Source organism: Ornithorhynchus anatinus, chromosome 3 (assembly GCF_004115215.2).
Source record: "Ornithorhynchus anatinus isolate Pmale09 chromosome 3, mOrnAna1.pri.v4, whole genome shotgun sequence".
NCBI lineage: Eukaryota > Metazoa > Chordata > Mammalia > Monotremata > Ornithorhynchidae > Ornithorhynchus > Ornithorhynchus anatinus.
Window position 1 is genome coordinate 95,188,094 of NC_041730.1, and position 60,984 is coordinate 95,249,077.

The 60,984-nt window shown below is 47.2% G+C and overlaps 1 protein-coding gene across 1 annotated transcript; it reads right to left on the minus strand.

The window, feature by feature from the left end:
• Nucleotides 1-1,599: 1,599 nt before the first annotated feature.
• CHAT (choline O-acetyltransferase) lies at nucleotides 1,600-57,670 on the minus strand. The gene is made up of 14 exons (XM_001509058.2): nucleotides 57,534-57,670; nucleotides 52,563-52,754; nucleotides 47,000-47,118; nucleotides 38,676-38,729; nucleotides 38,135-38,315; nucleotides 35,290-35,467; nucleotides 26,587-26,756; nucleotides 24,641-24,741; nucleotides 23,568-23,696; nucleotides 21,022-21,144; nucleotides 15,970-16,111; nucleotides 11,689-11,751; nucleotides 9,077-9,214; nucleotides 1,600-2,167 (listed from the first exon to the last, which is right to left on the minus strand). Exons 1-14 carry the CDS (start codon nucleotides 57,603-57,605, stop codon nucleotides 1,898-1,900), a joined length of 1,932 nt encoding a protein of 643 aa, XP_001509108.2. The 5' UTR covers nucleotides 57,606-57,670; the 3' UTR covers nucleotides 1,600-1,897.
• Between the last annotated feature and the right edge of the window lie 3,314 nt (nucleotides 57,671-60,984).

The following is a 60,984-nucleotide window of genomic DNA, read 5'->3' on the forward strand; positions in this document are numbered from 1 at the left end:
CATTACTGTATGGAGCGCATCTTGCTTTGCTTCTCTATTCCATTACTTCACAACTGCCTCTAGTCTCTCTAGTCCTTCAGCGCTTAGAACAGTGCTTGGCTCATAGTAAGTGCTTAACAAATACCAGTATTATTCTTATTATGATTATTTAGTGTCTCTCTCACCATTGCCAATCACAGTGGGGGTGGGCGGGGGAGCAGTGAAGCAGGATCATATTCTTTTCTTTCCAAGCAGAGGATCTAGATCTCAGAAGTCAAGCCCAACAGGACCAGGTGCCCTGGAGAGATGGCAGGAGACACTGACTCACATGCCTGCTTTGTTATATTTTAGTAATAATAACTGTGGTGTTTGTTAAAACACTATATGCCAGCCACTGTTCTAAGCACTGGGGTAGATATAAAATAATCTGGTTGGACACAGTCCTTGTCCCACATAGGGCTCACATTCTTAATCCCCATTTTAAAGATGAGGGACCTGAGGCACAGAGAAGTGAAGTGACTTGCCCAAGGTCACCCAGCAGTCAAGTAGCAGAGCCAGGATTAGAACCCATGTCCTTCTGACTCCCAACCAGGCCTGTGCTCTTTCCATGAGGTCATAGTGCTTCTCCCCATTTTAAAGTGGTGTGGACCTTCACTGCCTTTATGCAATATTATAATAGAGTGAACTCAAAATATACAATTCGAAAACTATAGAGTATAACTTACAAAATGTAGTAAGTAAGGACCATGACATCTGCACTGGTGATTTATTTATAGTTTACTACCCATGAAATACTGCATTATCTAGACTGTAAGATCACTGTGGACAGGGGAAGTGTCTACCAACTCTGTTGTAATGTACTCTTCCAAGTGCTTTACTACGGTATTCTGTACAGAGTAAGAACTGTTGTATTGTACTCTCCCAAGTGCTTACTATAGTGCCCAGTACACAGTAAACACTTAATAAATACAGTTGAATGAATGAATGCTCAATAAATATGATGAATTGATTGATACAGGATATGATGAATTGATTGATACAGGACAGATTGTTCAGAAAATATCTGTGAAAGACACAGTTCCATTGAAATGAACAGAAAATGAGGCTGGGCAAAATCCTGTAGCTTTTTGCAGCAAATCATGCAAAGAGTCAGGTCAGTTTCCATTATGAATTTGATTACTTCTGCTCCTGCTTCTGAACTGTTTTCCATGCAGATTGCTAGGTTTGGAAAATATTCTGCCTTTGTCTTATTGAAATCACTCTTGAAAACCTGTGAAACATATGACAATGGTCCTTAGACACTACCATAGGTTACCAAAACAGATTAGAAAAGTAGTGTGGCCTAATGGAAAGAGTAAGGGCCTGGGAGCCAGAGGATTTAGGTTCCAATCCTGGCTCTACCACCTGTCAGCTAAGTGACCTTGGGCAAGTCTTTTAATTTTTCTGTGCCTCAGTTACCTCATCTGTAAAATGGGGTTTAAGACTTTGAGCCCCATGTGGGACCTGAACTGTGTCCAACCTGATGACCTTTTATCCACCCCAGTGCTTAGAACAGTGTCTAGCACATAGTTGGCACTTAACAAATATCATTAACAGCAATTGTATTTATTGAGTGCTTACTGTGTGCAGACCACTGCTAAGCACTTGGGAGAGTCCAATATAACACTATAAAAGATTTTGGTAGACCTTTTCCCTTCCAGCAATGAGCTAGAGCTACAGTCTAGAGGACGAGCTTACAATCTAGGGGCTGTACGCTCTAGAAGGCTAGCTTTCATCACGAGATATTGGTGACTTTCTTTGCAAAACCACACGGCATTTCCTTCTGCAATCATTTCTCAGACTGGGTTGTCTTAGGGTAGTTTCGGCAATGGAAACGGTAGAGAATCGTGCTAGGGACGGGGATGGGAGCCAAGCAGGGCTATGGCCTGCAGCCATTCTGTGGCTTTGCTCCTCTCTCCTGTTTCACCGACTGGTTGGTCACGGCGGTGTCGCATCTGCCGCAGAGGTCTCCCATTTCCACGAGGCTCTCTTCCACGGCCTTAGCAAATCTACCGGAGGAAGTCTCTTTGCAATCGTGGAAGCTGGAGATGCAGAATAGGATGTGCTCAGGTTGGGGGTTGTAGCAAGCTCCGTATCCATCGGGAACCACTGGGCCATAGCAGCAGAACATGTCCATGGTGGTTGGAACCTGTTGGGAAAGCCATTCATAGCTTGGAAAGGGATGAAATAGACTTTATTACTAAGGACAAGCCTCTTAAGCCATTTATATCCAGGGAAAGGGCAGTAACCAACGTGGACTAATGGAAAGGGCACGGGTCTGGGAGTTAGAGGACCAGGGTTCTAACCCCGACTCTGCTGTTTGTCTGCTGTGGGGCCTTGGGCAAGTCCCTTGACTTTTCTGTGCCTCAGGAACCTCATTGGTAAAATAGGGGATTAAGACTGACTATGTCCAAGGACTATGTCCAACATGATTATCTTGTATTTACCCCAGTGTTTAGTACATGCTTGTCACATAGTAAGCACTTAACAAATACCACAAAAAACAACCACATACATCCGGCTGAATTCTATTTTACTTGTCCAGCCAAAAGCTTCCCTTGTATAAACTGAGAAGTGGAATGCAGAGTCCTGAAAGATTCCCAAGGAGTCACATATTCAATGCCACCCCGGGGTCCTCGAAGAGTTAATGCACCTTCCAAAAGAGTCTCACTGATTCAAATAATTTACGAACCCAGAAAATATGGCTCATTGACTCCTGTCTGTTTTCACTAGATTCTTAATCACTGTTAGCATTGCAGCCTGGCTTAGTTTCTAGCTTGGGCATGAACCATGACTCAGTTTAGAAAATCCCGAAGATTTCATTTAACTGGCGTTTTAGTAGAGAGAGAGAGAGAGTTCTGTTGTTTTCAAACAAAACCTAAGACGTGGTTGCCATTCATCTCATAGTAATAATAATTGATAATTATGGTACTTGTTAAGCACTTTACTATGTGCCCAGCACTGTTCTAAGTGCTGAGGTAGATACAAGTTAATCAAGTTGGGCATAGTCCCTGTCCCACATGAGACTCACAGTCTTAATCTCCATTTTCCAGATGAGGTAACTGAGGCCAGAGAAGTGAAGAGGTTTGCCCAGGGTCACATAGCAGACATGTGATGAAGCTGGTATTAGAACCCAGGTCCTTCCGACTCCCAAACCCGTGCTATATTCATTAAACCACTCTACTTCTCATAATCTCATAATCCAGATATCACCACCTAAAGCAGTGTTTTGCTTAAGGCATTCAAACTCCACAGCCATTTGATCGTTGAAAGAAAGAGAAAACCCCCCACCAAAATTCAATTAACTTTCTGGTCCTAGAATAAAGCACTCCTGTTGCCAGATGGAGTTTGGGGGTGTGTTTTAAATCTGTGTTTCAGACATTGTATAGTTTAGGGCCTCCAGAAGTGACATTTGGCTTTTTAATGGATTAGAACAAGCCATTAGTCTTGCTAATAGAGTCATAGAATTGTCAGATAAATTTGCTGGGCAACAGCCGAAGGCCATAAAACCATTCAAAAACACTTTCTGCTCATGGATGGTTTCTTGGAGAATTTATGTAGTGGTATTTTGGTTGCATTCACTCATGTCTGCAAGCCCACAGACATCATGACAGATCAAATTACTTAGTAGGTTTTTATGTTCCAACACAACATTATCAGTCCTTTTTATTGCACATACCTCACTCTACGAAGGTGAGTTTAGGATTTCGGTCAACTGGTTATAGGGGGGCATTCTCTCTTTTTGTAGAGCTACTTCCTACTGAAATATTCCATTTTCAGCTGTAACTCAGCTTGCCAAAGAGAAAATGTTTAAATTCAGGGAAATTAATCTGCGTATTACTGAACTGACGGCTTTACCTTGTCCCTGCTCAATCAATCAGTGTGGTATTTGAGTGCTTATTTTGTACAGAGCATTGTACTAATAGCTTGAGAGAGTACAGTATGGTCAGTAGACACAATCCCCACCCTCAAGGAAGACAGACATTAAAATAAATTACAGCCCTTCTTGAGTTACGGTAAATTCCTTGTGGGTAGGGAACAGGTCTACCAACTCTGTTGTACTGTACTCTCCCAAGCACTAAGTTCATTGTTCTGTACACATTAAGCGGTCAATAAATATAATTGATTGATTTATCTTTCTACCTCATGACTCTGCCAAACTGTCTGTAGAAATAGGAGCAGAAACAGGTTTCCATTAGTAACCTTATTCTCCTTTAGCATAGTTGGACCTGGCCTAAGCCCCAGAGGCACCGGGCCATTCATTCAATTCAGTCATATTTATTGAGCATTTACTATGTGCGGAGCACTGTTACAAGGTTACATCTCCTCCAAGAGGCCTTCTCTGACGAAATCCCCCTTGCCTCTTCTCCCACTCCCTTCTGTGTCACCCTGACTTGCTCCCTTTGTTCATCCCCCCTCCCAGCACCACAGCACTTATGTACATATTTGTAATTTATTTATTTATATCAGTGTCTGTCTCCCCACCTCTAGACTGTAAGATCGTTGTGAGCAGGGAATGTGTCTGTTTATTGTAGTATTGTACTCTCCCAAGCGCTTGAGTGCTCTGCACACAGTAAGCACTCAGTAAATATGATTGAATGAATGACCCCACGATTGATTCCCTAGTAATTGTGGTATCGATTAAGTACTTACTAAGTGCCAAACACTATAATCAAGTCAGACACAGTTCCTGTCCCACATGGGGCTCACAGTCTAAGGAGAAGAGAGAACGGGTATTGAATCGCCATTTAATCAATGAGGAAACCGAGGCCCAGAGAAGATCAGTGACTTACCCAAGGTCACCCAACAGGCAAGTGATGGAGTCAGAATTAGAACTCAGGTTCTCTGACTCCCAGGCCCATGCTCTGTCCACTAGTCTACTCTGTTTCTCTGAAACCCGGCCAGCCCCCAGGAGTACCTGAACTTGGAAAGACCCCACAGGTCCTAGGACCACTCAGAGCTGAGAGCAGCCCTACTCCCTAAGGCCACCTTCAACCTGTAGCGAGTGTTGCTGAGAGAGGGCATAAGCTCCAAGACAGAGTGCATTATCACTTAGCCTGGCCATGCCTCGCCTATAGAAGGTGTGAGCCCTCTGGACGAGCATCATCATCAGTGGTATTTATTGAGCACTTACTATGTGCATAGCACTGTACTAATTGCTTGGAAGCATGGCTTAGTAGAGAAAGCAGGGTTAGTAGAGAAAGAAGGAATTGGGTCCTAATCCCTGCTCTGCCACTTGTCTGCTGTGTAACCTTGGGCAAGTCACTAAACTTCTCTGTGCCTCAGTTGCCTCATCTGGAAAATGGGGATTAAAACTGTGAGCCCCTTGTGGGACAAAGACGGGGTACAGTCTGATGAGCTAGTACCTCTAGACTGTAACCCCATTATGGGCAAGGATTATCTCTGTTGCTGTACTGTACTTTCCAAGCACTTAGGACAGTGCTCTGCACACAGTAAGCACTCAATAAATACAACTGAATGAATGAATGAATGTATCCACCCCAGTGCTTAGTACAGTGCCTAGCACATAATAAGTGCTTAAAAAATACCATAAAAAACTGAGGGAGTACAAAGAGTTGCTCCCCACTGTGGAGTCCCAGGGCTGATGGGGTGCTGGCTGCCCTCCCTGGAACCTCAGAGTACAGCATCGTAATTAATTATGGTATTTTTTACTATGTGCCAAGTACTGTTCTAAGCACTGGGGTTAGATACAAGGTTACCAGTTTAGACAAAGCAGTAATCGTCAAAGCACAAGGGCTAAGGCAGTTCCATGTTCTCTAGAACATGTTAAGCATGGAAAGGAACTGGGATATTCCTTCCTCTGCCCTCAGTTTGCTAGGTGGGGGCTAGTAATAATAACTGTGATATTTGTTAAGCACTTACTCCATGCCAAGTGCTTTATTAGGCATGGGGTAGGTACAAGATAATCAGATCCCACCTGGCGCTCACAGTCTAAATAGGAGGAAGAACAGGTATTGAATCCCCATTTTGCAGATGAGGGAAATGAGGCATAGGGAAGTTAACTGATTTGTCCAAAGTCATACAGCAGGCAAGTGGTGGAGTTGGGATTAGAACCCAAGTCACCTGACTTCTAGACCTCTGCTCTTTTCACTAATAATAATAATAACGATGGTATTTGTTAGGTGCTTACTAGGCACCAGGCACTGTTTTAAGTGCTGGGTTGAATACAAGCAAATAGAGTTGAACCCAGTCCCTGTCCCTCGTGGGGCTCACAGTCTCCATCCCATTTTACAGATGAGGTAACTGAGATGCAGAGAAGTGAAGTGACTTGCCCAAGATCACACAGACAAAAAGTGGCGGAGCCAGAATTAGAACCCAGGTCCATCTAATTCCCAGGCCCGTGCTCTATCCACTATGATGATGTTGGTATTTGTTAAGCGCTTACTATGTGCCGAGCACTGTTCTAAGCGCTGGGGTAGACACAGGGGAATCAGGTTGTCCCACGTGGGGCTCACAGTCTTAATCCCCATTTTACAGATGAGGGAACTGAGGCACAGAGAAGTTAAGTGACTTGCCCACAGTCACTACACCATGCTGTTTCACTAGATCATGCTGCTTCTTGGTGTTCTGGATGTCTGCCTTAGCCAGGTTTTTATCTCAACGATAGATAACTATAATGTGCTTGGCTAATGTCCCGCTTGTACTCCTGTGTACAGCTGAGATTAATCAGAGTAATAAATTAGTAACAACCATCAAAGAATGAATTAGAATGGCACAATTTAGTCTCAGTGAATTGATGACAAACAGGAATCCAAAGGGTATTACATTGTCCTCCGGGTGCTGTTGAAAATAGAACAGAGAAGCGGCATAGTCTAGTGGAAAGAGCAGGGGCTCTGGCAAATGCTAGTTGAGTGACCTTGGGCAAGTCATTTAACCTCTCTATGCCTCAGTTCTCCTGTTTTCCCTCCTACTTAGACTGTGAGCCCTATGTGGGATAGGGACTGTGTTCAACCTAATTCATTTATATCTATCCCAGCACCTAGAACAGTGTTTGATTCATAGTAAGCGCTAAACAAACACCATAAAAACAAAACTGCAGGGAGGAAGGGCTCCTGAGGGGAACAACTTCCCAATCATGCAGTCATGCATCCCATTCATGCATCCTTCCACAGCCAGCATATTTGCAATCTCGAGAGCCCATGTTAGGGACATTTTAGAGTTGGAGATGGCGTGCTGATGGCAGCAAAACAGGTCATGTAAAACACTGGGAATATCCCATTTTCCCCAGGGCAATAATGCTGGTTAGAACTACTATTAGAATTCATTCATTCATTCATTCAATCATGTATTGAGCGCTTACTGTGTGCAGAGCACTGTACTAAGCACATGAAAAGTAAAATTCTCCAACAAAATGAGACTATCCCTGCCCACAATGGGCTCACAGTCTAGGAGACAGACAGACAGACATCAAAACAAGTAAACAGACATCAATAGCATCAATATAAATCAATATAAATACATAGAATTATAGATATATACACATAATCAAATAAATGGAATTATACATATATACACAGGTGCTGTGGGGCAGGGAGGGGGGAAGAGCAGAGGGAGCAAGTGGGGCCGATGGGGAGGGAAGGGAGAGCAGAGGAAAAGGGAGCTTAGTCTGGGAAGGCCTACTGGAGGAGGTGAGCTTTCAGTAGGCCTTTGAAGGGGGGAAGTGTGCTAATTTGGCAGATGTGAGGAGGGAGGGCATTCCAGGCCAGAGGTAGGACGTGGGTTAGGGAAGTTAGCTGATTTGTCCAAAGTCATACAGCAGGCAAGTGGTGGAGTTAGGATTAGAAGCCAAGTCACCTGACTTCTAGACCTCTGCTCTTTTCACTAATAATAGGTAGGACGTGGGTCAGGGGGTGACAGTGGGACAGGGGAGAATGAGGCACAGTGAGAAGGTTAGTACCAGAGGAGTGGAGTGTGAGGGCTGGGCTGTAGAAGGCAAGAAGGAGGTGAGGTAGGAGGGTGCAAAGTGATAGAGAGCTTTGAAGTCAATAGTGCGGAGTTTTTGTTTGATATAAAGCTCAATACTAAACATGGGAAGTATTAGAAAAAATCTTCAAAAATTTGAGTTGCCTCATTCTCCTGGGAACTATGCCCTCTGTCATAGAAATGTGTTAGGTGATCAGAAGTTTCTTCATAAACCATTAAGTCTCCTCACTTTCAATAGACTCTGGGCAGATGGTATTTCAAATGGACCTCTGGATCAGTCAGTCAATCGTTTTTATTGAGTGTTTTCTGTAGGCAGAGCACTATACTAAGCACTTGGGAGAGTAAAATATAACAATATAAAAGACACATTCCCTGTCCACAACGAGCTTACAGGTTAGAGTGGTAGGCAGGCATTAATATAAATAAATAAAATTACAGATATGTACATAAGTGATGTGGGGCTGGGAGGAGGAATGGATAAAGGGAGCAAGTCAAGGTGGCGCAGAAGGGATTAAGAGAAGGGGAAGGGAAGGTTTAGTCAGAGAAGGCCGCTTGGAGGAGATGTGAAGGTGGGGAGACTAATTGTCTGTGAGATATAAGGAGTCTGATATGATTGTTATTCTTATCGTGCCCCAGGGTAATTCCTTGATTTATTTCTGTCTGATTCAATGTGACATTAGATCCTAAGGAAAAATCAAGTGAGAAATATAATGGACAAAGCCATTCAGAGTAAGCTCGCCACGGTCAGGGATTATGCCTGTTTATTGCTGTATTGTACTCTCCCAAGTGCTCAGTACAGTGCTCTGCATACAGAAAGTTCTCAATAATATGATTGAATGGATGAATGAATACACTCAAAGCCTCCTGATGACAGGAGAGCTTGGGAGAAACACCTTGATGGCTCTTGGAAAAGGGAGTAAAATTCCTTGTAGGGTATGCTAAGGGGTCAGGAGGTCAGGGCAAGAGGAGAAACTCCTCCCCAGTTTCTGCTTCCGCTTGGAAAAATCGGAAATGTGAGAAAAAGAGAAAGAAAAAGGAGAGCTAGTGAGAGAGAAAGAGAGAGCGAGAGAGAGCGTGCTGATCTCTCAGGTGTCCAGGTGACTCAACCCCCTACCTGGCTGGTGGAAAGGATGAATCGATTGCTTGTAAGGTACATTTCATCTGTAAACATCTCTGGCAGCTCTTTGCAGAATTCCCGGGCTGCCTCCCGTAGTCCCAGTAAGTGATTATCAATTGCCATGCCAGTGATGGCCTAGGAAGGACAGAACAGAGAAGAGGGATTACATAAAAATACATACATAAAAGGGCAGAAGGGATAGTTTCTTCTCAACCATGGTGACCACTGCTGCACCCTACTAGTACTACTAATAATTGTGGTTATTTGTTAAGCACTTACTACGTGCCAGGCACTATACCGAGCACTGGGGTGGATACAAGCAAATAGGGTTGGACACAGTCCCTGTACCCCATGAGGCTCACAGTCTCAATCCCCATTTTACAGATGAGATGACTGAGGCACAGAGAAATTAAGTGACTTGCCCAAGGTCACAGAGCAGACAAGTGTTAGAGCCGGGATTAGACGCCATGACCTTCTGACTTCCAAGCCCACGCTCTATCCACTCCACCATGCTGCTTCTACTATTTAGGGGGCCCTCTAGGAGCCAGCCCAGCCAGTTCCAGCTCCTCTCCAGCCCAGACCTAACTCCAACCCTCCGGTGACCCCCCAACCCAGCCCACCCTTCAGTAGCTATGAAGTCCACCACCAGCTGCCGGTATTAGGGTCAGCATGGCTGAGTGGAAAGAGCATGAGTCTGGGAGTCAGAGGTCCTGGGTCCTAATCCAAGCTCTGCCACTTCTCTGCTGTGTGACTTTGGGCAAGTCACAACCTCTCTGTGCCTCAATTTCCTCATCTGTAAAATAGGGATTAAATCATACTCCATCCTACTTAAACTGTGAGCCACATGGACAAGGACTGTGTGCAACCTGATTACCTTGCATCTTTCCCCATGCCTAGTACAGTGCTTACTTAACAAACACCATTATCATCATCATCATCATCATTATTTTTATTCAGCTCTACCGAGGCTGAAATAGTCACTCTCCAGAGGAATCTGACCAGGACAATATTCAAGCTCTGATCTCAACCACAGGAAACCAGTCTGTCCATCTAGCAGTACACACAGGAGTGAGATACGTGCACTCTAGCAGCAGTTTGTTTTTGTTTTTTTTCCTAGAGGGAGAAATTGGCTTGATGATGAAGTGGAGTCGTCGTGGGCAAGATTTATAAAGCCTCCCGACTCTGATAGTTTGGCCCACTGTAACAAAGTCCTGTCTGGAGGGATATGTCAGACTAATGGTAATAGCCTATGAGTCAGCATGCAGGATAATATTGTGCAAAATTGTCTTAGGGGTCGCCGGGTTAGGTAAGGTGGCAAATGCCACATCACTATTAAACCGAATGAGAAAAACAGCTCAGAACTCCAATAAGCTACACTCAGCTTTCTAACATGGAGTTTGTTTTTTCACCGGTGTCTATAAAACCAACCTGAATCATAGGACGTGCCCATTCCAAGTGTACTGTAATTATCTGCTCAAGAGCACCTGTTGGAGAATTGAAACACTAGGGGTATAAGTGACCTGCTATTTTAAAAATAAAAACCAAACCAAACCTCAACAAATCCAGCAGCCTGAAAAATTTTAGCAGCGATTGTTTGGGTATGATATGCAGTTAAAGGAATATAGATCCCTAAGATGTGGATGGGTTTTCAGTTTTTATTTAAACTCTTATTTGCCCATGGCCTGATTTCTTTCAGGCCTCCAGTAAGGGAAATGTGCACAAGCATAGGGTTTTAATAACGTATGTTTAGTGAGTTGGGCAGAATTAAAATGTGCTCCTCATTGGGGTATGTGTGCATTCACTTTGCTATAGTAATCAATCATATTTATTGAGTTCTTTACTCAGGCCTCTGTAAAGACCTGTGCCCCAGTGAACTAGAGAGCTGGAGTGTGGACTTGGCTTAGAAGGGATGTTAAGCGAGCACCCAGTCTACCATTGGCTGAGAAGACTTTTCGGTGTCTCTGGGTGACTGGGAGGTCAGAGATGGAAACTATAACTTTCTGCTTTTGGTTTTCTCAAGGATTTTCCTGCCTTCTGGGGAAAATTCCCTAGAGCAAATTGTATGATTAGGCACAAGGCATGAGAAATCACAATCTCCTCTCCCCACAAGATGGCCATTCCCTTGGGATATCTGTCATAGGAATCTCAGATTCACGCTTCGTGTGTGAGCTTTGACAACTCGGAGGAGCCCCTTGTGGGCAGGGATCGTCTCTCTTTATTGCTGAATTGTGCTTTCCAAGAGCTTAGTACAGTGCTCTGCACACAGTAAGTGCTCAATAAATAGGTTTAAATAATAATAATGTTGGTATTTGTTAAGCACTTACTATGTGCCGAGCACTGTTCTAAGCACTGGGGTAGACACAGGGGAATCAGGTTGTCCCACGTGAGGCTCACAGTCTTAATCCCCATTTTACAGATGAGGGAACTGAGGCACAGAGAAGTGAAGTGACTTGCCCACAGTCACACAGCTGACAAGCGGCCGAGCCGGGATTCGAACCCATGACTTCTGACGCCAAAGCCCATGCTCTTTCCACTGAGCCACGCTGCTTCTCTGTTTAAATGAAATGAAAGAACAACATGGGTTCAGTACCAAAGAAGGTTTCCCTCACCAGAATCGTATATTCGGTCTGAGCCCTGATGGCCTCCCTTAAACGCTGCATCTTCTCAGAGTCCTGTCAAAAGACAATAATAGGAGTAATGATAATTGTAATTATGGCATATAACAGTAATAATAATTATTGCTATTGTTATTAGCTGCAGGGCCTAGTGGATAGATAGAGCAGAGGCCTGGGAGTCAGAAGGCCTGGGTTCTAATTCCGGCTCAACCAATAGTATTTTTTGAGTGCTCTGTGTGCAGAACAATGTACTAAGCACTTGGAAGAATGCAGTACAACAGAGTTGGTAGAAACATTCACAATCTAGAGGGGGGAGACAGACATTAATATAAATAAATTAATTACGGTTATGGACATAAATGCTGTGGGTCTGAGGGAGGGGTGAATAAAAGAAGCAAATCAGGGTGAAACAGAAGGGAATGGGAGCACAGCTATTTATTAGTGCTGAACATAGTAAGCGCTTAAATACCATCACCGTCATTATTATTATTATTATTAATAAGGCTCACTATGTGCCAAGCACTATACTAAGAACTGGGGTACATACAAGATGATGAGGTTGGACACAGTCCCTGTCCTACATGAGGCTCACACTCTAAGTAGGAGGAAGTAGGATTTAATATCCATTTTATAGATGAGGAAATTGAGGCACAGAGAATGTAAGTGATCTTCCCAAGATTCCATAGCAGGGAAGGGGCAGAGCTGGGATTAGAATCCAGGTTCTCTGACTCCCAGGCTCATGTTCTTTCTTCTAGGCCATGCTTCTTCTCATGTATTTCTATGTGCTAAGCTTTAGGATCACTATAATGGCTGAAGAACCGGTCTATAATATTAATATAATAATTATTAATTAATTATTATAATATAGACTTAATACATTAATAACAGTGGTATGTATTGAGTATTTTCTGTGTGCTGAGCACTGGGGTAGAAACAAAAGAAACAGATCAGACACAGCTACTGTCTCATGTGGGGTTCCCAGTTTCAGAATGAAGGAAAGCAAGTGTTTTAATCCCATTTAACAGATGAGGAAACTGAGGCACTGAAAGATTAAGTGACTTGCCCATTGTCACACAGCAGGGCCAGTGAAAGAGCTGGGACTAAAACCTGGGCCCCTGACTTCCAGTCCTACGCTTTTCACCTGGAGAGTTTCTAGTACTCTTCCAGTCTCAGGTATGGGAGGCAGAGTCAAGCAGAGGCCTACCTATTCCATTCCTAGCTTGGCCAGTGGCTAGGGAGTGGAAGGCAATCCGCTACAGGTCAAATCTCACCTGTGCTGGGCAGCAGCGGCATAGAAGAGAGTCAAAAGCGGAGACTCAAGTTTATGGCAAGGGAGGCGCCAGTGGTAAACCATTTCTGTATTTTTACCAAGAAAACTCTATGGATCCACTACCAGAACGATTGCAGATGGAGGCGGGGCATTCTGGGAGAGATGTGTCCATGGCATCGCCATGGGTCGGAGATGACTCGACAGCATAAGACAAAACAAAATTACAGTATTCAGGAACTAAGAATTGCCATCCAGAAAGGACATCCTGTGAAAAAGACAAGTGGGTAATAATAATGTTGGTATTTGTTAAGCGCTTACTATGTGCAGAGCACTGTTCTAAGCGCTGGGGTATATAACAAGGTAATCAGCTTGCTCCACATGGAGCTCACAGTCTTAATCCCCATTTTACAGATGGGGTAACTGAGGCACCGAGAAGTGAAGTGACTTGCCCACAGTCACACAGCTGACAAGTGGCAGAGCTGGGATTCGAACCCATGACCTGTGACTTCCAAGCCCGTGCTCTTTCCACTGAACCACGCTGCTTCCTAGAGATGGGTCTAACTAGCTGACCACCCTAGGTGTGCCCAAAGGTCTGAAGGTGGAGGGGAGGTACAGCTGATGAATTGGGCTACTGAGTCTTGCTACGACAAGCAACAATTCTGAGAAATGCCAAGGTGGCAGCCTAGTTGATCCAGGTCTCCAGAGGTTTGTGGACGGTTTCTGTTTCAGGGGCGTGAGGAAGGAGCAACCCGGAACCCTGGAATCAGGAGGAGGAGTGGGGAGAGGTGGGGAAAGCTGGGACCTGAGGAGGGGTGCAAGTCTTGCCTTCGTCTGCCCTAGAAAAGCCAAATCCCACCCTGGGGTAGGGGCAGGACTTTCTGGCATGATGTCTCCATACGAGGGCACCAATTGCCTAGTGAAGCAACAAGGACTAGTGTAAAAAACACAGGCCTGGAAGTCAGAGGTCTCGTCTTGTCTTATGCTGTCGAGTCATCTCCGATCCATAGCGGCGCCATGGACACATCTCTTCCAGAACGCCCCATCTCCATCTGCAATCGTTCTGGTAGTGGATCCATAGAGTTTTCTTGGTAAAAAATATGGAAGTGGTTTACCATTACCTCCTACCGCACAGGAAACTTAAGTCTCCACCCTCATCTCTCTCCCATACCGCTGCTGCCCAGCCCAGATGAGTTTTGACTTGTAGTAGCTTGTCTTCCACTTCCCTAGCCACTGCCCAATCTAGGAATGGAACGGGTATGGCTCTGCTTGACCTTCCCTCCCATAGTTGAGACTGAGGGAGTACTGGAAACTCTTCAAGTGAGACATTGAGAGGAGGGAGTAAGAGGACCTGGGTTCTCATCCCAGTTCTGTCACTTGTCTGCTGTGTGACCTTGGGCAAGTCACTTCTGTGTGCTTCGGTTTCCACATCTGCAGAATGGAGATTCGATCCCTGTTCTCCCTTCTACTTAGACTGCGAACCCCATGTGAGACCTGTTGATCTTGTATCTACACCAGTGCTTAGTACATTGGTTGGCACATAGTAAATGTTTAACAAATACTGTTATTATTATTATTATTGTTAATTGTCCAAGGAGAGTAAAGAGTTGGCATTGGATTGCTCAGTCACCCAGAGTGGCTGTGCATATAATAATAATAGTAGTGGTATTTTTTAAGCACTTATTAAGTGCCAAGCCCTGGTCTAAGCGCTGGGGTAGATACAAGGTAATCCAGTTGTCCCACATGGGACTCATGGTATTAATCTCCATTTTAATAATAATAATAATAATAATAATAATGTTGGTATTTGTTAAGCACTTACTATGTGCAGAGCACTGTTCTAAGCGCTGGGGTAGACACAGGGGAATCAGGTTGTCCCACGTGGGGCTCACAGTCTTAATCCCCATTTTGCAGATGAGGTAACTGAGGCCCACAGAAGTTAAGTGACTCGCCCACAGACACACAGCTGACAAGTGGCAGAGCCGGGATTCGAACCCATGACCTCTGACTCCAAAGCCCACGCTCTTTCCACTGAGCCACGCTGCTTCATTTTACAGATGAAGTAACTGAAGCACAGAGAAGTTTAGTGGCTTGCCCAAGATCATACAGCAGACAAGTGGCGGAGCCTGGATTAGAACCCACATCCTCTGACTCCCAAGCCTGTGCTCTTTCCACTAAGCTACGATGTTTCCCTAACTCCTGCTTCAGGTGTGCATCATTGCGGTGGAGGGTTTGAGGTTTTGGCTTTCCCTGAGAGAAAGGAAGATGGGGGCTTTAGCCAATCAATCAAAGCCTGAGTAGAGTACGGGCCCCGAATTTCTAGTTTTGGGTGCAAGTGAGACGCTTCAAATGGTCCTGGCTCAGCATGGCAACTGAGCTTCGTTCTCAGAGATGCCTAATTCTCCCATTCATCTTTACTTTCTCGTTCGAATATTCAGTCGGTAGTCACGCCGTGTCATCTACAAAGCAGTTTATCAAAATTCTGGCATGAATCTGCTCAGCCATCCTTTCACCTGCCCCTGTATCGATCTATTTGGCAATATGATTTGGCTTTCACGTAATATCATTCCACAGAAGTTCCCACTCACCCAGAATTAGGTCTCAGGAGTTGTGGCTCCCGACTCTGTTTTAGCTGAGTTTACTTTTGTGTTTTTAAAGGACAACGGCTGGAATCTGTTGCCCCCATTTTCTGAATTAATAGATTGTATTTTTAAGGTCTGTCTGCAGAGCACTGTATTAAGCGCTTGGGAGGGTACAGTACAATAGAGTTGGTAGAGACAATCCCTGCCCGCAAGGAGTTTACAATCTAGCAGCTATGAGGAACCTGTAATTAAGTTATGGACAAGGAGAAAAGCAGAATGTCCCTAGAGATATTACCATTTCTAAATTAGGCCTGGGGGTGGAGGACACACCTAGACACCCCCTTGCAATGCTTTCCCCAACCCCACTGTGAAGTAATCTGCATGTTGTTTTTTTTTCTGAACTCCCACAACAACAGCTAAGCATACCGTTACTGAAGATTTCTCATCAATCATCACTTTCACAAAAGCCATCGCTTCCGGAGTTGCCGATCTAATATTGTCAACTCTTCCCTCTTCAAATCGGCGGATGGAAGCGCTTTCATAGGTAGGAACGAGTCTTCGGTGACGTCTGCGCAGAATGAAGTATGAATGATTAAGAATAATTCTTTTTCAAGGAATCATAAATGTAGCAAGAAAAACAGCCACGGTGGGTTTTATTTTCACAGTCCTGACTTTATTTGGTATAGTATTTCATTTTAACGTTAATTGAATTCTATAAGAAATTTCCAAAAGATTAATGCTGAGGCTTTTTTAACATGAAGGGTTGGGTATGGTTACATAGATTTTGTTATGCGGAGACTGTAAAAAAATAGGTGGTGTCTATAAAAATGAAATCTAGTGGAAAAACCCAGAATTGACTGAAAGACCCTGACAGATGTTTTATTAGTGGTACAGAATGAAATAATTGTGTAATTAATCATTCATTCACTGGCTCTTAGGAAACATGTTTTATTTAAAGCCTACCCCAGTCCCACTTATTCTAGAACAGAAGTGGCTCAGAGCAGTTGAAAAGGAAAAACATTAAAGTTCTTTCAGGAGGGCAGTGAGGGTCTCCCCTTGATGGGCTGGGTCTCCCCTAATCTCCACTGCTTCTACTGGGCTAGAGCAGCCAGAGACCCAGCATGACATAGTAGATAGAGCACAGGTCTGGGAGTCAGAAGGTTATGGGTTCTAATCCTGACTCTTAACTTCTCTGAGCCTCAGTTATCATCTCTAAAATGGGGCTCGAGACTGCAAGCTCCACATGAGATAGGGACTATGTCCAATCTGATTTTCTTGTATCCACTCCAGCGCTTCAGTACAGTGTCTGGCACGTAGTAAGCGTTTAACAAATACCGTGATTATAATTATTATTCGCCTCCCAGCCCTTTTCTCCTCTCTTCTCCCCCCATACCTGGCAGCAGCAGTAGTAGTATTACTGCTTATTTACTGTCCACTTTGTATGGTTCACTGGACTAGGAGCTTGGGAAATACAGAACAAAAAAAGTGGCATTTTTCTCTACCCACAGGGAGCTTACACTCTACCACCGTATTGTCATTTTTAAAAAAATGACATTTGGGCTAACACCTTTCTCTAATATATCCTATCCTTTATAAGGCTGAGTTGAAAGCTTTTTGTAGACAGGGAATGTGCCATATGCTTGTTTTGAACTTCCCAGCTACTTTGCAAGAGCACATTGCACTTAGTGGGTGCTCAATAAATACCACTACTACTATGATGATTACTACTAATAGGGCAAGTCAGTCATGAAAGGTTTTCCCGTGTCAGTTATTCAAGCTTCCGATGTAGAAATGGGCCATCAAAAAACCATCAGCAGCTTTCCATAAGGTCTTGGGACCTTATTTCTAGTTTGATTGTACCCCTCAAATGCTTAGTGCGGTATTCTGCCCGTGAGCATGTGAACGAAGTGCTTAGTGTTCAGCATTTAATAGATGCTCAATCAATCATTCCATCAGTGGTATATATTGAGTGGTTACGGTGCGCAGAGCACTATCCTAAGCACTTGGAAGAATACAGCGCCGTTTGTTTTTAATGGTCTTTGCTAAGCACTTACGATGTGCCAGGCACTGTATTATGTACTGGGATAGATAGAAGCTAATCAGGTTGGACACAGTCCAACAGACAGAGTTGGTAGACAGGTTCTCTGCTCTCAGGGAAATAGTCTAGGGGGGAGACAGACATTAAAATAAATTATGAGTCTGGACCTAAGTGCTATGGGGCTTAACAAATACCACCAACCCCCCCCCCCAAAACCAAATATCCTCAAAGGATGCCTGGCCTTGGAGAGCAGGATTACCCTGTTCAGGAAATGAAGAAATCTCCAGTGGGCTAGAAGGGGACACTCATTCTGGACAGACAATATCAGGAGCCCCTGAAGTCCCAAACAACAAAATCCACTGCTGATTGTCCATGCTTTGGCCTTGAACCACAAGAGGGGACCTGGATCTGCGACCCTCACAAGACCCAGGGCTTCAATCAATCAATCAATTATATTTATTGAGCACTTACTGTGTGCAGGGGACTGTACTAAGCATTTGGGAGAGTTTCTGCAGTGACAGAGTCCCTGTTCTACTAGAACTTGGCCTTCTTGGGAAGGGCAAGCCTGTAGTTGGGGCCCATCACCCAGGCAATGTGGGAAGCCTTTCCCCGTTGTGGGGGCTGCTGGTGGAGAAGAGCAGGACCGACAGACAGGAAGGAAGCAAGAATGTAAACCCACTTAAGGGTGTTGGTTAACACTGAAGAAAGCTCTGCACACAGCTCAACTGCACAGTTCAACTTATGAAAATAGTTTTAGTTTCCCCCTAGGAAGCAACAGAGATTATTTTCTTTGTCAGAAGGTTCACAGTGACAACAGATTCAGGAATCCTGCAGTGTGTCCACTTAGTGTGAATCAATCAATCCTATTTATTGACTGTTTACTGTGTGCAGAGCACTGGACTAAAAACTTGGGAGATTATGATATAACAATGATGACAGACTCATTTCCTGCCCACAGCGAGTTTACAGTCTAGCGGGGCAGACAGACATGAATATACACAAATAATTACTGGATATATATATGCCACTCCCACTCATGGCTTAGTGGCTAAGAACATAAGCTTGGGAGTCAGCAGGACCAGGGTTCTAATTCTGGTTCTGCCACCATGCCTGCTGTTTGAACTTGGGCAAGTCACTTAAGTTTTCTGGGCCTGTTACCTCATTGGTAAAATGGGAATAAGAGTGTGAGTTCCACGTGGGACAGGGACTGCGATTGACCTGATTAACTTGTACTTACTCCAGTGCTTGGAACAGTACTTGGCACATAGTAAACACTTAACAAGTACCATAATTATTATTATTATTATTATAAATGCCATGGGGCTCCAGAAAGGGCGAATAAAGAGAGCCTAACCAAGGGCAAGGGAAAGCTTATAGTCAGGAAATCCCCTCGGTGTTTTTGAGTACCCCATTTTCTCCTCTTTTTTTTTTTTTTCCTCTCTGCTCTTACTTCCTCTTCTTCTTTTCCCCTTACCTCCCACCTCCCACCTGGGAGTCACCGTCCTGACAAATCCCAGCCGTTGCTCCTGCTGCTTCCTTTGCACATGGCCTTTGTCCCCAGGACTCCTGGCCACCTTCACGTCTCCTTCCGCCCAAGACGAACCAAGCCTCAGGGAGCAGCCGCATACACAGCGCTGCCTGTGATGGGTGGCCGACCCGCTGGGGTCTCCCCAGAGATAATCCCAGATAATTCTCTAAAAATGGCAAAACAATCCATGGAAGCTGTCATTCCTCTCAAAGAGTTCCAGCTCAGGGGCAATGGAAAGAGGATTTGTCAAGGGGCCCTTCCACCATCTTGCTTTTGACTCTGACCCCAACCTTCTCCCACCCACTCCCAGCCCCCAGCCCTGGGGCCTGCCACAGCCTCAGGCTGACCAGGACTCAGCTCCGTCTCATCTTCCTCCCCACAGTCTTCTGGGGGTTTTTTTGTGGGTTTTTTTGGGGGATTTGTTAAGCACAGACTATGTGCCGGGCACTATATTAAGTGCTGGGATAGATGCAAGCTAATCATGTAATCAAGCTAGTCCATGTCCCAGGTTGGGTTCACAGACTTGATCCCCATTTTACAGGTAAGGTAACTGAGGCACAGAGAAGTGAAGTGATTTTGCCCAGGGTCACAAAGCAGACAAGTGGTGGAGCAGAGATTAGAACCTAGGTCCTTCTGACCCTCTGGCCCGTGGTCTGTCCACTAGACCTCACTGCTTCTTCCCCACTTTCTTTGTTCAGCCTCCCGCTCCCAGGGCTTTCAGCATTTAACCATACTGAGCCACTCAGTGCCCCCAGGGACCCAGCTAATCCTACTGGTGATCTAGAAAGCTAAATGTAGAGCCAATTTGGGGTAAAGTCTGACATCCCAGGCCAATGCATGTGGTCAAGGGTAAGGCCCAGAGGCACAATGCATTCACTTCCTGCTATTTAAAGTACAAGAAGAAGCAGGGCAGCCTAGTGGGAAGATCCCGGGCCTGAGAGTCAGAGGACCTGGGTTCTAATTATGGCTTTGCCATTTGCCTACTGTGTGACCCTGGGTAAGTTAAGATCTCTGTGAAATCACCTTCTCTGTGTCTCAGTTTCTTCAACTGCAAAATGGGGATTCAATACTTGCTCTCCTTCCTATTTAAACTGTGAGCTTCAGGTGGGACAGGGACTGTATCTGGCTTGACTGACTTGTGTCCACCCCAGCGCTTAGAATGGTGCTTGACACATAGTAATTGCTTAACCTAGACCATAAAAGAATTAAAAAAACAGATTGTAAGCTCATTATGGACAGGGAACATGTCTGCTAATTCTGTTACACTGTACTCTCCCAAGTGCTTAGTACAGTGTTCTGCACATAGTAAGCACTCAATAAATATGATTGACTTATTGATTCACTTCCAACCTCATGTTAATGGCAACTGACTGATCACAGTTTCCACTATAAAGGAGCTGTTCATTAGAACTCCCTTGCCTCTGTTCTTTGTTACTATACCTACCATTTATGTTCACAATGGACCTCTGCTTTCTTTCTAAGTTTTGTGTCTGCTTTTCCCACGAGCCTAGTGGGAAGAGCATGGTCCTGGGAGTCAGAGGACCTGGGTTCTAATCCCAGCTCTGCCACTTGCCAGCTGTGACCTTGAGCAAGTCACTTAACTTCTCTGGGCCTCAGTTTCCTCATCTGTAACATGGGGATACCTGTTCTCCCTGCTACTTAGACCGTGAGCCCCAGGACTGTTTCTGACTTAATTATGCTGTACCTACCCCAGTGCTTTATCTTATATCTTAGTACAGTGCTTGGCCCATAGGAAGCACTTAACAAATACAATTATTACTATTATTATTATTATTTTAAAGCAATACATACTTTCAAGACATTGCTTTATTGATTACCAGGCAAAATTATTTTTCTACCATAGCCCAGCACTAGCTGTAAAAGGCCAATTCCACAGTTCCATGTCACTCACCTGTAAAAGGCCAGCTGGAGCGCCACTTGAATGTAGGCATCTGGGCTGGTCTTCTGTTTTTTAATGAACTCTTTTCCATAGTTCTCAAACTTATAAACCACAAAATCAAGATTCTTCACTATCCTAATACAAGAGCAGATAATATTTGTGGAAGGTAAAAATGTAAGATTTATGTTACATTTGCAAATTAAACTCAAAGATATACTTTCCTGTGTCAGTCCCTCTGTTTAAATACCAGCAGGCTTTCATTTAGTAGTACTGTAGATGAATGTGTTACTGTTGTTATTTAACATATGCTGTTGATTTTTTTTTAATCCCCTGAATATCATTTTCTGGTGAAAATATTTTCAAAAGTGGTAACTGCTTAATCAAAAGTTCTTCAGAAGTGTCATTAAATGAGCACTTTGTCTTTGTGCAAGATTTAGCATTTTATGAAAACAAGAGAAAAGCAAACCGGTCAGTTTCAGCAGGTATGTTGCTGTAAATTAAAGTCCATCCTTATCTCTGAGCTGGAAGTCTAGAGAAGGGGGTCTAGGAGGGTTCAGGTTGTGTATGGTGTGATGGCCTAAGGGCGGTGACTTCTTGGAACCTCACAGAACTGAATGTCAAGTCCTTCCCTCTTTAGGAGTAGCAAAATGGAAAGAGCACGGGACACTCAGGAGACTTAGGTTTTAGTCTTGGCTCCACCACTTGCCCGCTCTGGAGATCAGTTTCCTTATCTATGAAATGGAGATAAAATAGATTGTGCGGCAGCAGCAGCACGGGAGAGAGTCGAGGGCAGAGACTCGTTTACTATGCAGAAGGAGGCGATGGTAAACCACTTCTATATTTTTATCAAGAAAACTCTATGGATCCACTACCAGAACGAATGCAGATGGAAGTGGGGCATTCTGGGAGAGATGTATCCATGGCATCGCTTTAGGTCGGACACAACTCGACAGCATAAGACAACAACAACAACAACCCGTGTAGGACAGGGACTGTTTCCCATCTGATTTACCATATGTCGGCCCTTGCACGGGATTAAGCAGTCAGTCAATCAATGGCACTTACTGACCTCTTACTGGGTGCAGAGCTCTGTACTAAGTGCTTGGGAGAGTACAATACAACAGAGTTGGTAGACACACTACCTGCCCTTAAGGAGCTTGCAGTCTTCAGGGGGATATAGACATTAAAATAAATTACAGGTAGGGGAAATAGTAGAATAAAAGGATATGTTCATAAGTGTTTTGGGAGTGGGACAAATAGTATATAGTAAACACTAAATAAATATTATTATTTTATTAGACTTCGCAAAGCCTCTACTTGTGAACTTTGTGGCCTGACTGCGCTCACCCAGATATTTCCCATGCTCACATCACTGTTAAGATGAAATGGAAAAAAAAACCCACAAAAACTCGTGAGTCCATCTTTCTCCTTCTACCAGCTCTTAGAACAGTGCTTGGCACATAATAAGTGCTTAACAAATGCCATCATAATTATTATTATTATTATTAGTACCACCAGTTTATTGTTTGCCTCCATTTTAATGAATGATTGACCCCTGGAGGATACAGCTCACTAGGGCTCATTTAAGGCAAAGTCTGCACTATCCACCAGAATTTGGATTAATCAATCAATGGTATTTATTGAGCACTCACTATTTGCAGAGCACTGTACTAAGCACTGGGGAGAGTACAGTACAATAGAGTTGATAGACATTTTTGCTGCCCACAAGGAGATCACAGTTTAGAGGGGGAGGCAGAAGTTAAAATAAATAAACTATGGATAGATACCTAAATGCATCTACCCCAGCACTCAGCACATTGCTTGACACATAGCAAACACTTAGAGAATCCCACAATTATTATTCATTCAATAGTATTTATTGTGTGCCTACTATGTGCAGAGCACTGTACTAAGCGCTTGGAATGTACAATTCGGCAACAGATAGAGACAATCCCTGCCCTTATTATTGTTGTTATTTTTATTATCAGTCATGGGCAGTCCCTCCCTGGCTCTGTTTAGGCCTGTACTGGACTTTCTTCGCTGGCTCCGTGTCCAGCCTTGGGGTGCTCTGAGGTGCTGTCAGAGCACTCAGGGGAGTGGACAGGCAGGAGGAGAGCAATGCTCCTTCAGACAACCCAAACAAGTTGGCCACCCCTTGAAGCCTGTGTTCACCCCAACCTAAGAGATTGGCCCCCTGTGACGCTCCAGTGTAGATTCAAGCAAATAGTAACAGCTTGGATTCAAATCCCTTATTCAAACTAGTTGTTTATGATGCCCTCAAATCAAGTCAATCATTTTTTCCCCTGGCTGTACTCTGCTTGGTCAGAGGAGACTGTCTTTGCATTTTATGGAAATGACAGGTTCCTCGGTCAGCTTAGTCCTCTGGGAACCCCAACTCAACTGTACTTTGCCTTTGTTTTACACGGAGTACAGACCAGACCGGGAGGGGCCGGAGCTTAGCGGGAGCAACTGGAGTTTACAAACTGCCTCTGAGGAAGTGGGCTGGAAGACCCGATCTTAAAGCACTTTTGACCGGGAAGCCCTCTGGCCTTTGGTACCTTTGAAGTTTCTCCGCAGAAGATGCCAAGTGTCCCTGGATTTCGGGGGAGCATTTCCAGCGCAGTCTGCGAGGAGCAGGAAGCTCGCTGACCGAATCTGCCCTGACCAACTTCTTTGAGCTTTCCTTCCTGTAAGTGAGAGACAGTGACAAAGGCCGCAAGGGATCAATCAGTGAATGGTGTTTATTGAGTGCTTGCTCTGTGCGAAGCCCTGTACTTCAGCACTTGGGGGCATGCAGTAGAATAAGCAGACATGGGCCCTACCCTCAACAAGCAGGTTGCCTATAATAATAATGTTGGTATTTGTGAAGCGCTTACTATGTGCCGAGCACTGTTCTAAGCGCTGGGGTAGACACAGGGGAATCAGGTTGTCCCACGTGGGGCTCACAGTCTTAATCCCCATTGTACAGTTGAGATAACTGAGGCACCGAGAAGTGAAGTGACTTGCCCACAGTCACACAGCTGACGAGTGGCAAGTGGACAGAGGTCAGTCCTGGGAGTCAGAAGGACCTCGTTCTAATCCCAGATCTCCCACTTGTCTGCTGTGTGACTTTGGGCAAGTCATTTCACTTCTAAGTGACTCAGTTCCCTCACCTGTAAATGAGGATTAAGACGGTAAGTCCCATGGGACTTGGACTATGTCTGATTTGTTTATCTTGTATCTACTCCATCGCTTAGAGCAGTGAACAAATACCATAAAATCAAAAGGAGTTTAGGGTCTAGTGGGTTACTTATAACGTTTTTGACTTGACTTTCAGATCCATTTTAATTTTTCCTTCAGAGAGCTCTAGAGATGTATTGTATGGAGGAAAAAGCTCAGCCTGGATTTGCCACTCTCTGAAATACGCAGATAACACAAATGGGACAATCTGTGAATGTCTCATGAGAGAGGTTGAAGTGCATCGAGCTTAATGTTTTTATTTTCCCAGCGAAACCTCTGCAGACCCTGTACTCTTTCCAGAAAGCCACACTATTTTTCAGGGGCGAGGACCCTACAGGAAGTAACCTGGGGAAGGGAAATTAGTGGGTAGCTGGAAAGGGGTCAGATGATCTGAAGGAAACCAAATACTCACATGTGCTTGAGCAGATGTTCAGTGCACTGCACCAAGACGATCCCATCGAAAGGGGAATGTTCGCACACGGTGCCACAGACCCCATCTCTCCCCACCACAAACTAGAATGAGAAACAAAGAGATGACCAACTGCTCCAATGCAAATCAGGAGGCAATGGTAATTGAGTGGAAGGATCCTTAGTAATTCTTGGGCATTTGAGAGATTGTTTTTTCCCCAAATATCTCAGAGGAATTTACCAAGAAGACATGTTTCTTACAGGAACAGCGAAACCTTGATGTTCACTTTTTGATTACCGCTTTTATGTTCCCTGGAGAATGCAGGAATTCATGAACCCAGGAATTCTCAAACAGCTCCTGGTTCCCCTATGATCTGATCCTGGTGGGAGATAGATTCCCTTTACTCCGCCTACTACAGGGGAGCCAGGGCTGCCTGGGTCCTGGCACTGCAGGGGAGGTGAAATGCCAACTTTGTTTAATGCTGATATCTTGAGACACTCTTCTGGAACACTCTTCTGGCAAAGGGAGGGGCATAGGTGGGTTCCTGAGATCATCAGAATCACGGGACAACCTCCCCTCCTGGATCAGTTTCTCCCAATTGATTCTACTTGGGGGGAGGTGATGATGCTACTCTTTCTGGGATGAAGTGGTTAATCGATCAATCAGTCATATTTATTGAGCGCTTACTACACGCAGAGCACTGTACTAAGGGCTGGGGAGAGTACAGTAGAACAGAGTTGATAGACACGTTCCCTGCCCACAAGAAGCTTACAGTAAGGAGGGTTTACTGAAGATTTGTCTTAAGGACTTTATTTAAGATCCTTGTCTACCACTCTGTAAAGCTACAGACACCAGTTTGCTATCAGAGTGGGAGGTGTATGGGATGCGTGGAAGGCCAGGTAGAAAGGGACTCTAAGAATCATGCAGCTAATTTTCCTGGGATCAATCCCCACAACTCCTGAGAACTGAATGTGCAATGTTTATGGGCATCCAGGGTAAAATCTCATCACCTCTCCAGGAGCACATCTCCCTACTGGGCCCGGGGGGGGTGAGCTTGAGGTGTGGGTCTGGGGCACTGCTGAGGGGAATGTTTTAGCAGCCCACTTGGCTCACTGAGCTGCACTCATTGCTTAATAATTAATAATAATAATGATAACAGTTGTGGTATTTGTTAAGCGTTTACTATGTGCCAGGCACTGTACTAAGCGGTGGGGTAGATACAAGATAATCGGGTTGGACACAGTCCCTGCCCCATATAGGACTCACAGTCTTAATCCTCTTTTAAATATGAGGTAACTGAGGCCCAGAGAAGTTGTGACTTGCCCAAGGTCATGCAGCAGACAAGTGGGGGGGTCAGGATTAGAATCCAGGTCCTCCAACTCCCAAGCCTCTGCTCTTTCCACTAGGCCCCCCTACTTCTCTTCTGCTTCTTCTGCTTACTTCTTCTGCCTACTTCTGCTTCACAGAGAAGCAGCGTGGCTCAGTGGAAAGAGCCCGGGCTTTGGAGTCAGAGGTCATGAGTTTGAATCCCAGCTCTGCCACTTGTCAGCTGTGTGACTGTGGGCAAGTCACTTCACTTCTCTGTGCCTCAGTTACCTCATCTGTAAAATGGGGATTAAGCCTGTGAGCCCCACGTGGGACAACCTGATTCCCCTGTGTCTACCCCAGCGCTTAGAACAGTGCTCTGCACATAGTAAGCGCTTAACAAATACCAACATTATTATTATTATTCTCTGCTTAACTTGGGAGTTCACAGCTGGAAATGATTTTGACGGTTCTGTTACACAACTCCTACCTGCTCCAATGAATTAAAACAACAGCCCATCATCAGGCCTTGGCAAATGATACAAAAAAAGGTTCCGTTCCCTCAGTTCCCCTGGCCACAAGCAGCAAGCAAAATAGATTTGAAGGGGTATGAGCTGAGCCAGAGAAGCCCCTGGAGATCTTACCTGCATTGGCTTATCATACCACCGGTTCGCCCCATTCTTGCCATAGCCACCGCCATGTAGAAGCTGCATTGCCATGTTGGCATCGGTGAGCTCCTCTCCCGCTGGGGTATCCAGGCACACCAAGCAGATGCACCGTTCGATCATGTCCAGCGAATCGCGGTTGGTGGAATCTAAGGATGGACAGGAACAGTCTGATACTTACCCGCCAGTCAGTCACCCAGCTGTCCCTTGGGTTCCTCCCTCTCTCTCCCCCTTCTCCGGCACCTTGACAAAGTTATCTCTAAATAGATCAGTTTTTCCAATTCTAACCAAACCAGGGTGGCCCTTTTCATGGTTGCCTTTTCTTTGAGCAGCACAGGTCAGGTGAGCAGAATGCACGGACCGAGTGCAGGTTCCTGTTCTCTTCAGGCTCACATCCTTTGGTCAGAGAATTCTGGGGCTGGAAGATTTCATGGAGTTCATCCCCCTGCCTCCCAGCCCTTTTGTACCAAATCCATCCCGGGACAGAGTGTTTCTCCTGCTCTTCCTCGTGTCCACAGAGGGAGCCTTTCCAACCTCCCCACCCTGAAGGTGTCTTTGGACCCTGAAGTGAAAAAATCCTTTGGCTTTTCCAATCTGGCTTCCCTGGCCTAGGGGTTGGCGATTCTTTCATGTTTCAGTCTGAGCGGCAGCTCTGAGCAGGGTCACAACTCTCCCTGGGTGGCTCTCCCTGGCAGTGGGCAGGCCCTGGTACCACCAAGAGGCCGGAAGGGAGGAACGAAGCCCAACTGCTGGGTGCTTGCTGGTCCCGGTGGATGTAAGGCCCACTCCATCATCCCCAGTTTCCCATCGAAAGCACTGACTGAGCAGAGGGCACGTGCTTTTAACCTCCTTCCCCACCGGGCCTCAGTGCCTTCCCCCTTCCCTCTCTCCAACTCCAGTACCCTCTCCCCTCTGGCCGCGGATGTATGGCATAAGGCACATTGGCCACCATTTCTGGCCTGTGCCTGTGGCTCTGGCAGTAGCGGCCAATTAACCCAGAGCTGCTCTATCAGAAGCAGATGGTACGGGGGAGTCGAAGAGGGAGAGGGCCGCCCCCTGACTCCTAGAGAAACCAAACCAGAAAAAGGGATTTCCTTTCAAGATGCCTGGCCCCTGGTGACTCAAGGCAAGCCTAGGCCCTTGGGGCTCCCAGCATCTGGGGCCCGGAAGCAGGTGCAGACAATGATAATAACGATAATAATGATAATAATAATACTTGTTAAGCACTTACTATGTGCCGAACACTGTTCTAAGTGCCGGGGTAGATTCAAGTTAATCAGGTTGGATACAGTCCCTGACCCACATAGAGCTCACATTCTTAATCCCCATTTTACAGATGAGGTAACTGAGGCCCAGAGAAGTGACGTGACTTGCCCAAGGTCACACAGCAGAAGTGTGGCAGAGCCAGGATTAGAACCCAGGTCCTCTGACTCCCAGGCCCGTGCTCTATCCAATTGGCTCCTTCTTATAGATGCCAGGCTCACGGCTGTGATGAGGAGGAGGAGGAGGAGGCTGGCGGAGCCCTAGATTTTCAGGAGGAATGAGAGCAGGGACCTGGCTAGAAACAGAAAAGCCAAATGGCCTCGCCGATGAACCGGAACCCATCCAGGGAACGGATCAGTCAAACTCTGACAAGGTTATCATGTTAAGCAGAAACGAACAACACCGAAACTCATCTACCATGACTTGGGATGGAGGCAGAGACCAGTGAGAAGTGATGAAAACAAGGAGCTGATGGGGGGAAGTGCAGCAGGAACAATTTGTCTTGTGACATCCTCATCTAGCATATTGAATCTCATTTAATGTGGTCAATCAATCTTCTGAAAAGAGCCATTACTTAATGGGAAAAGGTGGGGGTTGGAGAATATTAGGTTGTTAAGCTTGGCCATATAAACCTGTAAAAAGTAACGGGGGGACAAAAATGATTGTTTTCAATACACCAATCCTAGCTACCATCAGGCTTTCCAGTCTGACATTGGGCTAATAGACCCAGAGCAGACATGAGGCACTTAGTACAGTTCTCTGCACACATAAGACGCTCAGTAAATACTTTTGATTGATCGAGTGATTGGTTAATTGGTTCAGGCATGGTTGTGAGAGGTAGAAAGCTCAATTAGTATAATGATTATAACTTGATTATTCAGCCTTATGTTGAGAGTCTCTCCTGGATAGGTGTAATATAACATGATCTTTCATGTGAAATTGAACAAATTCATGACTCTTACTCATCTAGACATCCTTCCTAAAGGATTAGGAGAAAGTGGTTATGAAGATGCTGGTTAAGAAATTAAAAGAGGATAACAGAGAGTATAAACCCTTTGACACTTTTGAATATCTGGGCCAGAAGGGCAGAGAACCAGAAGTTTCGAAGTTGATTTTAGAGTCTCCATTTGCTATGCTGAGACACTGATGTTTTGCTGTCATGCCTTCAAAAAGAACATGTGTGCTGAAGAAGAGCTGAAACTGGGAACGGTTTTTCCCAAATTTTGGTGGGGGTGGGGGAGAGTGCATTGAAAACTGGGGATATCTCTTGTAGTTCATCAACTAGTTTCTCCATATATATTCTGAGGAGCAGCATGGCCTAGTGAAAAGAGCACAGGGCTGGGAATCAGAGGCCTGTTCTAATCCCAGCCCTGCCAGTTTCCTGCGGTGTGATCTAGGGCAAGACACTTAATTTCTCTATGCCTCAGTTTCCTCAACTGTAAAATGAGGTTCAGTGCCTGTTCTCCCTTGTACTTAGACTGTGAGCCCCATGTGGGACAGGAACTGTGTCTGACCTGATTATCTTATATCTACCACAGTGCTTAAAACAGTGCTTGTTGCATAGTAAGAGCTTAACAAATATAATAATAATAATAATGATAATGATAGAGAAGCAGTGTGGCTCAGTGGAAAGACCACGGGTTTAGGAGTCAGAGATCATGGGTTCTAATCCTGGCTCCGCCACCAGTCAGCTGTGTGACTTTGGGCAAGTCACTTAACGTCTCAGTGCCTCAATTACCTCATCTGTAAAATGGGGATTAAGACTCTGAGCCTCACGTGAGACAACCTGATTACTCCATATCTACCCCAGTGCTTAGAACATTGCTCAGCACATAGTAAGCACTTAACAGATACCAACATTATTATTATTATTATTAATAACAATAATAATGTCATTGGTTGTGGCATCTACCAGAGAACTTGTCATGCTAGAAATGTGGACCAACAGATGAAAAAAAGAAAATAAAAAAACATATTCCATTGAAGATGGTGTCAATGTGTTTCCAAACAGTGTGGTCCAGTGGATAAAGCACAGGCTCGGGAGTCAGATGGACCTGGATTCTAATCCCGGCTCCACCACTTGTCAGTTGAGTGACCCTGGGCAAGTCACTTCACTTCTCTGTGCCTTCGTTACTTTTACTGTAAAATAGGGACTAAGACTGTGAGCCCCAAGTGGGACAGGGACTCAATCCAACCCAATTTGCTTGTATCCACCCTAGGGCTTAATACAGTGCCTACCACATAGTAAGTGCTTAACAAATACCATTATTAGTATTATTTTATTTGTGATTTTCTTTTCTTTCCAAGCCAGTAGGCCTTGCTACCCTGCATTATGTTTCAGGAAAGAAAAATGTTCTCCTTGGTCAAGGAGAGCTCTAGTGCCAGGCTGGTCTGTCTGGATTGCCAAGGACGGGCTCCTGCCAGCTCTCTGTTAGCTATTTACCAAGCCTAGAAGCAGCCCCAGGCTCTAATTTGCTCCTGATGATATAAATATTTACAGGAGTGCATGTAACCCAGTGGGCATGACTTGAAAATATGTGTGTTATTGGGATCTCCATGGCAGGTATCCAGGAAATACTCATTTATTCAGGAAGGGTTTTCTTTCCCTTTCATCCATTTCCTGTAAGTGGACCCCGCTCTTCCAGACACAGCACAATTATTTTATTAAATAGCCACACCAGGGGAACCTCAGTCAATTCTCTCTGGACCTGGGAACAGCTCAGCTTCCAGGGATAGGTGGCCGGAGCTTTGCTAGCTGGGCCAAAGTGGGTCAGGCCCTAAGAGGGAGTCATTGGAAATATGGTCTCGATTCCTTTTCTGGGAAATCTCCCAATTGCCTGTTGGTAGCAAAGGGTGGGGTGGGGGTAGATGGAGCTCCCAACTTGGACCATATGCTTATATGATGGTGGGAATTCCTGGGCTGCTCTTCGAAGGAAAATTGAAGACCTTGCAGGGAGAAGATTGTGAGCCCCTTTTTTAATTCCCACTTTTATTTATTCATTTGTTACAGTATTTGTTAAATAATAATAATAATGGCATTTGTTAAGCACTTACTATGTGCCAAGCATTGTTCTAAGCGCTGGAGTAGATACAAGGTAATGAGATTGTCCCATGTGGAGCTCACAGTCTACATCCCCATTTGACAGGTGAGGTAACTGAGGCACAGAGAAAAGGACTTGCCCAAAGTCACACAGCAGACAAGTGGTGGAGTGGGGATTAGAACCCACAACATCTGACTCCCAAGCCCGGGCTCTTGCCACTAAACCACACTGCTTTGCAATTGTTAAGTGCTTACTATATGCCAAGCACTATTCTAAGTGCTGGGGGGGCAATACAAGGTAATCAAGTTGTCCCACATGGGGTTCACAGTCTTAATCCCCATTTTACAGATGAGGGAACTGAGGCACAGAGAAGTGAAGTGACTTTCCCAAAGTCACACAGCTGACAAGTGGCAGACTGGGATTAGAATTTATGACCTCTGATTCCCAAATCCATGCTCTTTCCACTGAGCCACGCTGCTTCTCAGCGTGCTGCTATGTGCCAGGCATTGTACTAAGCATTGAATACCGTATACCCTTACTCTTAAAATACTGAATCTGTGTACTCTTTTCCAGTTCTCAGTTGAGTGCTCTGCGCACAGTAAGAGCTCAATAAAGACTACTATTACTAGAAGAGATCTACCTTTCCATAGTTCCTAACTCTACCAGCCCCACTCCAGGTTCACCAGCCCCAGTCCTTCCCACACCCACCAGTAGTCTGCCCAATTTGGCAGTGAATATTGGAGCCCAAGGAGCTCCAGCTTGGCCTAATACCCCTCCACCTCTCTGACAACATCGACCACTCCTTTCTCGAGCTCCAGCTTGGCCTAATACCCCTCCACCTTTCTAACATCATCGACCACTCCTTTCTCCTAGATATTCTCTCCAACCTGGCTTTCATCAACAAGGCTCCCTCCTGGTTCTCTTTCTATCTCTCTGACTCCTCTTTCTCAGTCTCCTTTGCTGGCTCATAGTCTGCCCCTGGGTTTTGGGGTTGGGCAGCTGGAGACTTGACCACTTTAGGTGGACAAAATCCACTATATCCAGTAGTATCTGTTTCCCCAGGCTCACTTCTGCAGAAAACACCTTAACCAAGAGAGAAAGGGTGGAAGTTGATGGACTCATCAACGTCAGGTGAGATGCTCTTTGCTTACTTTCCTCCGCCCTACCCTCTCTCTGCTTACCCTGAAGGTGCAGCTGTAGGGCCAGGGGTCAGGTTGTGTGTTGTGATGGGGAGGAGTTGGGAGAGAAACTCTGATAGAGCAAAAGAGATTGAGGTTCTGAGGGGAAGGAACTCACCCGCTGTGCAAGGTGAGCTCATTGTGGGGAGGGAATGTCACTGTTTATTGTTGTATTGTACTTTCCCATGCACTTAGTTGAAACTTCTCACCTAGAACTTAGTAAATGAAACATTCCAGAAGCTCTGGTTTACTCCACCCCCTCACAATGACAAAGAAGCAATGACCAGGAAGATATTAGGCATCACTGATGTGGTAAGAAGCATTATGAAGTTGAACTTGATCAATTCATATTTACCAACTGAAAACTTAACATTTTTGCTCAAGCACTTTTTCAGCGATGGGCTTTTAAAATAACTTCATTTGCGATTCGGCAAATCTTTGTAATGTTTCCAGGTATTTAAAATTGTGCATGACCATTTATGTTTTTCTCTGCATATTTGACTACACCCGTTGATATCTGAGGAAGATACTAGTGAGGGGTCTAGAGTACTGTGTATTTGTCTTTGTCTCTTGGGCCTTTTTAATGTCTTTTTCTTTCATTACTGTCTCCAGTCCTCTCCCCTGCTTATAGTTTAAACTGTGAGCCCCTGAGGGACAGGGTCCATATCTAATTCCCATCTGTGAATTCTTTCCCACTGCTTAGTACAGTGCTCTGCACACAGTAAGTGCTTGGACTGTGAGCCCGTCATTGGGCAGGGATTGTCTCTATCTGTTGCCGAATTGTACATTCCAAGCACTTAGTACAGTGCTCTGCACATAGTAAGTGCTCAATAAATACTACAGAATGAATGAATGCTCTGAACACAGTAAATGCTCAATAAATAAGGTTGAATGAATGGCCTCTATCAGGGGCTGGGTGGAAAGGGTGGATAGAGCTTCCTAAAAGTCTCCCCTGGTTCAGGATCCCCTAGTGCATCCCAGACTCCCAGAGTGTTGAGTTCATCCATTTTGTTCTTGTAGGTGAATTCTGAATCTGGTCCAGCTTGGCAACTCCCCTCTATGTGCTGGAACGGACCAATATGGAACTTGGGAACAATTCTGATTAATGAATGCGTTTCAGTGGTGCCATCCAAGAACTTATCCTGGTACGGAGACCTGGACAGCTAAGGGAAGGAACAGGTAAAACTAGGCTCCTAATATATGAGGCAAAATAGAAGCTATTGTTCTGATGACTCCAGGAGTCTCATGAAAAGAAAAAGAATGGGAATGAATAAGGTACCAAAAGAGCCCATTCACTTTTAAAAGGAGAACAGCTAACTTCTAGGAAGGTTTTAAGCATTTTGGGACCACCTCCTTTTACAACAAGCCAGTCATCTCTAGCAAGATGGAACCCAGGGCTAGCGTGAGCTGAGGATGTCTCACCCTCCCTCACCATAGTACCTGATTAAGTGCCAGGATCCTGGTGCTGGGAATAATGACACTAGCCCCCTCAAAAAAGGCTGTGGATGATTTCAAATTGAGAATTTGTGTCCCCACATTGTGAGTCTTGGATGGAACAGCATCCCTGTCTCATCCGTTATACTTGTATCTACCCCAGTGCTCGGTGCACAGCGAGCACTTAACAGCTACCACAACTGATTAATCAGTGTCTTCTGATGGCCCAGTGGGCTGTCAGAGGAAGAAGGCATTTTTAAAGAACAGGTGCCTATGCTATTTCTAACATTCTTTCCTCATTTGTAAAAACCTCAAAGCAAGCAGGCAACAGACACCACTCAGAAGGAGGGCAAGGGAATGATCAGGTACCTGGGGGGAAATGGGGTAGGGCCAGACTCTCAGACCAGTCATGTTCCTGAGCAGTGGGAATGATGCTCTGAGAAAACATCTTGTCTCCGTCTGGACTCTCCTGGCTCCCCTTAGCTTGTTTGTTTCCCAAAATGAATCACATTTCGTGAACTCAGACCCAGTGCAATGCAGAGAGTCTCTGAGCAGCTGAATTTCAAAAGCTCCAGTAGATTCCCCTCTCCCGTCACTCAGGGATTGTGAGATTTATAGCAGTCTGCACTAACAAAGAAGCCGAAGTCCCCAGTTAATGTAGCACAACGGCTCTGCCGGAGTTAATGCAGGCCCCGGAGAGCAGGTGAGAGTGTGCCTCTCCCCGCTGCCCCAGTGTGATGATGGGATCCCACCTGGACAAATGAGCACCGATCCGTAGGATGGCTTGGGGATGGGGCGAGGGCCTGGTGGTCACTCATGCTCCCGATGGTTCTGTCATCAGCACGGCCACTCACCCAGCCACCGGCCCCTCACCCCTCCTCTGACTGACACCTCAGAAATCTCCTTGAAAAAGACAACAGAGCAGGTTTGCCCCACGGCACACAGGGAGTCAGACCCAAGAGCATTGTGGAGTAGCAACTCTTCATCGTGAAGCTGACTGGCCTGTTCTGATCCTGGCATGGCTTCTCTCCTGAACCCCTCCACCCACAGCAGTGGTCTCTGGACCATTTTGGGAGCGTGGCCCACATCAGAGGCAAGAGGCAAGAGCGAAGGCACTTTTTTAGTGCTATGGTTGAAGTGCAATAGTTTATGGGTAACGGCACATATGTCTTATGAGGTATTTGCCGGGATCAAACTGTGGGTGATGTAGAGAAGCAGCGTGGCTCAGTGGAAAGAGCACGGGCTTTGGAGTCAGAGCTCATGAGTTCGAATCCCAGCTCTGCCACTTGTCGGCTGTGTGACTGTGGGCAAGTCACTTAACTTCTCTGTGCCTCAGTTCCCTCATCTGTAAAATGGGGATTAAGACTGTGAGCCCCACGTGGGACAACCTGATTCCCCTATGTCTACCCCAGCGCTTAGAACAGTGCTCGGCACATAGTAAGCGCTTAACAAATACCAACATTATTATCCTAACCGAGTCGTCACCTGACGCAAGGATGTTATAGCCAAGTCGAACCGTGTCTGGTGTTTTCCAAAGGGCTGAACTAGCTCACTAGGGGAAAGATAAAAGTGAACCTTGGTATCTCCCAATGGCTCTTGACATTCAAAGGAGACGGGTGGCCGGCTTTATTTCCTGCTTAAATTATGGAGGTGGAGGTGCACCCTTGCTCTCCATGGGGCCTGCTGGCCCCCCATCACCGAAGAAGGAAAGGAAATGAAGATGGAGGTGGAGGTGGAGGCGGAAGCGTCTGGGGGTGGCAGCTAACCTTTCACGAGGGCGGTCCGGGCCCGGGCCCACTCGGCACGTCCGTCGGATGTCAGCAGGCCGATCGGGGGCAACTGCTCATCTTCGTCCGCTGCCAGTTTGACTATCTTTCGTAACTGAGTGAACAGATCCCCCTCACTGAGACGGCGGAAATTAATGACAACGTCCAAAACAAAGAACTGCGGGGGAAATAGGTCAAATGCATCACTCGTGGTTCAGCGGCTTAGACACGGCACTCAGAGGCCAGGCCTCAGGACGGGAGCAGGGAATCATAATGATAATAGTAACAATGATAATAATAATGGCATTTAGTAAGTGCCAAGCACTGAGGTAGATGCAAGATAATCACATTGGACACAGTCCCTGTCCCACATGGGGCTCCCAGTCTAGGAGAGAGGGGGAGAACAGGGTTTTTATCCCCATTTTACAGAGAAGGAAACTGAGGTCCAGAGAAGTTATGTGACTTGCCCAAGGTCACATAGCAGGCAACTGGTGGAGTTGGGACTAGCACTCAGACCTCCTGATTGCTAATCCAGGTGCTTGGCACTAGGCCAGGGTACTTCAACCAACCATACAGAAGTGACCAGTCTTTGCAGACTGGAAACTGGGCCCCTGACCATACACAGAGGCTTTGGGAAGGGCAGAAAGGACTGGCCCAACTCCAACACACCTCCGGGGCAAGGGGAGGGAAGGCCATCAGATTTGCCACTGAGAAAAACTATTTTCCCCAGCTTCAGGCTCAATCTCAGACTTCCACCAACAGGGACTTCTATAATAATAATAATAATAATAATATTTGTTAAGCACTTACTATGTGCCAAACACTGTTCTAAGTGCTGGGGTAGCTACAAGTTTATCAGGTTGGACACAGTCCCTGTCCCACATGCGGCTCATAGTCTAAATAGGAGAGAATAGGATTTCTAGGATACACATGAGGAAACTGATGTCCAGAGAAGTTATCTGACTTGCCCAAGGTCCCACAGCAGACAAGTGGTGAAGCAAGGATTAGAACCCAAATCCTCTTACTCCCAGGCCCATGATCTTTCTACTAGGCCGCGCTGCTTCTCTTTAGTGCATCTAAGGGGCCTGCTGAGCTGGCTGTTCCCCTCTGCTCCAGGCACCGATAGCCACATACAGGGTGAGAGGAAGTGGTGGCTGTGGCTCCCTCCAATCAGATAAAGATGGGACCATGGCTTACGTAAAACCACTGGCCCTGGAAAGCAAAGGAGGGAAAGCCCTCTCTGGGTTTTGATTGGTCGCTTAGGTAGGTGTGTCTCTTTGGGAGAGCCCACTGAGCATCACTTCCTTCTCCATTGCCCGGGGCCTGCTCCAGGCAGCCTCCTGGGCTCCTGAATACTGGTCTCTGCTGCCAGTGCCTCAGCTGGCCCAGCCCGATCCACGGGGCCAGGAGATGGCATCTCAGGAGGGATCCGCTCCTGCCATAATAATAATGCTGGTATTTGTTAAGCGCTTACTATGTGCAGAGCACTGTTCTAAGCGCTGAGGTAGATACAGGGTAATCAAGTTGTCCCACGTGAGGCTCACAGTGAATCCCCATTTTACAGATGAGGGAACTTAGGCCCAGAGAAGTTAATTGACTTGCCCACAGTCACACAGCTTACATGTGGCGGAGCTGGGATTCGAACCCCTGACCTCAGACTCCCAAGCTCGGGCTCTTTCCACTGAGCCACGCTGCCATGCATGGGGACGAGTGAGCTTCCGGAACAGACAGGGATTCCCCACAGTTTAAAGGATCCCGATAATCTCGATGTGGCCAGAGAACATGTCTTCCAACTCTGTTGTAGTGTACTCTCCCAAGCACTTAGTACAGCGTTCCATCTGCAGTAAGCGCTCAATAAATACCACTGATTGACCGAATCCAGTTCTGGCCCAGAAAGCCGAACCTCTGGATCTCCCAATCACCAGGTAGACATGAGCCATCTGCCTATGACCCAGCTTCCAGCCCAGACTTTTTCCAACTGCACTGATCAGGGCAGAGGCAGTGGGTGAAACTGCCCCATCTGTAATGTATTTTAATGTCTATCTCCCGAGCTAGACGGTGACTCCCCAGCTAGAGCAGGGATCATATCTGCCAACTTTACCGTATTCTCTGAAGAACTACCGCAGTGCCCTGCACAGTCAGTGCTCAGTTAATGCCACTGGTTGACTGACTGAGTGGAGCAAGGAGCAAGGAAGAGAAGGTTCAAGTAGGGAAGAGGGAAGAACGGCTTCCTGAAATCCTGGAGCACAGTTACTGCTGTAATAATAATAATAGTAATTCTTGAGGTTATTTGTTAAGCACTTACTATTTGTCAGGCTCTGTACTAAGCCCTGGGGTGGGAACAAAACAATTGGGTTGGACACAGTCCCTGTCATTCATTCATTCATTCATTAAATCATGTTTATTGAGTGCTTACTGTGTGCAGAGCACTATACTAAGCGTTGTCCCACGTGGGGCTCACAGTCTTAATCCGCATTTTACAGAGGAGGCTGCTGAGGCACAGACAACTAAAATGACTTGCCCAAGGTCACACAGCAGACAGGTGGAGGAGCAGGGATTAGAACCCATGTTCTTCTGACTCCCAGGCCCGTGCTCTATCCATTAGGCCATGCTGCTTCTCTGGAACCTTGGGTTGTGGGGGGCAGAAGGGTTGTGGGACTGATCTTGGGTGCCACCTGGAACAGGGAGGATGGGATCTGGCTTGCTGGCTTCTGCCCAGTTTAAGACCCTCCGTTCCCTGGGAAGCCATCACTTGCTAAACCTCACCCTTCTCTTCTCTGGGCTGGGATACTGGCTCCTTCTCTGAACCTCTTGACAGCATCTCAAAGTCAAGAGGCTGACCCACCTGATTGCGGCAGGCCACGATGACGTGCTCTGGTTCAGGCATGACACTGCTTTTCTGGGCCACCAGGGTGTCTCTGGGGTGTCCTGGAAGGCGATAGGAAGAAAAGAGTCCATAGTATTGTTTCATACAGAGGGGCTGACCGGACAGCTGTCCTCGGGCAAAATCAACAGGGAGAGCCCGGCTGGAAGAAGACAAGGGAGACAAAGAGAGAGACAGAAAAGGGGAGAGAGCTTATCTGTAATTGGTTTCATCCTGTTTAGACTGGGCAAAGCCCAGGTGTCCTCCTCCCTGGTCTGATGGTGGGAAGTTTCTCTGCGGATTTCATGTAGCTTGGCCACCGTAGGGCTGCTTGCCCTGGGGTCAGTGGCTGGAGTCTTGAGGGCCCCGTTCCCCCAACCCAACCCAGGGACAGAAACCCCAGGGAGCCGAGGAGCCCGTCCACCCCTCTGTCCTCCTGCCACTGCCAGCGGAGGGCACCGGATATCTGCTCCAGGCCGGGCCTTCTCCCCGAACCTCTCCTTCCACATCCCGTGCTACTTACGTGTCCAGCAAAGCTTTGTAATCCAGAACTCCGGAAATGAGGTGGGCGGCAAACCTAGAAACCAGAGACGCAAGTTGTGTAGGAACCTTCCTCAGAGAGGGGTTCAGCTCCCATTTCCTGACAGATACCAAATGTTGAAAAGCATTCAAACTTTCCTTCTCTCCACATCTCATAAGATAGACTGGAAGATGCCAAAAGGCAGAGGGAGACAGAGGCAGAGAAGAAGACAGTCGCTCTCCTTCGATGTGAATAGTGGGGGATGAGTTTCAGGGCAGGAGACACACTCCCAAACAGGTGGGGTCGAAGGGATCGAAGGTCAGGATTGGGTATGGACCAGTTTCCCTTCAACTCTTTTTCCTCTGTCTTCAAGCACTTAGCACAGTGCTCTGCACATAGTAATTGCTAAATACTATGGATTCAAGGGAGAGGAGGAAGAAGTCTCCTCCCTGCGAGAAGGATCGTTCCTCAGATCAATTCTCCAAACATCTCTGAAGTAGCTGGACAGAAGGGAACATTGTTCCCATTCCACAGAAGGAGAAACTGAGGGTCTTGAAACTCAAGCAACCAGGGCAGAATGCAGAACAGTCAGTGTTTGCTTTTGCAGAGCTTTTCCCATGGAAATTCCCACCTGCGTTTCAGAGGAAAGAATAATGTAGCAATAGTCTGGCCTGATTTGGGAGTCTCTGGAAAGCAGCATTTCAGAGGATAGATGAGGTGAGCAATGCAGATCTCCCAGACCGAGCTCCCCTTCTCCCTCTACTCCCTCTACCGCCCCCCTTCACCTCTCCGCAGCTAAACCCTCTTTTCCCCCCAATTTCCCTCTGCTCCTCCCCCTCTCCCTTCCCATCCCCTCAGCACTGTACTCGTCCGCTCAACTGTATATATTTTCATTACCCTATTTATTTTGTTAATGAAACGTACATCACCTTGATTCTATTTATTTGCTATTGTTTTAATGAGATGTTCATCCCCTTGATTCTATTTATCACTATTCTTCTAGTCTGTCCGTCTCCCCCGATTAGACTGTAAGCCCGTCAGAGGGCAGGGACTGTCTCTATCTGTTACCGATTTGTACATTCCAAGCGCTTAGTACAGTGCTCTGCACATAGTAAGCGCTCAATAAATATTATTGAATGAATGAATGAATAAATCTCTGGAGCCGAGAGTAGACTCCCTTCCCCCAGGGACTGGATGGCAGCTCTGTCACTGGGGCTAAGGGCTTGCCTCACCTCTGCCTTGACAAGCAGCAGAGGAATTGGTTGCCCTAGACTTCCTGAATTCTCTTCCAGTCCTGGATTCCAGGAAAAAACAACAACAAAACCTTTGATCCTTCCAGGAGCCACACACTATTCGGAAGCCTCCACTGCCTCTACCAAGTTGTAAGCCTCTAACTCGGGCAAGTTGGACACCGTGACACCAAGACCCCTAGTACATTTTCTGTTGTGACTTCCCACCCATTTTAAATCCTTAAAGCCCACCAGAACGTGGCCTCTGTCATCCTAAGCTTAGGTCATCCTAAGCTTGGGGGTGATGCAAGGGGGAGTCGCTTGTGTGGAAATTCAGTACCTGGGATGCCCTTTCAAATTTCTATTGGAGGAGGCAACCTGAAATGGAGCAGAGAGGTTCTGGGGACTACTATAACCTCCATGTCTATGCAAATGAAAGGGCAGGGCTACGGTCACCCTATCTGCGGCTTAGGCTTCCAGGTAGGCTCAACCACTCTAAGCGATACTGGTTTCCGAGGTTGCAATCACAGGAATGCAAAAGAGTACTTCGGAGGAAGCAGTAGGGGACAGTGTGCTATTCAGGGAACAGAGGAGGAAGCACTTAGTGCAAGTAAGTGAAAAAAATGGCTCAGACTGCAGGGGTTGCAAACTAGTGAGGCCATGACTGTAAGCCCGTCAGAGGGCAGGGACTGTATCTGTTGCCGATTTGTACATTCCAAGAGCTTAGTACAGTGCTCTGCACATAGTAAGCGCTCAATAAATACTATTGAATGAATGAATGTCTATTTGAGGAACTCTGGTTTCGCCCTTCCAGGGAAGAAGGAATGACCATAATCCAGGAAACCTCAAGAAATGGGGGATACCAAGAGCAGAGAAAAGCAATTCCAGGTAAGTAGGCAACATGCTTATTGAAAACAGCAACGAATGAAAAATTAGGGGTAGAGGGAGGGATCTTTTCTGTCTCATCGCTGACTTCTCGCCTGCATCCTGCTTCTCTTCCAAGAGACCTTCCAAGGCGCATCTCTTCCAAGAGACTTTCTTAGGCCCTCATTTCTTTTTCCCCTTCTCCCTTCTGCCCCTTGCACTTGGATTTGCACCCTTATTCACCCCTTATTCAGCCCCACAGCACGTACGTGCATAACTATAATTTATCCATTTATATTAATGTCTATGTCCCCCTCTAGACTGTAAGCTTGTTGTAGACAGGAAATGTGTCTACCCACTATATTATGTTGTACTCTCCCAAGTGCTTAGTACAGTGCTCTGCACACAGTGAACACTCAATAAATACCATAAATTGAATGATTGATTGATTGGAGAGAGAATCAGGGTTGGAATTGCCAAACTTAAGATGATGAACCCGGCCTTCAGTGTACTCTAGAGAAGTGGTAGGTTTCCTGTCATTTGTCCTCCAACCTCTAGTTAACCCACACACCTGTCCCTCTCCCACTGCCATCTCCTCTCCCCGTCTGCCAGAGTTCCCCAGCAACTCAGTCGTCAGGGAAACTCAGATCAAAAAGAGTCAGAAAGTTGGATGAAAACACATTGCTTTTGTGTCTGTTATATTGTTATATTGTACTCTCCCAAGCATTTAATGCAGTGCTCTACACATGGTAAGCACCTAATAAATACATTCGACGTCCTTGTTCTCACCATGTTACCTTACCTTAGCCGCCGCCTACGGCCGCCACCCACCCCGGACAACCTCAGGGCCCCCCCGCCGCCACAGGGTTATTTGGTCATGAGCTCTGGGACTCTCTCGGCCGCTGGCCGCTTGACTTGGAGTCTGATCGGGTAGGGTCGGCTCGTCCCCCAACCCTGGTCATCGCCTGCTTATTAACACTATTGTAGTGTGCCTTACTGTAGCATGTTGCTATATTTGCGATCTCGCTCTTTATTGTTTATTGTCGTCAGATTTTGAATTTGATCAGGTCGCCCCTTAATCGAGTCTACCCCCGACCCTGGTCATCACCCCTTTTATTAACACGACTATATTGTATCATACTGTATCATGTTGCTATATTAGCACCACTGTATTGTATCATATTGTATCATGTTGCTATATTACCGATTTCGTTTATTACTGTTTATTGTTGTCAGTGCTGCCACCCACCTCTCTGGCCTCGCCATGTCCCTCCTCCCTCCCTCCCCCCTCCCGCCCCTTCCTATCCTCCCCTTCCCCTTCCCCTCTCTCGCTCAGCTCTTTCCCGCTCTCTCCTCTGTCTCCTCCCCCCCTCCTCTCTCCCGCCCTAGAACCCCACTTTACCAGCGCTACCCCTCTTCCCCCTCCCCCTACTCTTCCCCCCACCAAACCCCCTCATCACCCCCTCCCCCCTTCTCTCTTCCCCACCCATGCCCCATCCCAGTCCTCTTGTCCCACCGCCACCCCTCATCCCCCTCTCCTCGTCCAGGGCCCCGCCACCTCCTTCCCATCCAAACCCTCCCCTCCCCCCGCCCTTCCCCCCCCTCCTCCCCTTGCACCCACAGCTACTTTCAAGTGTGGCCTCTGGAACCCCCGCTCTATTACAGGCAAGCTACCTTTCATCCATGACCTTTTCCTCTCCCGCTCTCTCCTCCTCCTCGCCCTTTCGTAAACGTGGCTCTCTCCCGAAGACACGGTCTCCGCCGCCGCTCTCTCCGGCGGAGGCCTCTCCTTCTCCCACTCCCCCAGACTCACCGGTAAGGGAGGAGGCGTCGGCTTCCTCCTCTCGCCCCGATGCCGCTTCCGCACTATCCTTCCTCCCCCCTCCCTCTCCTTCCCCTCCTTCGAAGCCCATATCATTCGCCTCTACCACCCACTCCAGTTACTTGTCGCCGTCATCTACCGCCCTCCCGGTCCCACCTCCGACTTCTTCAACCACCTTGACCCCTTTCTCACCTTCCTCCTCTCCTTCTCTCTGCCCACTCTGATCCTCGGAGACTTCAACATCCATACGGATGTACCCGACGACTCCTCTGCCGCCCGCCTGCTATCCCTCCTCGACTCTGCCGACCTCCTCCTCCACCATACCGCGCCCGCTCACCGACTCGGTCACACCCTCGATCTCGTCATCTCCTACCGCTGCACTATCTCCTCACTCACCAACTCTGAAATCCCTCTCTCTGACCATAACCTTCTCACCTGCCTCATCTCTCACACTCCCTCCCCCTGCAAATCTTCGCTACTGCCCCACAGAGACCTCCGCTCTCTCGATCCCATCCGTCTTTCCAATAGCATCTCTCCTCACCTTGCCGCCCTGTCCTCTCTTCCCACTCTCGACGATCGGGTCTCCGCTCTCAACTCCACCCTCTCTACTCATCTCGACTCTCTCGCCCCCCTTTCCCTCCGCCGCTCTCGCTCCACTAACCCACAGCCCTGGATCACCTCCTCCGTCCGCCTCCTACGCTCCTATGCTCCAGCTGCTGAGCGCTGCTGGCGAAAGTCCAAGCACCGAGCCGACCTCACACACTTCAAATTTATCCTTTCCTGCCTTAACTCTGCCCTCTCCTCCGCCAGGCAAAGCTTCTTCTCCTCCCTCATCGACACCCATGCCCGTCACCCCCGCCGATTGTTCCGGACCTTTAACTCTCTCCTTAGGCCCCCTGTTCCTCCCCCTCCCCCATCTCTCACCCCTAATGATCTGGCCACCTATTTCCTCACGAAAATCAACACGATCAGGTCTGAGCTCCCCAAAGTCACCCCTCCGCCTCTCCCCTCCCCCCCAACGACCCCCTCCCCTACTTTCCAATCCTTCCCTGCAGTATCCTCAGAGGAGATCTCCTCCCTCCTCGCAAGTGCCACCCCCTCCACCTGCGCCTCGGACCCCATTCCCTCTCACCTTCTTAAAACCATCGCCCCTGCCCTCCTCCCTTCCTTAACTTCTATTTTTAACCACTCAATCTCCAAGGGCTCCTTCCCCTCTGCCTTCAAACACGCCCACGTCTCCCCCATCCTAAAAAAACCCGCTCTTGACCCCACTTCCCCCTCCAGTTATCGTCCTATCTCCCTACTACCCTTCCTTTCCAAAATCTTAGAACGAGTCGTCTACAATCGATGCCTAGAATTCCTTAACTCCCATTCTCTCCTAGACCCCCTCCGATCTGGCTTCCGTCCCCTCCACTCTACCGAGACTGCTCTCTCTAAGGTCACCCGTGACCTCCTTCTTGCCAAATCCAATGGCTCCTACTCCATTCTGATCCTCCTTGACCTCTCTGCTGCCTTTGACACTGTCGACCATCCCCTCCTCCTCCATAACTTATCTCACCTTGGCTTCACGGACTCTGTCCTCTCCTGGTTCTCCTCTTACCTCTCTGGCCGATCATTCTCGGTCTCCTACGCCGGAGCCTCCTCCCCCTCCCATCCTTTAACTGTTGGAGTTCCTCGAGGGTCAGTTCTTGGCCCTCTTCTGTTCTCCATTTACACTCACTCCCTCGGTGAACTCATCCGCTCTCACGGCTTTGACTACCATCTCTACGCAGATGACACGCAGATCTACATCTCCGCCCCTGTCCTCTCCCCCTCCCTTCAGGCTCGCATCTCCTCCTGCCTCCGGGACGTCTCCACCTGGATGTCGGCCCGCCACCTAAAACTCAACATGAGCAAGACTGAGCTCCTCATCTTCCCTCCCAAGCCCGGTCCGCTCCCAGACTTCTCCATCACCGTGGATGGCACGACCATCCTTCCCGTCCCGCAGGCCCGCAATCTCGGTGTCATCCTTGACTCGTCCCTCTCGTTCACCCCACACATCCTATCCGTTACCAAGACCTGCCGGTTTCACCTCTACAATATCGCCAAGATCCGCCCTTTCCTCTCCACCCAAACGGCTACCTTACTATTACGGGCTCTCGTTATATCCCGGCTAGACTACTGTGTCAGCCTTCTCTCTGACCTCCCTTCCTCCTCTCTCACCCCGCTCCGGTCTATTCTTCACTCCGCTGCCCGGCTCATCTTCCTGCAGAAACGATCTGGGCATGTCACTCCCCTTCTTAAACAACTCCAGTGGTTGCCTATCGACCTCCGCTCCAAACAGAAACTCCTCACTCTAGGCTTCAAGGCTCTCCATCACCTTGCCCCTTCCTACCTCTCCTCCCTTCTCTCTTTCTACCGCCCACCCCGCACGCTCCGCTCCTCTGCCGCCCACCTCCTCGCCGTCCCTCGGTCTCGCCTATCCCGCCGTCGACCCCTGGGTCACGTCCTCCCGCGGTCCTGGAACGCCCTCCCTCCTCACCTCCGCCAAACTGATTCTCTTTCCCTCTTCAAAACCTTACTTAAAAATCACCTCCTCCAGGAGGCCTTCCCAGACTGAGCTCCCCTTCCCCCTCTACTCCCTCTGCCATCCCCCCTTTACCTCTCCGCAGCTAAAGCCTCATTTTCCCCTTTTCCCTCTGCTCCTCCACCTCTCCCTTCCCATCCCCACAGCACTGTACTCGTCCGCTCAACTGTATATATTTTCATTACCCTATTTATTTTGTTAATGAATTGTACATCGCCTTGATTCTATTTAGTTGCCATTGTTTTTACGAGATGTTCTTCCCCTTGACGCTGTTTAGTGCCATTGTTCTTGTCTGTCCGTCTCCCCCGATTAGACTGTAAGCCCGTCAAACGGCAGGGACTGTCTCTATCTGTTGCCGACTTGTTCATCCCAAGCGCTTAGTACAGTGCTCTGCACATAGTAAGCGCTCAATAAATACTATTGAATGAATAAATACAGTTGACTCTCTGGCTGATTGCTCTCTGTGGGACACCACAGTTTGAAGTAGATATTTGATATCTGACATTTGATATTTGCCCTATCCACAATCCTACAGCACTTATGTATGCATCATTAAATTATATATTTCAAATTACTCATTCATTCATATTAGTGACTATTTCTCCCTCTAGACTGTAAGCTTGTTATGAGCAGGAAATGTGTCCGCTAATTCTGTTACACTGTACTCTCCCAAACACTTAATGTAGTGCTGTGCACATAGTAAGGGCTCAATAAACATGATTGATTGACTGCTTGTATTTCTTTCAGGCCCAGTGCCTGATTTCTATCGATCCCTAGGCTCATGACCCGAAGCTATTTTCCTGGATCCTTTAATGCAAGGATGGCAGGTTCCATAACCGGCTCGTCGGTTGGGTTCCGAAGGTTAAAGAGCAGTGGAGAAGCAGTGGAAATGGAATCTGACCAGGCTCTCCCTGTTGGCTCCTTGGCCACCATGAGCCCCACAGAGCAATGCGGTCTTTCCAGTCGAAAGGAGTTTTTGCCTGAGTAAGTCATCTCACAGACACCGAGCTTCCGAGCCCAGATAAAGTCTTTATTGTTGAACTCCCTCTAAGGAGATTAAGGCGAGACAGTGGTAATGAGGCTAGTTCGCCAGGAGACACACACAATAGCTTTTCTCCTGGTCTATGTGATAAATAACCTAATTGCACCCCAACATCCTTCCCCTGGGAGCAAGGCGACCCCTTGCCACTTCCTCTGACCTGGCACTGTGCTTTATGGCCCTTAGTAGAAAATTTCAGAACTGGCACGATCAAGCTTGGGTTGGGAGTGGGGCCCGGGATATAGGCCAGTGATTGCTGGCTCCCCACGGTCAAGCCACCGCTCAAAGTTAGCGAGTCTTAGAGAGTTGTGCTCGTGGTGCAGTCACGTTCCCTGGGTTCTTCCAGGGTTCTGGAAGGACTGTCCAGACCGTGTGGGATTCTACCAAGAGGGACTGACTAAGTTATCCTTCTCCGTTCATCTCAGAGTGGCTCAGCGAAGCCCAGCTGCCTCCTCCGTCTCATGCAAAGCAGCCCTCAGACGAGGGCAATTAGCACAGAGGTCTTAACTGCAGCTCACTGAGCTCGAAAACTGTGGCAGATGGTAGCCTAGTCTACTGGGAAGGAGAGAGCTTTGTGCCCCCCTCCCGATGCCAGGGTTGGGGGCCTGCACATATGGAGCAGCTCACAGCATTCCCAGATCCCAATTCTGGACCTATCACTTTCCATTCCAAAGTGAAGCAATTGGGCCTTGGGCCCAGGGTAAACCAGACAAACTCAGGGCTAATAAATAGTAGTTCAAGCGCTTTGATTTTTGGAAAGGCACGGCTTGGTCAGAGGTTCTGGGGGGAGATGGGAGCTGCCCTTACCTCAGCTGGTCATTCACGTCCTGGAAGGGTTGACGGGCAAAGATCACTGCTGGGCTGGAGTTGACTGGAAGAGCCAAGCGGTTGTGGAGGTACATGTCATCCAACCAGTATTCAGACACCTGAGAGGGAGACATACACATACCATGTTATGATCAGGGAAGGAAGGAATGAAGGAGGGCTAAAGGAAGGAGGCTCTCACTGTTGTCCTGTGCCACCGATAATAATAGTAACAATAATGTGTCCTGTGCCACCAATAATAATAATAATAACAATGTTATTTGTTAAGCACTTACTATGCAAAGAGCACTGTTCTGAATGCTAGGGTAGATACAAGCTAGTCAGGTTGGACACGCTCTCAGTCCCACATAGGCTTCACAGTCTTAATCCCCATTTTCCAGATGAGGGAATGGAGGCCCAGAGAAATGTAATGACTTGCTGAAGATCACACACCAGACAGGTGGCAGAGATGGGGTTAGAATCCAGGTCCATCTGACTCACACCTGTGCTCTATCCACTAAGGCATGCTGCTTCCCACGCTGATCATCAATCAAGGTATTGGTAGAGTCCCTATTGGATGCAGAGAGAACTGCCCCAAGCCCTAGGGAACGGGCAATAGAGGTGAAAGACATCATCCCCGCCCTCGAGGCTTAAAACAAGCAGCAAAGACAATGCCCCTTTGCCAACCTAGCACACCACAGCCCAAGAGCGGTGGTACGTGGGTAGTCTGGTTGGGACCAAGGGGGCTTGGACCCAGGGAAAAACCATGGTAGGTGAAAATGGCAGCACTTCTAGGGATTCAGCAATGACAAGGATCCCTCCCTCTGAGGGCCAGATGACTTGGAATGGTGGATAGATGGAATCCAGCCCATCCATTCCAAGAAGTTTTCATTACACGCTTTATTTCTGTCTGCAGAAATGATCAAAGGTGGGCACTGATCCAAGGAGTGCCTCTTGGGATGGGCAGTTGGAAACCAAGTCCAACAAGGGAAGAGTCAGTTACAAAAAAACCCAATGGCCCTTAAAGTCTTTAATCAGCAAGAGAAGAATGACAAAAGTGAGACTAATGAAACGGATGGAAGGCAGGTCCTGGGAGAAGAGGGCCGAAGGAACTGGGGTTCTTCAGCTGAAGAAAATGTCGGACCTGTTCTTCTCTGCGCTCACAGAAAAGTAGCTTACACCAAAGTAAATGAGATTTTGATTGGGCATCAGGTGATAAAGCCGTGAGGAGGACTGCCCACCAAGGGAGATATGGAATCTTCAACCCTCAAGACCTTCCAGGAAAGGCCAGACAGCCGATTCTCCCACTTAGAGGCTGGAGGACCAAACCTGATGATTGCAGAGCCCAATCTATTCCAACCCCAAGATTTTAAAACTTTCTGATCCCATGACATGGCAGCTTTGACTCTGACGGATAGAGTAAGGCAGGGTTTGGGGAGAATCTACTTCTTCAATCCGGGAAGCAGCTCTCAGTCAGCCCTCGACTGACAATTTGAGCCTCTCAGCCCTCGATCACAAAGCAATTCCACCATCCAATCTTACTTCCCCGCCTCTCCAGGATGCAAGTCAAGCTGCCGTTCTCTCAACCCAAGGAGTCACCTTGGTGGAATGGCTTTCTCAAGGTTAAGCTGCCACTAGGGCAGCAGGATTGCTGCTTTGGAGAGCTCATCTTAGATCCCTCTCACCTGCCAACTGGTGGCTAGAGTTTGCCCTAACTTCCTGCTGGTCGGTGGCAGGGGCCCTAAAGTACAGCCCTATCACACTAGCTCTTTCTTGACTCAATCAATCAAAGTGGCCTAGTGAATAAAGCACAAGTCTGGGAGCCAGAGGACCTGGGTTCTATTCCCAGGTCCACCACGTGCCTGCTGTGTGACCTTGGGCAAGATGATTTCTCTCCTCACCTTCAAAGTCTTATTGAAGGAACATCTCCTCCAAGAGGCCTTCACTGTTTGAACCCTCATTTTCTCTTCTCCTTCTGCGTCACCCTCATACTTGGATTTGCTCCCTTTTTTCACCCCTCCTCAACCCCACGACACTTACGTGCAGCTGTATGACTGTGGGCAAGTCACAACTTTTCTGTGCCTCAGTTACCTCATCTGTAAAATGAGGATTAACTGTGAGCCTCACGTGGGACAACCTGATTACCCTGAGTCTGCCCCAGCGCTTAGAACAGTGCTCTGCACATAGTAAGCGCTTAAATAACCAACATTATTATTATATCTCTAATTATTTATATTAACATCTGTCTCCCTCTCTAGAATGTAAGCTCATTGTAGGCAGGGAACATGTCTACCAACTCTGTTATAGGGTAAGTTCCCAAGCACTTAATACAGTGCTCTGCACACAGTAAGTGCTCAATAAATATGACTGATTGATTGATTTAACTTCTCTGTACTTCAGTTTCCTCAACTGCAAAATGGCAATTCAGTACCTGTTCTCCTTCCTACTTAGACTGAGGGACATTCCATGTGGGACAGGGATTGTGTCCGGCCTGATTAATTTGTATCTACCCCAATGCTTAGAACAGTGCTTGACACAAATTAATCGCTAAAGAAATACCATTAAAAATTGGTAATTTCTGAGCACTTGCTGCAAGCAGAGCACTATTCAAAATGCTTGGGGGAGTACAATATAACCGAGTTAGTAGACATGTTCCCTGTCCACAAGGAGCTTATAGTCTAGAGGGGATTTAGTAGGGTACAAGCCCTTGAAAGCAGGAAACTTACTTGATAGCAGGGCAGCAGGCAGTGCTGCCTGGTCTGAAATATTTCAGGTTGGAGATGGAGTTCTTGGGAAAATCCAATGGCTGTGCAGATTCCAAGAGAACATCTCTAGATGGTAAGTTCATTCATTCATTCAATTGTATTTTACTGAGCACTTCCTGTGTGCAGAGCACTGTACTACTACTACTAATAATATTAATAATGTTGGTATTTGTTAAGCGCTTACGATGTGCAGAGCACTGTTCTAAGAGCTGGGGTAGATACAGGGTCATCAGGTTGTCCTATGTGGGGCTCACAGTCTTCATGCCCATTTTACAGATGAGGTCACTGAGGCACAGAGAAATGAAATGACTTGCCCACAGTCGACCAGTGGCAGAGCCGGGATCCGAACCCATGATCTCTGACTGCCAAGCCTGTGCTCTTTCCACTGAGCCACGCTGCTTCCACTTAATGTACTAAGCATGTAATGTAGTAAGTTCACTGTGGGCAGGAAACATGCCTACCACTTCAGTTGTATTGTACTCTCCCAATTACTTAGTATAGTGCTCTACCCAGAATAAGTGCGCCAATAAATACCATTAATTGGTTTCACCTGTCCCTGGAAGTAACTGAGAAGGGTTTTCTTGAAATTTTAAGAGAGACTCATGGTCTCTTCCTGATCCCATAGAACAAAGATTCATTCATTCAATTGTATTTACTGAGCGCTCACTGTATGCAAAGCACTGTATTAAGCATATGGAAGAGTACAATATACGAAGCAGCGTAGCTCAGTGGAAAGAGCACAGGCTTGGGAGTAAAAGGTCATGGGTTTGAATTCCAGCTCTGCCACTTGTCAGCTGTGTGACTGTGGGCAAGTCACTTCACTTCTCGGTGCCTCAGTTACCTCATCTGTAAAATGGGGATTAAGACTGTGAGCCTCAAGAGAGACAACCTGATTACCCTGTATCTACCCCAGCGCTTAGAACAGTGCTCTGCACATAGTAAGCACTTAACAAATACCAACATTATTATTACAATATAACAATAGAGACATTCCCTGCCTACAACAAGCTTACATTCTAGAGGATAATTTAAGTTACATGAAGATTATATTTTGAAGAAGTCCAGTTCCAGAAGTAAATGTTTTTCATTTCATTTCCAAATGTCAGCCCGATGTAGAGCTTACAGTCTAGAGGATAAATTGGGTTATATCAAGTTTATGTCTTGAAGGAGGCCAGTTCCAGAAGTAAATGTCTTTCCTTTCATTTCCAAATGTCAGCCTGATCTCCCTCTGCGGTACCCCCCTCCCCGCCTCAGAGCATTTGTTTATATATGTACGTATGTATTATTCTATTTATTTTATTTATAATGTATATATATCTATACATATCTATAATTCTATTTATTTATATTGATGCTATTGATGCCTGCCTACTTCTTTTGTTTTGTTGTCTGTAACCCCCCTTCTAGACTGTGAGCCCGTTGTAGGGTAGGGATTGTCTCTATCTGTTGCCGAATTGTACTTTCCAAGCGCATAGTATAGTGTTTTGCACTCAGTAAGTACCCAATAAATATGAATGACTGGCTGACTGACTGAATCCCTCTAGACATTCGTGAAGGTGGGGCATGGCAGCGGAATCTGGGAAGAGAGCTCTTTGGGTAGAAGAGTGAGGTTCAGATCGGAAAGTGGAGCCCAACACTCTGGACTGTCCCTTACCCACATCCTCCCTCTGTCCTGGAATGCCCTCCCCCTTCATATCTGACAGATCAACACTCTCCCCACCTCCAAAGCCTTATTGAAAACACAAAGTCTTATTAAAATGAGAAGCAGTGTAGCCTAGTGGACAGAGCACAGTTCTGGGAGTCAGAAGGACCTGGGTTCTAATCCCAGCTCTGCCACTTGTCAGCTGTGAGACCTTGGGCAAGTCACTTCACTTTCTGTGCTTCAGTTCCCTCATCTGTAAAAAGGGAATTACTACTGTGAGTCCCATGTAGGACACAAGGGCTGATTAGCTTGTATCTACCCCAACATTGGTTCAGTGCCTAGCATATAGTAAACACTTAACAAATACTATAAAAAAAACTCCCCCAAGAGACCTTCCCTGACTAAGCCCTCATTTCCCCTACTCTCTCTCCTTTCTGTGTTACTTTCGCACTTGGATCTGTCCTCTATTCATCCCACTCTCAGCCCCACAACTCTTATGTGCATATCTGTAATTTATTTTAATGTCTGTCTCCTCCTCTAGATTGTAAATTCTTTTGGGGCAGAAAACAAGTCTACCAGCTCTGTAGTATTGTACTTTCCCAAACACTTAGTGCAGTGCTTTGCACACAATAAGCATTCAATAAATACCAATAAATACTATTGAGTGATTGATTATTGATTGATTGATGGAACTTGGCTTTCCTGGCCAGACCTGACTCCAGCAGCGAGCCAGAGGAAAACTGAGTCCTGGGTTGAGCAGCCCTGTACTGCTGCCCTTGGGGAAATAGAAAATAATAATAATAATTGTGATTTTGATTGAGCACTTACTATGTGCCAAACACTGTATTAAATGTTGGGGTAGGTGCAAGACAATCAGTTCCCACATTGGGCTCACAGTCTAAGTAGGAGGAAGAACAGATATTGGATCCCCATTATGCAGATGAGGGAACTGAAGCCCAGAGAAGTGAAAAGACTTGCCCAAGGTCACACAACAGACGGCGAACAGACCTGGGATTAGAAACCAGGTCTTGTAACGCCCAGGCTCGTGTTCTTTCCACTAGCCAGGCGAGGAGCAAGAAGAGACTCGACGGCAGAGGTGAGCAGGCAAGCCTTAGGAGGGAGGAGAAGTTGGTTTCTCCTGGGACCTCCCGTCTCTTACCCAGTTTGCCGTCTTCTCTCTTCGGTCCAAGAGTTTCTGCTGCAGGGACTCCCCCAGGCCTCCGGGAGCCCCAAACCTCTCCACAATGGCCTTGCTTTTCCGGAACTGCTCCTCTGTCACCAGGTGTCTCATGCAGCGGAGATACATGGCCAGCGTCTTCTGCAGGGGTGGCACCGGGAGCTTGGGGAGGACCTGGCGTGGCGGCCGGGACAGAAACACAAGCAGTCAGTAACAACTGACTCTGTCTTTACTCTTCTGTCTGTAGAGAAGCAGCGTGGCGCAGTGGAAAGAGCACGGGCTTTGGAGTCAGGGCTCATGAGTTCGAATCCCAGCTCTGCCACTTGTCAGCTGTGTGACTGTGGGCAAGTCACTTAACTTCTCTGTGCCTCAGTTCCCTCATCTGTAAAATGGGGATTAAGATTGTGAGCCCCACGTGGGACAACCTGATTCCCCTGTGTTTACCCCAGCGCTTAGAACAGTGCTCTGCACATAGTAAGCGCTTAACAAATACCAACATTATTAGAACTAGGATGCCATATCATTTCTCCAGTTTGGGTGGGGCTTCTGGAAACTGCAGTCCAGACCCAACCTCCCTCCCTGGCTGCCATTCTGCCTCCTTTGCATATTTCTCTTCTGGGACATTTTGTCCTCTGAGGTAGTATGGTCAGTTACCCATTGATTCTTTTCCTGAGAAATCCCTCAAGGGGCTGATAATTCTGCTGGCAGAAATATTCAACCACTTTTCCGAGGAAAAGTACTACCGTCCACCCCCACCCAGCATCCTTTTCCTTCATTCAAATCCAACCAAAAATCTGAGTCGCCTGTGGTGTATGAACTAATCAGGAGGGTGAGGCTGAAGCAGTGTGCCTAATGGAAAGAACATGGGCCTGGATTCTGATCCTGGCTCTGCTACCTGTCTACTTTGTGACTTTGGTCAAGTCACGTCACTTCCCTGGCCATTTCCACGTCTACAAAATGGGTATTCAAACCTCTTCTCCTTCCTACTTTGACTATGAGTTCCATATGGGATCTAATTATCTTGTATCCATTCCAGTGCTTAGCACAGTCCTTGGCATGGAGTAAACACTTGACAAATATCCTTACTATTATTATAATTATTATGTCAGGTTCACAGACTCAGCTACTTAAAAGCTGCTTGGCCTAGTGGATAGATCACAGGCCTTGAAGTCAGGAGGACCAGGGTTCGAATCTTGGTTCCACCACTTGTCTGCTGTGTGACCTTGGGCGAGTCGCTTAACTTCTCTATGCCTCAGTTACCTCATCTGTAAAATGGGGATTAAGACTGTGAGTCCCATCTGGGACATGGACTGTGTCCAATCTGATTAGCTTAAATCTACCCCAGTGCTAAATACAGCACCTGGCACATAGTAAGTGCTCAAACAAATACCATAATAAAAGAGTGACCCATCCATCTCCTCTGCCCTCAGATGGTCAGTGGAACTGAAGACAATCCATTGCTCTTTTTGCACCGTAATTTCTCTCCTCTTTCCCATCCAGCTGCCGGTTCCCTGCCAGAGGCAGAGCGGCCCATTGCTACAATGGTGAGTGGCTCTGATTGGCCGGGGAGTTGGGACGCGGCTGGTGAAGCGCCTAGCTTGAGGGTAAGGCTTCCCCCCCTTCTTCTCTCCCTCCCTTTCCCATCCTGGGGCAGGCGGGCTTGGGTGGGAAGGATCAATTAGCAACACTTTTAGCGGGCTGAATGCCACCCCCATCTCTGTAGATCTGCTGCATGAAGAATGCCAGCCAGGGCTCTATCTGGGCCAGCTATTTGTCTTGGCAAAATGGGTGGTTCTCAGGGCTGTGAAAGCATCCAGGCCTTGAGCTAATGAGTGGTACAGAAGAAACCCTGAAAAATTCAAGCAGGACACACCAACCCAACCTGTCCCATCTTGCACTGGGTGACTGGACCTTACCGGTCCAAAACTGCCGAGGGAATCCAGGCTAATCACTTTTTAGATTGTTCCGAAGGACAGGGACCCTGCCGAATTTCCAGCAGTGTACTCATTTCCAGTGCTCAGTACAGTGCTTGGTGTTTAATCAATACTATTAATACTACTACTAATGCTTGGGAGAGCACAGTGGAATTGGTAGAGGGTATAGTCCAAGCCGCCCAGGTTGGAAAGAGGGAAATTGCAGCCCAAGCGGAAGCTGAAGACCTCTAACCCTCTCTCTGACCATGGTCTCTGAAGATGGATGCCGTTTGGACTTTCCCCCCTTTCAGTGCCTGGTCACTAGAATCAGGCAGCGTCTTCAGTGCGTGGAAACGACCTCCCTTCTGTCTGACACCCAAGGCTGGGAATGATGGTGTTGATCTGCCACTCTGCCAGAGCCTTGGAAATAGAAGCTGCATGGCCTAGCGGATAGAGCATGGGCATGGGAGTCAGAAGGACCCAGGTTCTAATCCCGACCACCATCTGTCTGCTGTGTGGCCTTGGGCAAGTCATTTCTCTGGATCTCAGTGTCCTCATTCGGGGTTTAAAACTGAGCCCCATGTGGGACAGGGATTGTGTCCAACCTGATTAACATATCTACCCCAGCACTTAGAACAGTGCTTGGCACATGGTAAGTGCTTAGGAAATACCATCAGTATTATTGTTATTCTTCTGGATCTTCAGGGGAGAGGATTCACTCTGCGGGCAGCACCGAAACTCTAGCCTCGCAGTTCTGGCTCTTGCTCACCCACCTCTGCCCTCTGCATAGCGGAAAGAGTGGGAAGGGACAGTAGTGGAGCTGGTCAAGGGAATGACAAAGCATGGGAAATCAGGTAACTATAATCAAAAACATCCAGAAAAACAGAATTAGCTCACTTGCTAAAGTTCTTGCAAAAATCCAAGAAAGGGAAAGTAGGGCTTTGTGTTGTGACCTCTGGGGGTTTGACCCGACTACCTCTTGGCCCAGCTGATTTCAGCTTCTGGCATCTGCAAGGAAGGACTTCAGTGGTTTGAATTTAGGTGATTTGTTATCGAGGGGGAAACGGTGAACAAGGGGCTGTGTTGGGGAGACCAGTCAATTGATCTATCAATGGCATTTATTGAGTGTTTACTGTGTGCAGTACCAGGCTGGCTTCCCTTTCCTCCTTCTCCATTTTTACAGGGGACTTTAAAAGCAACTATCCTCCACTGACTTTCTTAGATTGGGAGCCCCCTAAGGAACAGGGACCGTGTCCAAGTCCCTCCTGGTTATTCTCTTCCATTGCTTAATACAGTACTTTGCACACACTGAGCACTTATAAATACTACTATTTATAAATATAAAATAATATATTTATAATATAAAATGCTACTTTTCCTGAACTGAATCCAGAGGCCCAGTGAGAGGAAAGCTTTTGCAATTTAGGATGGAGTTTAAGGCACACATACACATATGTGTGCAAATGTGTGCATCAATCAATCAGTTGGTCAGTGGCATTTATTGAGTGCTTACTATTTGCAGAGCATTGTGCTAAGTGCTTGGGAGAGTCCAGAATTAGCAGATATGTTCTCTCCCTTAATCAGTTTACAGTCTAGAGAGTGAGACAGATATTAATATGAATAAAAAAGTAATTTATAATATATAATTTAAGCACATGTACACAAGTGCCGTGGGTTGGGGGCGTATGTGTGTGTAGAAAAAGGAAGAAGGTTCCAAAGTGGTGGTATTTTGATTTAATCACAAATGATGGCATGGCCGCAGCTGAGGGTTAGAAAACCAGGCTGGCTCGAAGCCAGATTTAGGCATGATCTGTGTGGATGAGGAGTCAGGAATTCCAGTTTGTTTCGCACTGTAAGCTCGCTTTACCCATTAAGTCAGCTAACCTTTGTGCCTCCATTCAGTCAGTCCCCCTTTGAAATGAGGCTGAGGCCCACGGTACACCCCAGAGGCAGCCGGCTGCTCAGAACGTGCTCTGAAGATGACCGGTGTTGTGTTCTTTCAAAATGATAGCTTTTACTCTGCTGGGGAAATTAGACTCTCCCTCAGCCCTGAGAGACAGAGCTCAGTAAAGCCAACTCTGCTGCCGTACAGACTGTAAGCTCCTCGTGGGTAGGGAACAGTTCTACCAATTCTGTTGTATTGTACTCTCCCAAGCGTTTAGTCAGTGCTCTACACACAGGAAGCGCTCAACAAATACCGTTGATGGATTAGAAACATGCTTCATTTCTCAATAAAGCAATGAGATGAGTATACGGTTTTAGAGTGGGATTTTCCCTTGCAGCTGTAAGACCTTCCCTTGAACTGGATGGAACCACCCTGCTTCCCGAGCTGTACAATCAGCTCATTGGAATTGAGTCCCAGATATCCACTTGGATTCCTGCACCCAGGAGATAGAGATCTGTCTCACTGTTGCACACCGCCCGGTGAAGGATAGATGATAACCTGCTTGGGCATCAACCCGACTTGTCTAATCCTTCTGCTTCAACTCAGCGGCTGGCTGGTTGGGGGAGAGGGTTTCTGGATCCTTGAAGGGACCTGGGTACCGCCAGGTGGGGAGTGGGTCAAGGCAGTGGGAAAGCTCACTGGCTGCTGCCTGCTCTGCCCCACGGCATCTCATCCAGAAGCCTGCACCAAACTGCAGCTGTCACAAAGCAGACCCGGCAGAGGGCAAACTCAAAGGAGTTGGAAACCAGAGGGGGGTGGGATGGGGTCACAAAGAAGTGGATGACCCTGGATTGATCTTTGGGGAAGGGGGTCTCCCTCCTTACCTCGTCAAAGAGTGGGGTCTGGTGTGGGGGCCAGAGAGGGTCAGAAAGACATCCAATTGCAGCCAAGGGTTTTAGGGAAAAGATGCCAAGGCCTCATTGCGGCAAGGAGCCTGGGAGAGGGGAAGAGGAGACCCAAGGAGGTGGGAAATGGGAGACCTGTGCCCTCCAACCATACTCTAATGCCCACTGTGAGCAATCCAAGTAATTGGAGTGAATTCTGCCTACTGAGGGACTCTTGCCGCGGATCGGTTTCGGGACACCAAGTACTCACAGCTTCTTCCTCACGGGCAGCGGCGGCAGGTTTCTCCATTTTCTCCCGGGAGGCTTTCTTCAGCACGGGCATTCTAGTGGGGCAACCGGTGCCGCTCCTTCCCAGGATCGAGCCCCACGGGGACACAACCCCAAGCCAAGGGCCCAGTCCTGGCAAACAAAGCAAAGCGATTGCTCTTTGGGGTTCCCACCATGTACTCCGAGCCACTCTCGTCCGGCCAGAAGCCACAGGTCAGTTCTGAATGACCATCCTGTCTCACTCATGGCATTGCCAGGAATGAGAGTTCCCTAAATTCCTTCCTGGAAACACTTGATGTCCAGAATGGCCACGTGACCCGATTCAGGGGTGGAAGCGGAGGCTGGGCTGCCTCAGCCTCCAGCTAAGTTACACTTGCTTTATGGGGTACCAACAGGAAAGCTCCCCCAAGCACCCCATCCTGACCTTGGCCTCTGGGTCCTGAGCTTCCTCTAAGTGTGGCCCACCCTAGAGACCACTTGAGAAGGGGCTTGGAGATGGGACCTTTCTAGTACCCTGCATCCTCCAGCTGAAAGTCAATTTGCATCTATCACCACAAACCCCTCTCACCTCCTGGCCGCCTCCCAGGTGTGGTGGACTTTATCCAGGTTGGAAAAACTCTTCCCTACCCACCCAGCCAGGCCTCTCACTGAGATACACTGAGAAACAGTCCCGCCCCCGCCCCTAGACTGTAAGCCCGTTGTGGGTAGGGATTTTCTCTATTGCTTTATTGCACTTTCCAAGTGCTTAGTACAGTGCTCTGCACGGAGTAAGTGCTCAAGAAAAACGATTGAATGAATAAATGAAAAGCAGCATAGTGTAGTGGATAGAGCACAGGCCCGAGAGTCAGAGGGCCTGGGTTCTAATCTTGCCGCTGCCACTTGTCTGCTGTGTGACCTTGGGCAAGTCACTTCATTCTCTGTGCCTCAGTTACCTCATCTGTAAAATGGAAATTGAGACTGGGAGCCCCATATGGAACAGGGTCTGTGTCCGACCTGATATGGCTGTATCCACTCCAGGGCTCAGTACAGTGTCTGGCACACAGTAAGTGCTTAACAAATACCACAATTACTATACTCCATTGAACGCAAAGATTTTCCCTTTGAAGTTACACAGGCGCGCATGCCCTTCATCAAAAAGAATTCCAGGAGCAGGATGGAAAGAAGTTGGACAGTTTGCCTAAGAAGAAAAGTTTGGCTTTCCATCCGGTTCCTTGTCCCTGGGACCAAAGGGAGGAGAACTCAGAAGTGCAGGGTCCCTGGGGCTGGTGTCATTTTTGAAAGGAATTTTCAGGGGAAATTTGGATTGTCACCTTAAAGCTGCCCAAGGTAACCTACTATTTTGTGCCAAGCTGATGTTGGCAGAAAACGCACTGGGCCAACCCCGGGAATCCTGCCACCGTGGGTCCGAGTGGCTCCCATTCGAGCTCGTCTCCTTCTCCCGGACTCCTGTCTCCTTCAGTCGGTGCCTCTCTGGGCTAGCTCAGACATCTTTAAATTCCATCCAGGAGGGCAAAGGGGGTGAAGGCGAGGATGCCCAGCTCTTGGACACTTGTTGGGAAAGATCAGGAGAGACGAGGCGAGGTTAGGGAGGGAGGTGGGGGTGGAGGCTGCTGAGGCCGCGGCTGCTCTTCCCCCTGGTGGGGAAAAGAAGAATTGCAGCGGGCCCCGCGGGTTAAACAGCAACGGAGACTCCAGCTCCCAAGGAGACACAATCTAAATAATAATTAATAATAATATTGGTATTTGTTAAGCGCTTACTATGTGAAGAGCACTGTTCTAAGCGCTGGGGTAGATACAGGGTCATCAGATTGTCCGACGTGAGGCTCACACTTAATCCCCATTTTACAGATGAGGGAACTGAGGCCCAGAGAAGTTAAGCGACTTGCCCACAGTCACACAGCTGACAAGTGGTAGAGCCGGGATTCGAACTCATACCCTCTGACTCCCAAGCCCGTGCTCTTTCCACTGAGCCACGCTGCTTCTTTAGTGAGCGCTTACTATGTGCAGAGCACTGTACTAAGCGCTTGGAATGTACAATTCGACAACAGATAGAGACAATCCCTGCCCATCGACGGGCTCGCAGTCTAATGGAGGGAGACAGACGGACAAAAACAATAATAATGGGATTTGTTGAGCGCTTACTACATGCAAAGCACTGCTCTAAGCGCTGGATGGCAGAGCCCTACAAAAGAACCAGTGCTTTTGGGCAACGGCTGTCAATCTGGCAGACTCCTGAGCCACTAACAATAATAATAATGTTGGTATTTGTTAAGCACTTACTATGTGCAGAGCACTGTTTTAAGCACTGGGGGAGATACAGGGTAATCAGGTTGTCCCACGTGAGGCTCACAGTCTTCATCCCCATTTTACAGATGGAACTGAGGCATAGAGAAGTGAAGTGACTTGCCCACAGTCACACAGCTGAGAAGCGGCAGAGCTGGGATTCGAACCCATGACCTCTGACTCCCAAGCCCGTGCTCTTTCCACTGAGAAGTCATGCTTCTGGGCTAGTGATTATTATCCCTAATAATGATGATGGTACTTGTTAAGTGCTTACTATGTACCAGGCACAGTTCTAAGGCTACTTCTGTGGTTGGTATTATGCTTGTCATATTTATTCCCTGGGTGGTATCATCCCGATCCTCACACTAGCAGGTCCCAGAAGAGTCCTGCAGTGGCTGGAGGACCTGGGGAGTGACCTCCAATCAGCCAATCAGTGGTATTTATTTAGCGCTTCCAATGTGCAGAGCACTGTACTAAGCACGTTTAGGACAGTACGCTTCAGTGGAGTTGGCGGACGCGTTCCCTGACCACAGCGAGTTTACCAACTTTCCGAGGCTTGATGTTTTGAGGTGGGGAGTGAAGGGAAGAGTCAGGGAGGAGGTGGGGGGTGGGTGGCAAGGTTGTAGCATGGCTCAGTGGAAAGTGCCCGGGCTTTGGAGTCAGAGGTCTTGGGTTAGAATCCCGTCTCTGCCACTTGTCAGCTGTGTGACTGTGGGCAAGTCACTTCACTTCTCTGGGCCTCAGTTACCTCATCTGTAAAATGGGGATTAAGACTGTGAGCCCCACGTGGGACAACCTGATTCCCCTGTGTCTACCCCAGCGCTTAGAACAGTGCTCTGCACATATAGTAAGTGCTTAACAAATACCAACACTATTACTGTTGGGGAGATGCCCCATCCTGTGTATTGCACCACCCTCTCTTCCCAACTTAGAGGGGTGGGGGCGTCTTCCACAGAAATAATTAATAATAATAATTGTTATTATTATTATTGTACTTGTTAAGCCCTTACTTAAGTGCTGGGGTAGTTACAAGTTAATCAGGTTTGACACAGTCCCTGTCCCATTTGGGGCTCACACTCATCCCCATTTTAAAGATGTGGTAACTGAGGCACCGAGAATTTGAGTGACTAGTCCAAGGTCACAAAGCAGAC

What these genes read in the sequence shown, in the direction of transcription:
- CHAT (XM_001509058.2), bottom strand. Translation starts at nt 57,605, where the DNA reads ATGCCCGTGCTGAAGAAAGCCTCCCGGGAGAAAATGGAGAAACCTGCC. An exon ending in GACGTGAATGACCAGCTGAG is followed by an intron (nt 38,730 to 46,999) that starts GTAAGGGCAGCT and finishes TCTGGTTTCTAG; the next exon opens with GTTTGCCGCCCACCTCATTT. An exon ending in CTCCAGCTGGCCTTTTACAG is followed by an intron (nt 16,112 to 21,021) that starts GTGAGTGACATG and finishes CATTCTGCGCAG; the next exon opens with ACGTCACCGAAGACTCGTTC.